Source organism: Arachis ipaensis, chromosome B4, assembly GCF_059453495.1.
Source record: "Arachis ipaensis isolate K30076 ecotype BB chromosome B4, ASM5945349v1, whole genome shotgun sequence".
Lineage (NCBI taxonomy): Eukaryota > Viridiplantae > Streptophyta > Magnoliopsida > Fabales > Fabaceae > Arachis > Arachis ipaensis.
This window is the reverse complement of record NC_142439.1, coordinates 102,578,708-102,650,796: the sequence shown is the minus strand read 5'-3', so window position 1 is coordinate 102,650,796 and position 72,089 is coordinate 102,578,708. Positions and strand designations below refer to the sequence as shown.

At 35.6% G+C, this 72,089-nt stretch overlaps 1 non-coding gene and 1 pseudogene across 2 annotated transcripts; one reads left to right on the top strand and one right to left on the bottom strand.

Moving 5' to 3' along the window:
• Positions 1-21,539: 21,539 nt before the first annotated feature.
• Positions 21,540-21,647, bottom strand: LOC148568613 (small nucleolar RNA R71). The gene has a single exon (XR_015881572.1). It is a non-coding gene; the product is annotated as a small nucleolar RNA R71 (small nucleolar RNA).
• Positions 21,648-51,602: 29,955 nt separating this feature from the next.
• On the top strand, positions 51,603-54,142 carry LOC107639533 (L-type lectin-domain containing receptor kinase S.4 pseudogene; annotated as a pseudogene). The gene has a single exon (XR_015881353.1). The product of XR_015881353.1 is annotated as an L-type lectin-domain containing receptor kinase S.4 pseudogene (transcript).
• The last annotated feature ends 17,947 nt before the right edge of the window (positions 54,143-72,089 follow it).

The window sequence follows — 72,089 nt, the reverse complement described above, 5'->3', positions numbered from 1 at the left end:
AAGCAGGTATCAGCTTCAGTCGGATTAGTGGTTCTCTTGAACTTAGGTGGATTAACCTTTAAGAAGGTTGCCAGTGTCATCGGGCCCTGAGCTCCACTTTCGCCATTGCCATTATTGTTTATCTATTGCCCAAGAGGCTTCGCAGAGGCCTGCATAGTAGCAGCCATGTTCTCCAATACTGCAATGAAGTTTATCGGGTTATTCGGGTTGGTTTTCGGTCCCTGAGTACAAGTACGACCTCTCTCATGGCCTCGACCGCATTAACGAGGCGCCATCTGGTTCCTATACAAACCAAACACTCGATATCAAGTTGATCAGTCTCAATATCAGAAGTCTAGTACTTCAAAGTCCCAAATGCATGTTCATGAATGTTTATGCCAGTTATATCAGTTAGATGTCCTAATAGCACAAAAACATATATACAGAGAATGCACAGAGGCATATTCAGTCTGTCCCTCAAGCTCTGCAGGAACGAACTGCTCTGATACCATAATGTAACACCCTAATATTCAAATCCTTATGCTCGAGTCATAAGTCAATGATAATAAGGTGGTACGACTTCCAAGGTGGATTTTTAATACATAGTTTATAAGTATAATTGAAAGAAGTAATAATCAAGAATCCTGAAAAGGAGTAAAAATAAAATTGCAAATTCGTAGCACTCGCGTATCGACAAAAAGAAGGTAAAGCATGAAGTTGAAAGAGATATACAGATAAAGGTATTAAGGAGAATAAGAGAAGGACAGTATATAGATATATAACATAAGTAAATAGCCACTAGTCGCGACCCGCGAAGTTTAGGCAGGCTAGGGTATAGTATGACAGTAGTTGATAACAGTATCTCCTAATCTCTCCGAAAAGAAACATAGGAACCTCTATAGGCAAGTTCAAAAGAGTTCAATACATAATATAGGCTTTTCAAAATAAAGGTGGAGAGATTCTAAGCAAAATATAAAGTAGAGAATATAAAAATCTTCGCCATCTCTCAGATGAACCATAGCTCACTTCTGAGCACCTGGACTTGTATCTGAAAAACAAGAGATATATACGGAATGAGAACCCCCGACCCATGGGTTCCCAGTACGGTAAAAGTGTCAAATAAATACAATGCATTGTAATAAAAACTCACTTAGTATCCTAAACTTCCTTTCACCCAATATTCATCCTATATTCTCGCTAACCCATAAATAGGCAACTGTCATAAGGGAATGCTAAATCAAATTCCTATTCCTCATGCTTCCCAACTTTCTAGCTCTAAAACAAATCAAAATCAGAATCATAAACAAAACCATCACCAGCTATTCTTTCTCAGTAATTCTATATCAATAATTCTTGTCCTCACCTAGAGAAAGTGAAATCACTTAACTGCATCTACCCAGGGAGCTCAAATTATCTCATTTTCTACCTGGAGCAGTGAAATCAATTCACTACATCTACCCAGGGAACTCAAATTACCTCATTCAATAATCATTATCTTAAATTAATCATATCTTTACTCCATCTCAACAAGAACAACCCTCAGCGTCAACCGACACCAGCGTGAGGGACCTCTCAGTTGTACAAACACAAGCAATGCAGACAAGTAATACACAATTAAAATACAAGTAAAACAAATAGCATTTAATCAGGTAGCATAGCATATATGTACAACTTGAGTCATGAAAACCCAACCTATGTTGGTGATCTAGAGTTGTTAGTTAATATCATTTCCATTTACTCTAATCTCTTGCTAATCCAATTAGTGAGTTGATTAGGACATTTGGATTGAGATTAGCTAGTCTTGTTAGACTTTCTCTCATGGAAGATAACCTATATCTTCTTCCATCATTGGGGATGACGTAATAAGATAAATTCTTGTTAATTATTGTTATTAGTGACTATGATGGAAGGCCTATGATCTCAATTCTTGCCATGAATGTCTCTCTTTATTAATTACTTTTCTTTATTTTGCTTTCTTTAATTGCTTGCTTGATTTACTTTTCTTGCCATTTATTTTCCGCCCCTTATAAATAAAACCCCTTGTCCCCTTCATAGCCAATAAGCATACACTTCATTGCAATTCCTTGTGAGACGACCTGGAGTCTAAATACTTCGGTTAATTCTTATTGGGGTTTGTATTTGTGACAAAACCAAATTTAATTTGATTCGAGGATTGTCTATTGGTTTGGACTATGCTAACAACGGAATTATTTTGTGAAATTCCAAACCGGTATAAATCCTTTCTATCACTCTCGCTAACAATCTCATATTCATCATCATTTTCACGATTTATCATTAATTCTCTCCTTACTTCATCCCCAAGTTATCACCTTCCCTAGTTTCTTCTCATTACTAGACATACTATTCTAATTCAGGACTAAAAGAATGAAACTAGGAGGCTTAGAGGTTTAAAATTTGGTTTTAAAAAATCACAAAACTGATGTTTGCTGAAAACAGGGCCATGCGTGTGCATCGCCCATGCGCACGCGTGGAAAGTGGAGAAAGGAAGTGACGCGTTCGCGTCGTTGATAAACCCCGTTTTTAGGGTTTATCTTGTGTTGAATTTAGAGTATTTTATCAACTTTTCCTCACATTTATGCAATGAAATAGCATGGTTTTGTGATTCTTCCTTAATTTATACTTAAGTATGAAAACATGCTTTTAGACCTTTAATTTGATGATTTTAATTCACCTTTGATTCCACTAGATGCCTTGATTTGTTTGTTAAGTGATTTCAGGTTGAAAAAGCTAGGAATGGATCAAAGGAGTGAAGAGAAAAGCATGCAAAGTGGAGAGATCATGGAAAGCCAACGATTTGGGATGCACTCATCCACACGCATGCGCACAGACGCGCACGCGTGGGTCATAAAATCTCCAGGGACGCGCACGCGTGCTGTACGCGTACGCGCCAATGTCCGCACGTGACCTCTTTAGTGAAATCGTGTCTGGCGAATTCTGAAGTGCCTCTGGCCCAATTTGGAGCTGAATTTTGGCGGGAGAAAGGCTAAAAAGACCAAGGATTGAAGGGGAGAATGGGATTCCATTCAGGAGAGAATTCATACACTTTAGGCTAGTTTAGTTTTTAGAGAGAGAAGCTCTCTCTTCTCTCTAGAATTAGGATTAGGTTTAGGTTAATCTTCTTAGATCTAGGTTTTAATTCTTGCTTTCATCTACTTTTACCTTTCAATTCCTTGTTCCTACATCTTGTACTTCTACTCTTTTATTGTGATTTCCTTTATTTGTATACTTTGTTGTGGATCTACTCTTGTTCCTTTTATTTTCTTTTAATACAATTTGAGGTAATTCATGTTAATTATGTTTTCTTTGATTGTTGTTGTTAATCCCTTGCAATTATTAATTGTTAGATTTTATTCTTGTTGTCAATTTACTATGCTTTCCTTTTATGCCTTCCAAGTGTTTGATAAAATGCTTGGAAGGATGTTAGAGTAGAATTTTGTGTTCTTGGCTTGGGATGGTAACTTAGGAATTCTTGAGTTACTAATGTCCAAGTGGTTGATAATTGATAGACATTGACTCTAGCTCTCATTAATTCAATTAGTGAATAGCTAGGAGTTATGGACTTTGATTGATATAGCTCATTTAACTTTCCTTCACTTGTTAGAGGATGACTTAATGGGATTGATCCTTGCAATTATCATATTGTGGTTAGTGATAAGGATAGAGATCATTGACCACCAAACCTTGCCAAGACCTTTTTATCATTTGAGTTTCATTTACTTTCCTTGTTTCCTATCCAAAACCCCAAAATATACATGTCCATAACCAATAACAAGAACACTACCCTGTAATTCCTTTGAGAGATGACCCGAAGTTTAAATACTTCGGTTTATTAGTTTTATTAGGGGTTTGTTACTTGTGACAACCAAATTTTGGTATGAAAGGATTATTGTTGGTTTAGAAACTATACTTGCAATGAGATTTTATTTGTGAAATTCTACACCATCAATTAATCACTCATCAATCGTCCATGCGTACGCATGGAAATCATAGAGGGGGAGTGACGCGTGAGCGTCAGTCACGCATACGCGTGGAGGCGTTTTGTGCTTCGCACACAAATCCGGCACAATACCATCACAACTCTCTGGTTTTTCTACCACACAGCAGCATCAACACAGCGATGCGTAGGTGGTAAATTATCTGGGTCACGCGTGCGCGTGGCCGTACGTTTTCTTAAAAATTTTACTAAGTCTGAAAAAGCTGCATAATTTCATTTTCAAACCTCAAACTTCCGCCACACATAACTTCTTCTACAAAATCCTTTTTCAACCATTTCTAAACCGTTGGAAGGATCGTTGAATGAACTTTCATAAAAATTCAATTTTGAAGAATTCCTTACTCTGAGGACCGATTTACGAACCGCCGAAGTTGGTCAAAAGTCAGTTTTTTACCCAAAAACAGAAATCACCAATTTTTCCAATGTTCACAAGCCAAATTCATTTCCACTCATCCAAAAGACCACAACCCAACAACATTCATATAATTACACTCAATCAAAATCAAACCTACCTCATCTACACAATTCAATTCAATTTCGTCACCTTCCCCTCCTAAATTCCTAATTTCTTATTATTCCACATTCCTCCCATTTATTCACACACTCAATATTCAATATCCATTCAATCTCATATGACATCACACAATACACACATCACTTACCTTCCTTACCTTTTTCTGGCCTCTGACCCAAATTCACAATTTAAATGCATATTCCACAAACCAATATTCATTATCCAATTCATCAAATTCTTAACACACCAAACATACCATTTCACACAATTCTCAACACAATCATTAATTTACATTACATATCAACTATAAATATTAGTACCAACCATTTACACAATCCAAACTTAATCCTAAGGGCATCTAGCCTAGGAATTCTCATCACACCACACGGTACTTAAATGAAACTTAAATGTACCTCTTGGAGCCAAACCAATTGAGCCTCTTCTTTGGAAGTCTCCACCAACCTTAGCTCCAAGCCTCACCAAAGCTCCACAAGCAAAACCAACCTCCCAATTGTGCACCAAAATCAATCAATACTCTAACATAACTAATTTCACACTTACAATCAGCCTAGGGTTCATGAAAATGATAAATCACAAAGGTTGGAGAGTTTCTTACCTTAACCCACCGTAGTTTATGATGAATATCACCAATGACTCATACTAGAGTACCCCTAAATAACCAAAATCACAAGATTTCTTCAAAACCCAAACCCAATTCGAATTTAAAGAGAAAAACAAAAACTTGGTAGAGGACAATGGAATACTCACCACAAAACTTAGACAGAATTTTAGAGGATGAAAAAAGCGACGCATGGTCGTAAACGGCTCATCAATCGGAGTTTCGGAGAGAAAGTTATGGTGATTTGAAGTTTGGAAAGGTAGGTTTTCTCTTCTCTTCTCTCTATCCGCCCCTCCTTCTCATTTTTAGGGTTTATGAGCTGAAATACTCATAACTAATGTTTATATATATTGGGTCTTGGGCCCACTTGGACCCAATTCACTTGATTTAGTCCGTTGGCCCAAATATTTCTATCGTCCCAAATTATAAATTCTCATTTCTTAACCTTATTTGCTTATAATTAATTTCCTCAGTTGCAGTACCAGACAGATCTTAGCCAGTACTGCCGGTCAAATTTTTAGTGCGTATTTTTACGCAGAAAATTATGTTTTCTGACTCAGAAAAATTCACTGAGTCCAAATATTATATTTAAATTATCAAATTCTGATTGCTAAATTTTCTAACTATATTCGCTCTTATTTAATTTATTACTTAATAAATTATGGTTTGACCGGGTTTTACAACTCCCATTCTTCTTGCTTTCATATATCTCAAACCTTTGAGTTTTTTTGGCAATTAGTAGTGTCAAAAAAGTCGGGTTAGATGAGGTTGAGACTATGGAAGGTATTGCAAATATTCGAGTGTATTATGATGGTGATATTATACCAAACACACATGAAGGAGTGACTTTTATTTGTGAATGTCCGTCTTCATTTGCTATTTCATGTACCATGAGTTTTGTGGAGTTACAAAATGGTCTTTGTGAGAACATACAAAGTCACATTTTCAAAAGGTTGAGTAACATTTTGTACAGAAATCCTGTAGAAGTATTTGGTGGGCTGATGCAGTTTCAACTGATGTCCATCACTGACGATGCATGCATGCAGCGGATGTTCTTTATTTATTAACAAACTGAGGTCATGTGCCGATTATAGAGCTGTACGTTGAGTTTGAACAGCATACGAGAATGGATGCGGTTGGCGACGATGTCAACGTTGATGAACTCATAGAGTTAGATTGGGGAGAAGATAACAACGACAGTGAAGAGAAGTTTGAAGCCAACTATGAAGTCGATGACGAAAACGATGACGGAGACTTAGCAGGCAATCCGGCAGCACAAAATGAGGCGCATGCGATTGTAAGTCAGCACTCCTTTGATGTTCCGTCTTTTATGCGGATTCTGGACCTCGAAACCATGCATGTCCCAGAATTTTCTCAGTATGTAAATATCGGTATGTTATCTTATGGTTATTAATTAAAGTTACCACTACCATTTATTTTATTTTCCTTGTCCGATTGGTTGTGGTTTGCATGTCGTAGGTGGAGGTAACACTGCGGCGGAAGATGGCGAGTTTAGTGTTGGAATGGAATTTGGTTCCACAGAGTCAGTGATATCTGCAATCAAAAGCTACACTATCTCTAGAGGACTTGATTACATTTTGTATGAGTCTGAACCGCATACATTCTATGCGAAATGCAAAGTTTATGGTGCAGGGTGCGATTGGCTTATCCGAACTAGCTTGATTCGAAAGAAGGGGTCTTGGGAGATCAGGAGATACAATGGCAAGCACACGTGCACCATGCACACGATTTCACAAGATCATGCCAAGTTGGACTCGGACACAATTGCAGATGCCATTAGGCCGTTGGTCGAAGCAGACCCGTCGATAAAGGTGAAGTCTGTTATTACAGAAGTTCAGTCCAGGTTCAACTACACTGTAAGTTACTACAAGGCTTAGTTGGCAAAGCAGAAAGTTGTCGCAAAGGTTTTTGGTGATTGGGAAGTTTCTTACCAGACTCTGCCAGTATGGTTGAAAGCAATGACTGCGAAGATGCCGAGGTCTCGTGTTCAAATAAAAATGCTCCCCGTTTACCGTGAGAGTGAGGAGGTTCAAGGTATAAGAGTTCTGCATCGCATTTTTTGGAGCTTCTATCTGTGTATTGTAGCATTCAGACACTGCAAGCCACTAGTACAGGTTGACAGCACGCACCTGTACAGAAAATATAAAGGTGCACTTCTGGTTGCGGTTGCACAAGATGGGAACGAAAATATTGTGCCCATTGTATTTGCGATAGTCGAGGGCGAGACGGCAGACGCATGGAAGCTTTTCCTAACCAATTTGTAGAGATATGTTGTTACCATTGATGGCGTGGGTATTATTTCTGACCGCCAAACCTCCATCAACGCTGCAATAGCTTGCAGTAACAGTGCATAGTCACCACCAAGAGCGTGGCACATGTGTTGCATCAGGCACATCGGGTCCAACTTCTTAAGGAGGTTCAAGGCTTTGTATTTGCATAAACTCATGGTGAACACAGGTATTTCATTTTGCTATTATGGTTCTATTCATAGTAATTTTGTGGCATCTGCTTATGGTTAAATGGTTTGTTCAACAGTCTATTCTAGGACAGAAAAGGAGTATAACAAAAACTACCATAGGCTTAAAGAGCGGGGTGAGGCATATACTCAATGGTGCGATAACATCGGTGTTCAGAGATGGGTGTTGGCATTCGACGGGGGTCATTGTTGGGGACATATGATGACAAACTTGGTAGAATGCATAAATTCTGTCCTGAAGGGTGCACGCAACCTTCCTGTGACTGTCATTGTTAGGTTGACTTTCTATCAGCTTAACGAATTGTTTACTCGGAAGAGGGCCGACGCTCATGAGCGTGTCCGCAACGGATTCACGTATTCAGAATTTGCAACAAAAAAAGTTGAAGAAAGCTTTCGACGTGTGGAAAACATTGTGGTCAATCGGTTTGACAGGCGCAATGAGATGTTTGAGGTTCGCGAAATGCAAGATTATTCCATTTACTCTGTTAACCTTGCGCAACGACATTGTGACTGTGGCCATTTCCAGGTCGAGCAACTCCCATGTCGCCACGTTCTTACATGTTGTGCTAACCAGCATCTTGATTGGCAAGTATATGTGCATGACGTGTACAAGATGTCTAAAATTTACAAAATGTACAGAAGCGAATTTATTCCGATAGGTGATCCATCTACGTGGGATAAATATGAAGGAGCAAATGTGATCGCCAACTGAACATTAAGGCACGCGACAATAATAATAATGACGTCACTCTAATCATGATAACAATAATAATAATAAAAAATTATTAAACACTCTTCTTTATTTTAATTAACTATACAGTATTTTATTGTTATTTTCATAACATAACAGTTAATAATAAATTATTAAGCATTAATAAAAAGTTGTCAAACAATATTCTTTATTTTAATTTATTATTACACAGATCACATAAAAATTAATAATAAATTATTAAAAAATAATAAAAAACTCTTCTACACAGTTTTATTTATTATAATTTATTACACAGTACGGTTAGTATCATAAAAATTAATAATAAATTATTAAAAATAATAAAAAAAACTTAATAATAATAATAATAATAATCATAATAATATTAAAATTAATAATAACAATATCATTGCAAATAACAATAAAATTACTAGTTAAAATACAAATACATAAAATATAAATAAATATATTTATTTATTAATTATAAAATAAAAAAATTACTTACCCATTGAGAATGATCCAGATATTCAATAATGTGTTCTTCCGGTTTGGTAAAATCAAGAACTATTTTTGTCAAATCCTTCACAGTATACTTCTTCTTCTTCCACACTTGCTTCTTCACTCTTCCTTCTTCAGTAACCTTCCTCACTCTCGTTTTTCATTCTTGTATACTATACTTTTTTTCACACTTGGACCTACCTACATTTTGGTTTTATAAGCGGATTCACCACCTTCCATTACACGTGTCGTGCATGTAGCTTGGGAGGTTGCCAATCGCAACCTGTGATTTTATATAATTATATATATAATAATTAATTATATCTCTATTTAATTAATAATTTATATTAATTATTTAAATAATAATTGATATAAATAATTATATTAAATTAATATTAAATATTATTCATATTATTATATTAAATTATATTTAATTAAATTTATTAACATAAAAAATAATTTTAATTTTATGCATTATAAAATAATTTTTTAGTGAGTTGTTTATTTTTATTTATAAGATTTGAAATGCTAACTACATTACAAAACTAGCTGTTGCAAAACTAGTCGTTACTATGTTACTGTTATTATTAATAAATTAACATTTTATTACTCTATATATACTACTTACATACACTTCTATTCTCACACTTTCTTCTACTCTTATTTCAAAGTTTACAAAATCAAAGTTCTACTGCTATTATTTTTTGTTCGAAAAAATGAATCCAAACCAACTCAACTCTTTTTTCAATTACTTACAATTTTTTCTCAAACTCCAAATACTCAACAATCTCAAACCTCAAACTCTCAAATTCCAAATCAAAACTTCACACTACTAAATACATTTCAAAATTCAAATCCACAAAAATCTTTCTAATTTAATTTTCAAGCTCTTTATAACAATCAATTTCCTATATTTCAACCACAAAATCAAAATTTACAAACACCAACATTTTCTATTTTCATTCATATTTAATCCCTCTATCGAAAATGCTACTCCAATATCCTTGTCGTTTTCAACTCAATTCAGTGCATCGAGACATAGCTCATCTGGTGTTGGCGGTTCTTTTAATCCATCTCCTCAGACTCCAATACAATCTAGTCCAAATTCGCAGTATTCAGATTTTGCCAACCCTCGTGGATTAGATGCCATCGACCTCAATGAAGATGACATTGAAAATCGTAGGCAAGATAGTATTCAACACTGGCAATGGAAAGAGGATGAGATGTTGATCAGTGCATGGTTGAATGTTTCAACCGACCCTATAGTTGGTACCGACCGAATGGGTGAAATATTTTGGAGTCGAATTCATAGTTATTGTGTGGAATTCAGTTCTGACATAAAATGGGGGGCAGTTGCATGTAAGAAATGATGGTATAAGATCAACAAGACAGTTGCACAATTTGCTGGTTACTACAATAAAGCTAGTCAAAACATAAGAAGTGGTTCGAATGCTGATGATATAAAGGAGTTGGCAAATAAACTTTATTCCACAAATTATGGTCAAAAATTCACTTTTGAGAGGCATTGGAATATGCTTCGTTTGGAGCAAAAATGGAGAAGCCAACTACCTACACAGAGTGGAGGTCCAAAGAGAACCAAGGTTAGTGTAACTAGAGCATACTCATCATTATCAAATCCAGAAACACCATGGCTGACGAAACCGGTGTGGACTCTCTCGTTCGCCCACAAGGATCAAAGAGGAGCAATAGAAAGGGTAAGGAAAAAGCACGAATGTCTGAAGATCTTAGCAAAAAAAAATTATCGATTGCTAAGAAACTATCTCTCATGGAAGATTATAAGAATGTTAGAGAAAAGGAACTAATGGATAGGGAAAAAGAAAGAGAAGAGGAGAAGGAACATAGAGAAAAGATGATGGCAATCAAAGAAAAGGAGTTACAAATTCAAGCGGCGATAAAAGAACAAGAATTACAAATTCAGAGGTATATTAAAGAAATGGAAATAAATGCAAAGGAAAGAGAAATGGAAAGGATGGCTAAGGAAAGGGAAATAGAAATGGATATGCAAATACTTAATGCTGACACGTCTACAATGAGTAAAACAATGACGAGCTCTTCATGATATTGCATGTGAAAGAATAATCAATAAGTGGTTTACTTAATAGTTCCTTGTATTCATAGAGTTAAGTAGTATATCTTTAATTTTATTGCGTATTACTGGTATGTGATGTAGTATGTTTTATTCATTTCTGATGTGGTTATCGTAGGGTTGCAACCATAGTACTTGAGGTTGTAGAATCTTCAGACCTTTGGATATGGCATGTGTTCTTTGGAGTTTCTGGTTCAAATAACGATATCAACATGTTAGATCGTTCTCCAGTATTCGATGATATTCTAAATGAACGTACTCCGGAGGTAAATTATACGATTAATGGTAATAATTATACTATGGGATACTGGTGCACGAAATTACAATCACACTTTTGTAACTCCGCACAACTAACCAGCAAGTGTACTGGGTCGTCCAAGTAATACCTTACGTGAGTAAGGGTCGATCCCACAGAGATTGTCGGCTTGAAGCAAGCTATGGTTATCTTGTAACTCTTAGTCAGGATATCAATAATTCTCAGATTTAATTGTAAAAAGTAAAAGAACATGAAATAAATACTTGTTATGCAGTAATGAAGAACAGGTTGAGGCTTTGGAGATGCTTTGTCTTCTGAACCTCTGCTTTCCTACTGTCTTCTTCTTCATGCACGCAAGACTCCTTCCATGACATGCTTTATGTTGGGCATCACCGTTGTCAATGGCTACATCCCGTCCTCTCAGTGAAAATGTTCCAAATGCGCTGTCACCGCACGGCTAATCATCTGTCGGTTCTCGATCATGTCGGAATAGGATCTATTGATCCTTTTGCGTCTGTCACTACGCCCAACACTCGCGAGTTTGAAGCTTGTCACAGTCATCCCTTCCCACATCCTACTCAGAATACCACAGACAAGGTTTAGACATTCCGGATCTCAGGAATGACCGCCAATGATTCTAGCTTATACCACGAAGACTCTGATTTGAATCATGAGGCTAAGAGATATGCATTCAATCTAAGGTAGAACGGAGGTGGTTGTCAGGCACGCGTTCATAGGTGAGAATGATGATGAGTGTCACGGATCATCACATTCATCAAGTTGAAGTGCGAATGAATATCTTAGAATGGAAGCAAGCGTAATAGAATGGAAAACAGTAGTAATTGCATTAATTCATGAAGAACAGCAGAGCTCCTCACCCCCAACAATGGGGTTTAGAGACTCATGCCGTAGAGAACACAACAAGAAACGTGTAAAGTGTCATGAGGTACAATATGAATTACTGAAAGTAGTATTTATAGTAAACTAGTGACCTAGGGTTACAGAAAATGAGTAAGCTAGGGTGTTTATTGTAAAATTCCACTTCCGGAGCCCACTTGGTGTGTGCTTGGGCTGAGCATTGAAGCTTTCATATGTAGAGACATTTCTTGGAGTTAAACACCAGCTTTTATGCCAGTTTGGGCGTTTAACTCCAGCTTTTGTGCCAGTTCTGGAGTTAAACGCCAGAATTCTTGAGCTGACTTGGAATGCCTGTTTGGGCCATCAAATCTCGGACAAAGTATGAACTATTATATATTGCTGGAAATCCCAGGATGTCTACTTTCCAACGCAATTGAGAGCGCGTCAATTGGGCTTCTGTAGCTCCAAAAAATCCACTTAGAGTGCAGGGAGGTCAGAATCCAACAGCATCTGCAGTCCTTTTTCAGCCTCTGAATCAGATTTTTGCTCAGGTCCCTCAATTTCAGCCAGAAAATACCTGAAATCACAGAAAAACACACAAACTCATAGTAAAGCCCAGAAAAGTGATTTTTATTTAAAAACTAATAAAAACATAATAAAAACTAACTAGAATATACTAAAAACATACTAAAAATAATGCCAAAAAGTGTATAAATTATCCGCTCATCACAACACCAAACTTAAATTGTTGCTTGTCCCCAAGCAACTAAAAATCAAATAGGATAAAAAGAAGAGAATATACAATGAATTCCAAAAACATCTATGAAGATCAGTATTAATTAGATGAGCGGGGCTTTTAGCTTTTTGTCTCTAAACAGTTTTGGCATCTCACTTTATCCTTTGAAGTTCAGAATGATTGGCTTCTATAGGAACTCAGAATCCAGATAGTGTTATTGATTCTCCTAGTTAAGTATGTTGATTCTTGAACACAGCTACTTTATGAGTCTTGGCCGTGACCCTAAGCACTTTGTTTTCCAGTATTACCACCGGATACATAAATGCCACAGACACATAACTGGGTGAACCTTTTCAGATTGTGACTCAGCTTTGCTAGAGTCCCCAATTAGAGGTGTCCAGAGCTCTTAAGCACACTCTTTTTGCTTTGGACCACGACTTTAACCGCTCAGTCTCAAGTTTTCACTTGACACCTTCACGCCACAAGCACATGGTTAGGGACAGCTTGGTTTAGCCGCTTAGGCCAGGATTTTATTCCTGTGGGCCCTCCTATCCACTGATGCTCAAAGCCTTGGATCCTTTTTATCACCCTTGCCTTTTGGTTTAAAGGGGTATTGGCTTTTTCTACTTGCTTTTCTCGTTTTTTTTTCGCATATATTTTTTTTTCATGCAAGCTTTCTATTCACTGCTTTTTCTTGCTTCAAGAATCAATTTTATGATTTTTCAGATCATCAAATAACATTTCTCCTTTTTCTTTCATTCTTTCAAGAGCCAACAATTTTAACATTCATAAACAATCAAATTCAAAAATATGCACTGTTCAAGCATTCATTCAGAGAACAAGAGTATTGCCACCACATCAAAATAATTAAACTATTTTAAAATTCGAAATTCATGTACTTCTTTTTCTTTTTCAGTTAAAAACACTTTTTATTTAAGAAAGGTGATGGATTCATAGGACATTCATAGCTTTAATACATAAATTCTAATTTTATTGATTATGGAATAAAAATAAGACTCAAAGATAAATATAAGAGCAGACCCATAATAATAGAAGACAGAAAATTAAAAGCAGAAAAATAAATGACTCTTAAAATAGACTCTTAATAATAAAGGTTATCACAGAGTTAGGACTCAACAACCTTGATTTTGAGAAGTGGATGCTCCCTTAATCTGTGGGGTGCTTGGTCCTTCAAGGGAGAGCTTCTGGCGCTTCAGCTCCTGTAGCTCACACCCCTGCTTCTCCTATTCCTTCAGCAGCTTGCAGAGCATGCAGTTTTGATTCTGCTGTTCTTCCTTAAGTTGTTCCATAGCTTCTTGCAGCTTGGTAACAGATGCTTCCATTGACTTCTTGGTGATTGGGTGCTCAATTGGGATGAATTCATCTACTCCCATCCTCACCCCAGCATCTTTACATAGCAGAGAAATTAAGCTTGGGTAGGCCAGTTTGGCTTCAGTGGAGTTCTTGTTTGCAATTGTGTAAATCTCACAAGAAATCAGATGATGAATCTCCACTTCCTTTCCAAGCATAATACAATGAATCATCACTGCTCTTTTGACAGTGACCTCAGAGCGGTTGCTAGTGGGCAATATAGAACGCCCAATGAAGTACAGCCAGCCTCTTGCAACTGGTTTGAGATCTCCTCTCCTGAGTTGGTTTGGGACACCTTTGAAATTGGTTATCCACTTAGTTCTAGGGAGGCATATGTCCTCTAGAACTTGATCAAGCCCCTTATCTACTCTCACCATTCTCCTATTAAAGGATTCAGGATCATCTTGTAGTTGAGGCAGTTTGAAGACCTCTCTTATTTTGTCCAGATGGAAGTAAATAATTCTTCCTCTAACCATGGTTCTATAAGTATGAAAGGCGGTTCCAGTCATTCTCTGCTTATCTGTCAGCCACAGATTTGAGTAGAATTCCTGAACCATGTTTCTTCCAACCTTTGTTTCAGGATTGGCTAGAATTTCCCATCCTCTGTTTCGAATTTGCTCTTGGATCTCCGGATATTCATCTTCTTTCAGATTGAATTTAACTTCCGGGATTACTGACCTCAGACCCATTATTTTGTAGTAATGGTCTGCATGTTCTTTGGTTAGGAACCTCTCTTGATTCCAAAGACTCTTTGGAGTATTCTCTTTCTTGCCTCTTGATTTGGTTTGTTTTCCCTTAGGTGCCATGATCTTGATGAGTCTTAGCTCAGTGATCACGGAAAAGTACACCAAACTTAGAGGTTTGCTTGCCCTCAAGCAAAAGAAAGGAAAGGGAGGAGAGAGGAGAAGAGGTAAATTCGAATGGTGTAGAGGAGGGGATGGCCGAAACTATATTTATAGGAGGAGGGGATGGCTTTCGAAAAATTTGAGAGAGATATGAAAAGATATGGAAAGAATTTGAGAAGATATTTGAGTTTTTGAAGAAGATTTGGAAAGGATTTGAAAGAATTTTGAGAAATAATTTAGAAAATTATTGAATTATGAGAATTGAGGGTGAATGATGAAAGTTTGAAACATGTTTATGCAGAAAATTATGAGTCAAAACATGAAAATTTGAAAAAAATTGAAGTTGGAAACAAAATCTCCTCCCCCTGTCTATCTGGCGTTAAACGCCCAGAATGGTATCCATTCTGGCGTTTAACGCCCAGTTGTTGGCCATTATGGGCGTTTAACGCCCAGCCAGGTACCCTGGCTGGTGTTAAACGCCAGAAACTCCTTTATCACTGGGCATTTTGCTGAACGCCCAGAATGATACCCATTCTGGCGTTTAACGCCCAAAATGCCCCTTACTGGCATTTTCTTGCCAACAAGCTCCTTTTCTCTGCTTTTTGCACTGAATCCTTCTGTAACTCTGTGAATTCCTTCATTTTTGATGATTAACCTTTAATGAAAATGTATATCAAGCCTCTACAAGTATTAATTTAAAATAAATAACTTGCTAATGGCTGGGTTGCCTCCCAGCAAGCGCTTCTTTATTGTCTTTAGCTGGACCTTTACTGAGCTTCATTCAAGCCTCAATTTTGAGCATTTTTGCTCAAAATTGCCTTCAATATAATATTTGATTCTCTGTCCATTGACAATGAACTTTTTTTCAGAATCAATATCTTGAAGCTCAACATATCCATACGGTGACACTCCTGTAATCACATATGGTCCCCTCCACCGGGATTTTAATTTCCCAGGGAATAATCTGAGCCTAGAGTTGAATAGTAGAACTTTTTGTCCTGGCTCAAAGACTCTAGATGACAATTTCTTGTCATGCCACTTTTTTGCTTTTTCCTTATAAATTTTTGCATTTTCAAAAGCATTGAGTCTGAACTCTTCCAGCTCATTTAGCTGGAGCAATCTTTTCTCACCAGCTAACTTAGCATCCATGTTTAGGAATCTGGTTGCCTAGTAGGCTTTATGTTCCAGTTCCACGGGCAGATGACAAGTCTTGCCATACACAAGTTGGTATGGAGAGGTTCCTATAGGAGTCTTGAATGTTGTTCTATATGCCCACAGAGCATCATCCAAGCTCTTTGCCCAATCCTTTCTACGGGCAATTACAGTCCATTCCAGGATTCTCTTTAGTTCTCTATTAGAGACTTCAGCCTACCCATTTGTCTGTGGATGATTCGGAGTTGCTACTTTGTGGCTAATTTCATATCGAACCATAGCAGAGTAAAGCTGTTTATTGCAGAAATGGGTTCCCCCATCACTGATTAGTACTCTGGGAACACCAAATCTGCTGAAAATATGTTTCTGGAGGAACTTTAGCACAGTCTTGGTATCATTAGTGGGTGTGGCAATTGCTTCCACCCATTTAGATACGTAGTTTACTGCCACCAGAATGTTAGTGTTTGAGTATGATGGTGGAAAAGGACCCATGAAGTCAATACCCCATACATCAAACAACTCAATCTCTAAGATCCCTTATTGAGGCATGGCATAACCATGAGGCAAGTTACCAACTTTTTGGCAACTGTCACAGTTACGCACAAACTCTCGGGCATCTCTATAGAGAGTAGGCCAATAGAAGCCACATTGGAGGACTTTAGTGGCTGTTCGCTCACTTCCAAAATGTCCTCCATACTGTGATCCATGGCAATGCCACAGGATCTTCTGTGCCTCCTTTCTAGGGACGCATCTGCGGATCATTCCGTCAGCGCATCTCTTAAAGAGATATGGTTCATCCCATAAGTAGTACTTTGCATCAGAAATTAGTTTTTTCTCTTGCATCCTGCTGTACTCCTGGGGTATGAACCTCACAGCTTTATGATTTGCAATGTCTGCAAACCATGGTGCCTCCTGAATGGCAAAGAGTTGCTCTTCCGGAAAAGTCTCAGAGATCTCAGTGGAAGGGAGGGACGCCCCAGCCACTGGTTCTAACCGGGACAGGTGATCAGCTACCTGATTCTCTGTCCCTTTTCTGTCTCTTATTTCTATATCAAACTCTTGCAGAAGCAACACCCATCTTATGAGCCTGGGTTTTGAATCCTGATTTGTGAGTAGATATTTAAGAGCAGCATGGTCAGTGTACACAATCACTTTTGATCCTACTAAATAGGATCTAAACTTGTCAATGGCATAAACCACTGCAAGCAACTCTTTTTCTATGGTTGTGTAATTCTTCTGTGCATCATTTAGAACACGACTGGCATAGTAAATGACGTGCAAAAGCTTGTTATGCCTTTGTCCCAACACTGCACCAATGGCATGGTGATGAGCGGATAATTTATACGCTTTTTGACATTGTTTTTAGTATGTTTTTAGTAGAATCTAGTTACTTTTAGGGATGTTTTCATTAGTTTTTATGTTAAATTCACATTTCTGGACTTTACTATGAGTTTGTGTGTTTTTCTGTGATTTCAGGTATTTTCTGACTGAAATTGAGGGACTTGAGCAAAAATCAGATTCAGAGGTAGAAGAAGGACTGCTGATGCTGTTGGATTCTGACCTCCCTGCACTCAAAGTGGATTTTCTGGAGCTACAGAACTCAAAATGGCGCGCTTTAAATTGCGTTGGAAAGTAGACATCCAGGGCTTTCCAGCAATGTATAATAGTCCATACTTTGACGGAGTTTACACTACGTAAAAGGGAATTGAACGCCAGTTCTACGCTGCTGTCTGGAGTTAAACGCCAGAAACACGTCACAAACCAGAGTTGAACGCCAGAAATACATTACAACCTGGCGTTCAACTCCAGAAAGAGCCTCTTCACGTGTAACATCCAAGCTCAGCCCAAGCACACACCAAGTGGGCCCCGGAAGTGGATTTATGCATCAATTACTTACTTCTGTAAACCCTAGTAGCTAGTTTATTATGAATAGAACTTTTTACTATTGTATTAGACATATTTTGATCATTTTTAGATCTCTAGACCTCCATGGGAGGCTGGCCACTCGGCCATGCTTACCCTCTATTCACTTATGTATTTTTCAACGGTAGAGTTTCTGCACTTCATAGATTAAGGTGTGGAGCTCTGCTGTTCCTCAAAGATTAATGCAAAGTACTACTATTTTTCTATTCAATTCAACTTATTCCGCTTCTAAGATATTCATTCGCACTTCAACCTAAATGTGATGAACGTGACAATCATCATCATTCCCCCACGAACGCGTGCCTGACAACCACTTTCGTTCCACTTTAGATTGAATGAGTATCTCTTGGATCTCTTAATCAGAATCTTCGTGGTATAAGCTAGATTGATGGCGGCATTCATGAGAGTCCGAAAAGTCTAAACCTTGTCTGTGGTATTTTGAGTAGGACTCTGGGATTGAATGACTGTGACGAACTTCAAACTCGCGAGTGCTGGACGTAGTGACAGACGCAAAAGGAGGGTGAATCCTATTCCAGTATGATCGAGAACCTTAGATGATTAGCCGTGCTGTGACAGAGCATTTGGACCATTTTCACAAATGGATGGGATGCAGCCATTGACAACGGTGATGTCCTTACATAAAGCCAGCCATGGAAAGGAGTAAGATTGATTGGATGAAGACAGCAGGAAAGCAGAGGTTCAGAGGAACGAATGCATCTCTATACGCTTATCTGAGATTCTAACCAATGAAATACATAAGTATTTCTATCCTTATTTTCTATTTATTATTTAATTTTGAAAACTCCATAACCTTTTGATATCTGCCTGACTGAGATCTACAAGGTGACCATAGCTTGCTTCATACCAACAATCTCCGTGGGATCGACCCTTACTCACGTAAGGTTTATTACTTGGACGACCCAGTGCACTTGCTGGTTAGTTGTATCGAAGTTGTGAATGAAAAACGATTTATTAAGACGTGCGTACAGAGTTTCTGGCGCCGTTGCCTGAGATCACAATTTCGTGCACCAAGTTTTTGGCGCCGTTGCTGGGGATTGTTCGAGTTTGAACAACTGACGATTCATCTTGTTGCTCAGATTAGGTAATTTTTTTTTATTATTTTCAAAAATCTTTCAAAAATCTTTCAAGAATTTCTCCTTTGTTTTCGAAAAAAAAAATTTAAAATAAATGTTTTCAAAAATATATTTTTCTTCAGAATTTTTAAGAATGAATTCTAGTGTTTCATGATGATTTGTTGAATCCTGGCTGGCTGTAAGCCATTTCTAATCTTTTGGACTGGGGTTTCAACTTATCATCACAAGAGCTTGTTGATTCTCACACACTTAGTTGCTCTATACATGGAAAGTATCAACATCTTCTAAAGCTTGGCTGGCTGTAAGCCATGCCTAACCCTCGGATTGGAGCTTTAGACTAAGAATACAAGATTCCTGGAATTCATATTAAAAAAATTTTGAAATCCTTATTTTCTTTTTCCTATATGTTTTTTTCGAAAAAATATACAAAGATCCAAAAAAATTAGAAAATCATAAAAATCAAAAATATTTTGTGTTTCTTGTTTGAGTCTTGAGTCAATTTTTAAGTTTGGTGTCAATTGCATGTTCATCCTGCATTTTTCGAAAAAAAAAATCACGCATTCATAGTGTTCTTCATGATCTTCAAGTTGTTCTTGGTAAGTCTTCTTGTTTGATCTTGATGTTTTCTTGTTTTGTGTCTTTTCTTATTTTTCATGTGCATTTTTGCATTCATAGTGTCTGAACATGAAAGATTTCTAAGTTTGGTGTCTTGCATATTTTCTTTGCATTAAAAATTTTTCAAAAATAAGTTCTTGATGTTCATCTTGACATTCAAAGTGTTCTTGGTGTTCATCTTGACATTCATAGCATTCTTGCATGCATTCATTGTTTTGATCCAAAATTTTCATGCATTGAGTCTTTTTCATGTTTTTCCCTCTCATCATTAAAAATTCAAAAATAAAAAAAAATATATCTTTCCCTTTTTCACTCATAAATTTCGAAAATTTGAGTTGACTTTTTCAAAACTTTTTAAAATCTAGTTGTTTTTATGAGTCAAATCAAATTTTCAATTTAAGAAAATCTTATCTTTTTCAAAATCTTTTTCAAAAATCAAATCTTTTTCATTTTTCTTATTTATTTTCAAAAATTTTAAAAATATTTTTCAAAAATCTTTTTCTTATCTTTATCTCCTAATTTTCGAAAATAACATCATCAATTAATGTTTTGATTCAAAAATTTCAAGTTTGTTACTTGCTTGTTAAGAAAGATTCAAACTTTGAGTTCTAGAATCATATCTTGTGATTTCTTGTGAATCAAGTCATTAATTGTGATTTTAAAAATCAAATATTTTTCAAAACTAATTTCAATCATATCTTTTCAAAAATATCTCTTTATCTTATCTTTTTCAAAATTTGATTTTAAAATATCCTTTCTAACTTCTTATATTCTTATCTTTTCAAAATTGATTTTCAAATTTGTTTCAACTAACTAACTAACTTTTTGTTTGTTTCTTATCTTTTTCAAAACTACCTAACTAACTCTCTCTCTCTAATTTTCGAAAATATCTTCCCTCTTTTTCAAAATTTCTTTTTAATTAACTAATTATTTTAATTTTTTATTTTAATTCTCGAAAATTACTAACCTTTTTCAAAAACTATTTTCGAAAATTCTCTAACTCTTTTTCAAAAATTATTTTCGAAAATTCTCTCTCTCTCTTATCTCCTTCCATTTATTTATTCATCTACTAACACTTCATCTCACCCAAATTCGAACCCCCTCTTCCATCTGTGTTCGAACTTTTTTCTTCTTCTTTTCTTCTACTCACACAGGGACCTCTATACTGTGGTAAAAAGGACCCCTATTATTATTATTTTTCTGTCCCTCTTTTTCATATGAGCAGGAGCAAGGACAAGAACATTCTTGTTGAAGTAAATCCAGAACCTGAAAGGACTCTGAAGAGGAAACTAAGAGAAGCTAAATTACAACAATCCAGCAAGCACCTTTCAGAAATTTTCGAACAAGAAGAGGAGATGGCAGCCGAAAATAATAATAATGCAAGGAGGATACTTGGTGACTTTACTGCACCTAATTCCAATTTACATGGAAGAAGCATCTCCATTCCTGCCATTGGAGCAAACAATTTTGAGCTTAAACCTCAATTAGTTTCTCTGATGCAGCAGAACTGCAAGTTTCATGGACTTCCATCTGAAGATCTTTTTCAGTTCTTAACTGAATTCTTGCAGATATGTGATACTGTTAAGACTAATGGAGTAGATCCTGAAGTCTACAGGCTCATGCTTTTCCATTTTGCTGTAAGAGACAAAGCTAGAATATGGTTGGACTCTCAACCTAAGGATAGCCTGAACTCTTGGGATAAGCTGGTCAAGGCTTTCTTAGCCAAGTTCTTTCCTCCTCAAAAGCTGAGTAAGCTTAGAGTGGATGTTCAGACTTTCAGATAGAAAGAAGGTGAATCCCTCTATGAAGCTTGGGAGAGATACAAAGAACTGACCAAAAAGTGTCCTTCCGACATGCTTTCAGAATGGACCATCCTGGACATATTCTATGATGGTCTGTCTGAATTAGCTAAAATGTCATTGGATACTTCTGCAGGTGGATCCATTCACTTAAAGAAAACGCCTGCAGAAGTTCAAGAACTCATTGACATGGTTGCTAATAACCAGTTCATGTACACTTCTGAGAGGAATCCTGTGAGTAATGGGACGCCTATGAAGAAGGGAGTTCTTGAAATTGATACTCTGAATGCCATATTGGCTCAGAATAAAATATTGACTCAGCAAGTCAATATGATTTCTCAGAGTCTGAATGGAATGCAAGCTGCATCCAACAGTACTCAAGAGGCATCTTCTGAAGAAGAAGCTTATGATCCTGAAAACCCTGCAATAGCAGAGGTGAATTACATGGGTGAACCTTATGGAAACACCTATAACCCCTCATGGAGAAATCACCCAAATCTCTCATGGAAGGATCAACAAAAGCCTCAACAAGGCTTTAATAATGGTGGAAGAAATAGGTTTAACAATAATAAACCTTTTCCATCATCCACTCAGCAACAGACAGAGAACTCTGAACAAAATACCTCTAATTTAGCAAACTTAGTCTCTGATCTATCCAAGGCCACTGTGAGTTTCATGAATGAAACAAGGTCCTCCATTAGAAATTTGGAAGCACAAGTGGGTCAGCTGAGTAAAAGGATACTAAAATCCCTCCTAGTACTCTCCCAAGCAATACAGAAGAAAATCCAAAAGGAGAGTGCAAGGCCATTGAATTGATCACCATGGCCGAACCTGTAAGGGAAGGAGAGGACGTGAATCCCAAGGAGGAAGACCTCTTGGGACGTCCAGTGATCAATAAAGAGTTTTCCTTTGAGGAACCAAAGGAATCTGAGACTCATCTAGAGACCATAGAGATTCCATTGAACCTCCTTATGCCCTTCATGAGCTCTGACGAGTATTCATCTTCTGAAGAGAATGAGGATGTTACTGAAGAGCAAGTTAACAAGTACCTTGGTGCAATCATGAAGCTGAATGCCAAATTATTTGGTATTAAGACTTGGGAAGATGAACCTCCCTTGTTCACCAATGAACTAAGTGATCTGAATCAACTGACATTGCCTCAGAAGAAACAGGATCCAGGAAAGTTCGTAATACCTTGTACCATAGGCAACATGATCTTTGAAAAGGCTCTGTGTGACCTTGGTTCAGGGATAAACCTCATGCCCCTCTCTGTAATAGAGAAACTGGGAATCTTTGGGGTGCGAGCTACTAAAATCTCATTAGAGATGGCAGACAATTCAAGAAAATAGGCTTATGGACAAGTAGAGGACGTGTTAGTAAAGGTTGAAGGCCTTTACATCCCTGCTGATTTCATAATCCTTGATACTGGGAAGGATGAGGATGAATCCATCATCCTTGAAAGACCTTTCCTAGCCACAGCAAGAGCTGTGATTGATGTTGACAGAGGTGAATTAGTCCTTCAATTGAATGAGGACTCCCTTGTGTTTACAACTCAAGGTTACCCTTCTGTAAACATGGAAAAGAGGCACAGTAAGCTTCTCTCAAAACAGAGTCAACCAGAGCCCCCACAGTCAAACTCTAAGTTTGGTGTTGGGAAGTCTCAACAATGCTCTGAACATCTGTGAGGCTCCATGAGAGCCCACTGTCAAGCTATTGACATTAAAGAAGCGCTTGTTGGGAGGCAACCCAATTTTTATTTATCTAATTTTATTTTTCTTGTTCTTTCATGTTTTATTAGGTTCATGATCATGTAGAGTCACAAAATAAATATAAAAATTGAAAATGGAATCAAAAACAGCAGAAGAAAAATCACACCCTGGAGGAAGACCTTACTGGCGTTTAAACGCCAGTAAGAAGCATCTGACTGGCGTTCAACGCCAGAACAGAGCATGATTCTGGCGCTGAACGCCCAAAATGGGCAGCATCTGGGCATTTGAACGCCAGAATTGCACCCTGGAGAAGAGCTGGCGCTGAACGCCCAGAATAAGCATGGTTCTAGTGTTCAACGCCAGAAATGGGCAACAAATGGGCGTTCAACGCCCAGAACAAGCACCAATCTGGCGCTGAACGCCCAGAGTTGTGTGCAAGGGCATTTTGCATGCCTAATTTGGTGCAAGGTTGTAAATTCTTGAACACCTTAGGATCTGTGGACCCCACAAGATCACCTCAGGATCTGTGGACCCCACAGGATCCCCACCTACCTCCACTCACTTCTTCTCACCCCTCTTTCACACAATCCCATTAACACTCTTCCCCAAAACTCTTCACCAATCACCTCAATCTCTCTTCCCTATAACCACTTCACCACTCACATCCATCCACTCTTCCCCATAAACCTACCTTTAAAATTCAAAATCAATTTCCCACCCAAAACCCACCCTTATGGCCGAACCTTACCCCCCCTCCCTTCCCTATATAAAGCCCTCCATTCTTCTTCATTTTCACACAACACAACCCTCTCTTCCCCTTCTTGGCCGAATACACCCCTCTCCCCTCTCCTCCATATTTTCTTCTTCTTCTTCATCTATTCTTTCTTCTCTTGCTCGAGGGCGAGCAATATTCTAAGTTTGGTGTGGTAAAAACATAAGCTTTTTGTTTTTCCATTACCATTGATGGCACCCAAGACCGGAGAATCCTCTAGAAAAGGGAAAGGGAAGACAAAAGCTTCCACCTCCGAGTCATGGGAGATGGAAAGATTCATCTCCAAAGCTCATCAAGACCACTTCTATGATGTTGTGGTCAAGAAGAAGGTGATCCCTGAGGTCCCTTTCAAGCTCGTCACCATGAGATCCCGAATATGCCTCAAATGCATTTTCCTCCACAAAACTATTGGGAGCAAATCAACACCTCCCTAGGAGAATTAAGTTCCAACATGGGACAATTAAGGGTGGAACATCAAGAGCACTCCATCATCCTTCATGAAATAAGAGAAGATCAAAAAGCAATGAGGGAGGAGCAACAAAGACAAGGAAGAGACATAGAAGAGCTCAAGGACATCATTGGTTCCTCAAGAAGGAAACGCCACCATCACTAAGGTGGACTCATTCCTTGTTCTTATTTTCTGCTTTTCGTTTTCTTAATGTTAAGTGCTTATCCATGTTTGTGTCCTATTACATGATCAGTAGTAGTTAGTAACTATGTCTTAAAGTTATGAATGTCCTATGAATCCATCACCTCTCTTAAATGAAAAATGTTTTAATTCAAAAGAACAAGAAGTACATGAGTTTCGAATTTATCCTTGAACTTAGTTTAATTATATTGATGTGGTGACAATACTTTTTGTTTTCTGAATGAATGCTTGAACAGTGCATATGTATTTTGAAGTTGTTGTTTAAGAATGTTAAATATGTTGGCTCTTGAAAGAATAATGACAAGGAGACATGTTATTTGATAATCTGAAAAATCATAAAAATGATTCTTGAAGCAAGAAAAAGCAACAAAGAACAAAGCTTGCAGAAAAAAAAAGGGCAAAAAAAAATAGAAAGAAAAAGCAAGCAGAAAAAGCCAAAAGCTCTTAAAACCAAAAGGCAAGAGCAAAAAAGCCAATAGCCCTTAAAACCAAAAGGCAAGGGTAATAAAAAGGATCCCAAGGCTTTGAGCATTAGTGGATAGGAGGGCCTAAAGGAATAAAATCCTGGCCTAAGCGGCTAAACCAAGCTGTCCCTAACCATGTGCTTGTAGCGTGAAGGTGTCAAGTGAAAACTTGAGACTGAGCGGTTAAAGTCAACGTCCAAAGAAAAAGAAGAGTGTGCTTAAGAACCCTGGACACCTCTAATTGGGGACTTTAGCAAAGCTAAGTCACAATCTGAAAAGGTTCACCCAATTATGTGTCTGTGGCATTTATGTATCCGGTGGTAATACTGGAAAACAAAGTGCTTAGGGCCACGGCCAAGACTCATAAAATAGCTGTGTTCAAGAATCATCATACTGAACTAGGAGAATCAATAACGCTATCTGAACTCTGAGTTCCTATAGATGCCAATCATTTTGAACTTCAATGGATAAAGTGAGATGCCAAAACTATTCAAGAGGCAAAAAGCTACAAGTCCCACACATTTAATTGGAGCTATGTTTCATTGATAGTTTGGAATTTATAGTATATTCTCTTCTTTTTATCCTATTTGATTTTCATTTGCTTGGGGACAAGCAACGATTTAAGTTTGGTGTTGTGATGAGCGGATAATTTATACGCTTTTTGACATTGTTTTTAGTATGTTTTTAGTAGAATCTAGTTACTTTTAGGGATGTTTTCATTAGTTTTTATGTTAAATTCACATTTCTGGACTTTACTATGAGTTTGTGTGTTTTTCTGTGATTTCAGGTATTTTCTGACTGAAATTGAGGGACTTGAGCAAAAATCAGATTCAGAGGTAGAAGAAGGACTGCTGATGCTGTTGGATTCTGACCTCCCTGCACTCAAAGTGGATTTTCTGGAGCTACAGAACTCAAAATGGCGCGCTTCCAATTGCGTTGGAACGTAGACATCCAGGGCTTTCCAGAAATATATAATAGTCCATACTTTGACCGAGTTTAGATGACGTAAAAGGGCGTTGAACGCCAGTTCTATGCTGCTGTCTGGAGTTAAACGCCAGAAACACGTCACAAACCAGAGTTGAACGCTAGAAATATGTTACAACCTGGTGTTCAACTCCAGAAAGAGCCTCTGCATGTGTAACATCCAAGCTCAGCCCAAGCACACACCAAGTGGGCCCCGGAAGTGGATTTATGCATCAATTACTTACTTCTGTAAACCCTAGTAGCTAGTTTATTATAAATAGAACTTTTTACTATTGTATTAGACATCTTTTGATCATTTTTAGATCTAGACCTCCATGGGAGGCTGGCCACTCGGCCATGCTTATCCTCTATTCACTTATGTATTTTTCAACGGTAGAGTTTCTGCACTCCATAGATTAAGGTGTGGAGCTCTGCTGTTCCTCAAAGATTAATGCAAAGTACTACTATTTTTCTATTCAATTCAACTTATTCCGCTTCTAAGATATTCATTCGCACTTCAACCTGAATGTGATGAACGTGACAATCATCATCATTCCCCCACAAATGCGTGCCTGACAACCACTTCCGTTCCACCTTAGATTGAATGAGTATCTCTTGGATCTCTTAATCAGAATCTTCGTGGTATAAGCTAGATTGATGGCGGCATTCATAAGAGTCCGAAAAGTCTAAACCTTGTCTGTGGTATTCTGAGTAGGACTCTGGGATTCAATGACTGTGACGAACTTCAAACTCACGAGTGCTGGGCGTAGTGACAGACGCAAAAGGAGGGTGAATCCTATTCCAGTATGATCGAGAACCTCAGATGATTAGCCGTGCTGTGACAGAGCATTTGGACCATTTTCACAAGAGGATGGGATGCAGCCATTGACAACGGTGATGTCCTTACATAAAGCCAGCCATGGAAAGGAGTAAGATTGATTGGATGAAGACAGCAGGAAAGCAGAGGTTCAGAGGAACGAATGCATCTTTATACGCTTATCTGAGATTCTAACCAATGAATTACATAAGTATTTCTATCCTTATTTTCTATTTATTATTTAATTTCGAAAACTCCATAACCTTTTGATATCCGCCTGACTGAGATCTACAAGGTGACCATAGCTTGCTTCATACCAACAATCTCTGTGGGATCGACCCTTACTCACGTAAGGTTTATTACTTGGATGACTCAGTGCACTTGCTGGTTAATTGTATCGAAGTTGTGAATGAAAAACGATTTATTAAGATGTGCATACAGAGTTTCTGGCGCCGTTGCCTGAGATCATAATTTCGTGCACCACATGGTCACTGTTATCACACATTAATTCAAATGGTAATGTCCAGTCAGGTGCAGAGATGACTGGTGCTGTGACCAGCTTAGCTTTCAGGGTTTCAAACACCTGCAGACACTCTGTGTCAAACACAAATGGTGTGTCAGCAGCTAGCAAGTTGCTCAGAGGTTTTGCAATTTTTGAAAAATCCTTTATGAACCTCCTATAGAATCCTGCATGCCCCAGAAAGCTTCTGATTGCCTTTACATTGGCAGGTGGCGGTAATTTTTCAATTACCTCTACCTTGGCTTGATCTACCTCTATTCCCTTGCTTGAAATTTTGTGCCCAAGGACAATTCCTTCAGTCACCATAAAGTGACATTTTTCCCAGTTTAAGACCAGGTTAGTTTCTTGGCACCTTTTCAGGACAAGTGCTAGATGATCAAGACAGGAGCTGAATGAGTCTCCAAATACTGAGAAGTCATCCATGAAGACTTCCAAGAACTTCTCTACCATATCAGAAAAAATAGAGAGCATGCACCTCTGAAAGGTTGCAGGTGCATTGTAGAGACCAAAAGGCATTCTTCTGTAAGCAAATACTCCAGTGGACATGTGAATGCTGTTTTCTCTTGGTCTTGAGGATCCACTGCAATTTGGTTGTAGCCTGAATAGCCATCCAAAAAGCAGTAGTATTCATGACCTTCTAGTCTTTCTAGCATTTGGTCTATGAATGGTAAAGGAAAATGATCCTTTCTGGTGGCTATATTGAGCCTTCTGTAATCAATACACATATGCCACCCTGTAACTGTTCTTGTGGGAACCAGTTCATTCTTTTTATTATGAACCACTGTCATGCCTCCCTTCTTGGGGACAACTTGGACAGGGCTCACCCAGGGACTATCAGAAATAGGATAAATAATCCCAGCCTCTAGTAACTTAGTGACCTCTTTCTGCACCACTTCCTTCATGGCTGGATTTAGCCGCCTCTGTGGTTGAACCACTGGCTTAGCATCATCCTCCAATAGGATCTTGTGCATACATTTTGCTGGGTTAATGCCCTTAAGATCTCTTATGGACCACCCAAGAGCTGTCTTGTGTGTCTTTAGCACTTAAATTAGTGCTTTCTCTTCCTGTGGATTTAAAGCAGAGCTTATAATCACTGGAAAAGTATCATCTTCTCCTAGAAATGCATATTTCAGGGATGGTGGTAATGGTTTGAGCTCAGGTTTAGGAGGTTTCTCCTCTTCCTGAGGGATTTTTAGAGGTTCTTTTATCTCCTCCGGTTCCTCCAGACCAGGCTGAACATCTTTAAAGATGTCCTCTAGCTCTGATTCAAGACTCTCAGTCATATTGATCTCTTCCACCAAAGTGTCAATAATATCAGTGCTCATGCAGTCATTTGATGTGTCTGGATGCTGCATAGCTTTGACAGCATTTAACTTGAACTTATCCTCATTGACTCTCAGGGTCACTTCCCCTTTTTGTACATCAATAAGAGTTCGTCCAGTTGCTAGGAAAGGTCTTCCTAGAATGAAAGTTGCACTCTTGTGCTCCTCCATTTCCAGCACTACAAAATCAGTAGGAAAGGCAAATGGCCCAACCTTGACAATCATGTCCTCAATGATGCCTGATGGATATTTAATGGAGCCATCAGCAAGTTGAAGACATATTCGGGTTGGTTTGACTTCTTCAGTCAAGCCAAGCTTTCTAATAGTAGATGCAGGTATTAGGTTAATACTTGCTCCAAGGTCACATAGGGCTGTCTTGGTACAAGCACCCTCTAATGTGCATGGTATCATAAAGCTTCCTGGATCTTGAAGCTTCTCTGGTGAGCTTTTCAGAATGACTGCACTGTATTCTTCAGTGAGAAACACTTTTTCAGTTTCTCTCCAATCCTTCTTATGACTTAAGATCTCTTTCATGAACTTAGCATAAGAGGGTATTTGCTCAAGTGCCTCTGTAAACGGAATCTTTATTTCAAGAGTCCTGAGATAGTCTGCAAAGCGGGCAAATTGTTTATCCTGTTCCTCTTGGCGGAGTTTCTGAGGATAAGGCATCTTGGCTTTATATTCTTCAACCTTAGTTGCTGCAGGTTTATTTCCTACAGAGGTGATTGGAGAAGCCTTCTTAGAGGGGTTATCATCAGCACTTGCAAGTGTCTGATCCCTCATTGGCGTTTGAACACCAGGAGTGGGTGCAGAATGGGAGTTTAACGCCAATTTTTCCCCCTTTTCTGGCGTTTGAACGCCAGAATTATTCCTCTCTGAGCTCTTGTTGTCCTCAGAGGGATTTTGGGCAGTGGGTTGATCATCCTCTGTCATTTGTTCCTTTCTTGACTTTTTGCTTCCTTGAACTGAATTATTCAATGTTTTCCCGCTCCTTAAGTGGACAGCTTGGCATTCTTCTGTTATCTGTTTAGATAGCTGCTGTCTTGTCTGATTCAATTGTGCTTCTATATTTTTGTTAGCATTTTTAGTGTCTTGGAGCATCTCTTTGAATTCTGCTAATTATTTTGTCATAAGGAGTAAATGCTGATTAAGTTCAACAATCTGTTCTTGAGGATTAGGATCAGTAGTTACTGCCATAGCCTTTTCTTTTATGGAGGACTCACTGTTTGAGTACAGATGTTCATTTCTAGAAACTGTATCTATGAGCTCTTGAGCTTATTCAATTGTTTTTCTCATGTGTATAGATCCACCAGCTGAGTGGTCTAGGGACATCTGAGCTTTTTCTGTAAGCCCATAGTAGAAGATGTCTAACTGTACCCACTCTGAAAACATTTCAGAGGGGCATTTTCTCAGCATCCCTCTATACCTCTCCCAGGAATTATAAAGGGATTCATGATCCTCTTGTTTAAAGCCTTGGATGTCCAGCCTTAGCTGTGTCATCCTTTTTGGAGGGTAAAATTGATTCAGAAATTTGTCTGTTAATTGTCTCCATGTTTTTATGCTTGATGTGGGTTGGTTATTTAACCACATCTTAGCCTGATCTTTTACAGCAAATGGAAACAATAATAATCTGTAGACATCCTGATCCACTTCTTTATCACGTACTGTGTCAGCAATTTGTAAGAACTGTGCCAGAAACTCAGTAGGTTCTTCCTGTGGAAGACCGGAATACTGGTAATTTTGCTGCACCATGATAATGAGCTGAAGATTTAGCTCAAAGCTGCTTGCTTTGATGGGAGGTATACAGATGCTACTCCCATATGCAGCTGTAATGGGGTTAGCATATGACCCCAGAGTCCTTCTGGACTGTTCACTTCCACTTAGGTCCATGATGGAGAAAAGGGAATTGATAAGAATTGCAAATACAATATATTTTTGTTTTTTTATTTTATTTTAATTAAAATTAACTAAATAAAATAAAGTAAAATAAATGGAAAATAAAATAAAGTTTCGAAAACAAAAAGGAAATAAAATAAAAGCAAATTGAAAACTAAATTAATTAATTAATTAAAAATATTTTAAAATTAGCAATTAAAAAGATATGATTGAAAATTATTTTGAAAAAGATATAATTTAGAAGCTATGATTGCAAATTAAAAAAAAGATATGATTGAGAATTATTTTGAAAAAGATATGATTGAAAATATATGATTGAAGAAATTAAAAAGATTTGATTTTTGAAAAAGATTTGAAAAGATCAATTTTTGAAATTAGAATATTGACTTGACTAAAAAAAAGATATGATTTTGAAAATCTTTGACTAAATTAATGCCAAATTTCGAAAATTATGAGTAAAATAAGGAAAATATATTTTTTTGATTTTTGAATTTTAATGCGGAAAGAGAAAAACAACAAAATGACACTAAACTTAGAAATTTTAGATCAAAACACAGAGAACAAACAAGAAAACTTTGAATGTCAAGATGAACACCAAGAACACTTTGAAGATCAAGATGAACACCAAGAACAAATTTTTGAAAAATTTTTAAGTAAATAAAAGCACAAAAACACCAAACTTAAAATTTTTAGAAAATCAAGCACAATATTTTCGAAAAATTAAAGGAAAACACAAAGAAGATACCAAACTTAGAATTTTTAAAGATCAAGAAAGACTAAGAACGTGCGAATTCGAAAAATTAAAAGAAAATGAAATCATGCAATTGACACCAAACTTAAAATATAAAACTAAACTCAAATAAAAGACTCTAAACCAACAAAAATAAAATATTCATAATCTAAGCAACAAGATAAACCGTCAGTTGTCCAAACTCGAACAATCCCCGGCAACGGCGCCAAAAACTTGGTGCACGAAATTACAATCACACTTTTGTAACTCCGCACAACTAACCAGCAAGTGTACTGGGTCGTCCAAGTAATATCTTACGTGAGTAAGGGTCGATCCCACGGAGATTGTCGGCTTGAAGCAAGCTATGGTTATCTTGTAACTCTTAGTCATGATATCAATAATTCTCAGATTTAATTGTAAAAAGTAAAAGAACATGAAATAAATACTTGTTATGCAGTAATGAAGAACAGGTTGAGGCTTTGGAGATGCTTTGTCTTCTGAACCTCTGTTTTCCTACTGTCTTCTTCTTCATGCACGCAAGACTCCTTCCATGGCAAGCTTTATGTTGGGCATCACCATTGTCAATGGCTACATCCCGTTCTCTCAGTGAAAATATTCCAAATGCGCTGTCACCGCACGGCTAATCATCTGTCGGTTCTCGATCATGTCGGAATAGGATCCATTGATCCTTTTGCGTCTGTCACTACGCCCAACACTCGCGAGTTTGAAGCTCGTCACAGTCATCCCTTCCCAGATCCTACTCAGAATACCACAGACAAGGTTTAGACGTTCTGGATCTCAGGAATGACCGCCAATGATTCTAGCTTATACCACGAAGACTCTGATTTGAATCATGAGGCTAAGAGATATGCATTCAATCTAAGGTAGAACGGAGGTAGTTGTCAGGCACGCGTTCATAGGTGAGAATGATGACGAGTGTCACGGATCATCACATTCATCAAGTTGAAGTGCGAATGAATATCTTAGAATGGAAGCAAGCGTAATAGAATGGAAAACAGTAGTAATTGCATTAATTCATGAAGAACAGCAGAGCTCCTCACTCCCAACAATGGGGTTTAGAGACTCATGCCGTAGAGAACACAACAAGAAACGTGTAAAGTGTCATGAGGTACAATATGAATCACTGAAAGTAGTATTTATAGTAAACTAGTGACCTAGGGTTACAGAAAATGAGTAAGCTAGGGTGTTTATTGTAAAATTCCACTTCCGGGGCCCACTTGGTGTGTGCTTGGGCTGAGCATTGAAGCTTTCATATGTAGAGACATTTCTTGGAGTTAAACGCCAGCTTTTATGCCAGTTTGGGCGTTTAACTCCAGCTTTTGTGCCAGTTCTAGAGTTAAATGCTAGAATTCTTGAGCTGACTTGGAACGCCTGTTTGGGCCATCAAATCTCGGGCAAAGTATGGACTATTATATATTGCTGGAAAGCTCAGGATGTCTACTTTCCAACGCAATTGAGAGCGCGTCAATTGGGCTTCTGTAGCTCTAGAAAATTCACTTTGAGTGCAGGGAGGTCAGAATCCAACAGCATCTGCAGTCCTTTTTCAGCCTCTGAATCAGATTTTTGCTCAGGTCCCTCAATTTCAGCCAGAAAATACCTGAAATCACAGAAAAACACACAAACTCATAGTAAAGCCCAGAAAAGTGATTTTTATTTAAAAACTAATAAAAATATAATAAAAATTAACTAGAATGTACTAAAAACATACTAAAAATAATGCCAAAAAGCGTATAAATTATCCGCTCATCAGATACTATTTAGCAGATGGTATTTATCATGAATGTGCCACATTTGTCAAATCAATCTCAAAGCCACAAGGAGAGAAACACAAGTTATTTGCACAATACCAAAAAGGGCAAAATAAAGATGTGAAACGAGCATTCGGAGTGTTGCAAGCACGCTTTGCAATTATACATGGTCCAGGTCACTTTTGGAAAAAAAAAAAAAAAGAAGCTTGTAAACAAAATGAGAACTTGTATTATATTGCATAATATGATTGTTGAGGATGAAAGAGACACTTATGCAGGAAATTTTGCTCAAGCCTTAGAGTATGACAATGTCGAAAACGGCTTATCACAACCTCAGTTGGGAGAGGAAGATTTTGTACCATACCATCAATTTCTCCAAAAAAATGCCCAACTTCGAAATAGGCAGCAGCATAGATAGTTAAAAGAGGACTTGATTGAACACATATGGCAATTTCACAATGCTTGTCGTCAACTATAGAGTTTAACTATGTTTTTCTTTGTATTAAATAATTTTACAAATTAATATAATTCTGAATTATATATTGTGTAGTATTGTTATATATGAATTTTTGTAATATTAATATATTTTAATAGTGAATTATTTTTGAATTTATAAATTTAAATAATATTATTAAAAAATAGTAACTACATTAATTTTAATTATTTTAATTAATTAAGTGGAACTATAATAGAGACTAAAGTTAGTTCCTTCTAGTAGAAAAGAGAGAGATGTTTTGAATTCTTATTTACTGTTTATGATGCAAAAATTGATGTGGAGTTATTTTTTATGATAGATGAACCATAAATAAAGACTCGGATGATTTCCGTACTGAAGATGGTCTTGGACTAAGAAAAGCATATTGAGGATTTGGACAAACTATGTACCACCAGCAACTAATTCCAAGGCAATTCATGACCAGAATTTTACTGAAAAGGTAAACTTTGTTCCAGTTTTATTCCTATCAGTGAATCTTCAATTAGATTTGCATCATAATTTGGCTGGACTCTTTCTAGGTGATTGAGGTTCTAAGTGGGGACTGCATCATTGTTGCAGATGATTCCATTCTTTATGATAGTCCACTAGTAGAGAGACGAGTCAACCTGTCAAGTATTCGGTGTCCCAAAATGGGCAATCCTCGTAGAGATGAAAAACCAGTTCCCTATGCTCGTGAAGCAAGGAGTTTTTGAGAACACGCATTATTGCTAGTAAATCGATTGAATTTTAAGAAAATTTATATTAGGAGAAAAATCCAAAACAGTCCCTGACAATTACCTCAAAAGATAATGAGATCTTTGACAAAAAATACTAACTCGGCTCTTGAGCTTTACTTTTATGGGATTGATTAGTCCTGTGCCAAAAAAAAGTCATTGTTATTTTTTTTTGGCACAGGAGCTAATCAGTCCCAAAAAAAAATATCAGGGACCGGGTTGGATTTTTTTTCTTAGAGGCCTCGTTATCCTTTTGAGATAATTTTCAGGGTCGAATGGAGTATTCACTCTTATATTAGCATGTGAAATTTAATTTATTGTGTTATACTTTTAATTATCGATTTTTTTTAATTTTTATGGATGTAACAGATAGGAATAAAAAAATTTATTGATTCGTATTAACAAAATATTACAGAAGTTACAATTACTGAAAAATTTATTTTGTTATTATTTTTATTTTTAATTGTTCATAAACATGATAGATGAATAATAAAATAATAATTTATAAACAGAAGATAAATTTTAGAGAAAATGACAAATAGATTCTTGACATTTTGGTCCGTGAACATTTAAATCTCTAACAATTTAAAAATACATTTAAATTCCTGACCTTCTCAAAACCAGGACACATTAATCTCTCTGTTCACTTGGATCTAGTAGACCCAACGAAAAAATCAAACATAGCCGTTGTACTAGCCTAGTCGATATACTGATGCACACGTGGGAGAGTTCTTAAAATGGGACAAATTAAATCTAAGAATGGATATGTCCAGATTTTGAGAAAATTGAAAACTTAAATGTATTTTCAAATTCTTAAAAATATAAATATACGTGAACTAAAAGATCAATGGCTTATTTATCTTTTTATTTAAATTTTATAATTAAATAATATATAAAAAATTAATTTATAATAAAATTAAATAAAAACAATTTAATAATTATAAAAAAATTTTAAAAATATATATTTATTATTGAAACTATTTAATCGTTCAAACATTATAAAACATTGATACTATCGAATCCTTTCGGAATTAACTACCACCAAAAGGAGAAAGTAATTGAGAGTTGAGAGGATAAACCGATATACTCTTTGATTCTAATGGTGGCAGCCAATGAGAATATAATTGGAGCCACTCAGAGTGGTTTAACTTGCTTATTTTTTGTCTACTCATGGCATGTCTCTTTGACTCTGAAATAATCTTGTGATAAGTTAATAATAAAAAGCAATCAGGAAATGACAACACGTCAAAATAAATATTATACTAATACTAGACAGATAATATATAAAATTATTTTATTAATAATTAATAAATATTAAATAAGATAAATTTTAATTATTACAAGTGATTTTTTAAGAGAGAGATCTTCTCCCATATTTTTATATAGTTCTCACAAATTTTGTAACTGAGGCTATATATGAGCATATGTAATTATATAATTTAGTTAGTATTTTATCTTATTAATTAAGTACTTTTTTGGTATTTTTTAAATATTCTAATGTATATAGTTTGTTAGAGTAAGTTTATTAGAGTTTAGATATTTAGTGTTTAACTACTTATATAGTGAATAAAAGTGTATATATAGAGATAATTTAATAACAAAAGCATGTGATTTCATTCCTCAACTATTTCTCTTTTTTTCTTTTAGAATTTTTTTTCATATAGTACTTGCTCCACTTTTTCATTATCCAATTTTACAGGTTTGAACAAAGTTTTGTCATTATATGATCAGTGTAGAAAGTGTGAATCTATCACCACATATGAAAATTTGTAGTAAGAGTAGTAGTGAGAGATAGATTTGACCAATTCGTTCATCAATACAATGAATGAGGTAGAATAGGTAATGAATTCAAATATGCAAAATTTTTCTACAGCAGATTTTCAGAACTTTGCAAGGATGATGCGGCTCTGTTTCAAACTTTTTAAGCCACTTCCAGATCTAATACCAATCTTCTTTAAGATCTTCAAGTTGTTATTACCTCCACCCAAGTGAGACACCTAAGATCACCCTCATAACCACTCTACTGACCATATTGAACTATCACACCTGGTCTAGATTTGTGTGGATCTGTCTAAAATCAAAGAACAAAATTAGATTCATTGACAGTACATTACTCAAATCAACTCCAACAGATGATTCGTATGATTCATATGATGCTTGGGACCATTGCAACACATTTATGCTGTCATGGCTACATGAACCATTAAGCCTAGAAATTTTACAGAATGTATTATAGTGTGATAATGCACACGAACTATGGAAAGACCTCAAACATCAATTCTATTAGGGTGATCTATTTCGGATTGCTGAACTTAGAACGGATCTATTCAGCACAAAGCAAGGTGAGTTATCTATCACTTCTTACTAAAAGTAAAATGTTCAAAAAAGCTACTAACTATTACAAAAATAAAATGTCATAAGACCCACAAGTCAGGTCATTCCAAGAAACCCTAAACAACAGAGAATTTAAGAACCTCGCTAAAAAGCGGGTTGAGGTCCTCGCCAGTCTGAATGTCTTTTCCTCTAACAGGAGGAGTTGGAGGATGCACAGAAACCGGGACCACCAAGATAGGAGCCGGAGGCGAGGAAGGAGTTGCAGCATTTGCGACCTCGACTTGATGATTGAGGAAGTCGGCTACCTTGGGACTTCGGATCAACTGGAGGCCCCTCATCATCATCAGGAGCCGGCACTATCTTTCCGTCAATAACAACGTTATCCTGGCTAAATAGGGAAACATCAAGGTCGGGGGTGAGGACTTGAACTTGAGCCTTCAAATTATTGAACATCTCGTCCATCCCTCTGACCATGTGCTCCTGAAGGGCAGTGACGAACTGATTACTGCCAGTAAAGAATTTTTTATAAAAATAATCGTGTTGTAAGTATAGTTCTAAACCAACAGAGAATCCTTTCGTACAAAATATTTGGTTGTCACAAGTAACAAAATTCAATAAAATTTGTAACCGAAGTATTTAAACCTCGGGTCGTCTCTCAAGGAATTGTAGGGAAGTATGATCTATTATTGGTTATAGAAAAAGTATATTTTGTTTTGGGTTTTTAAAATAAGGAACAAGTAATTTAAATGACAAGAAAAATAAATTAATAATTAGAAAATCTCTTGCAAGGTATAAGAACTGGAAATCATATCCTAGTTATCCTTATCAGGTGTAATGAGAATGTTATTGCTCCCACTTAGTTAACCCTTACTAAATAAAGGAAAGTCAAGTGGACCAATCAATTTGATCCTCAAGTCCTAGTCAATTCCTATGGAAAGACTAGCTTTAGAGCGATCCAAATCAATCATCAATTTCCAATTTTCAATCAACTGCTGAGTCTGATAACTCAAGTGTTACGAATTACTTAACCAAAGAAAAAATGAAGAAAATCTACTCGAATAAAAATGCCTTCAGATTGGAAGCAGCAGTAACATAAATAAAAGAAAGAAATCTTAAATCTGAAATACCTCAAATTATATTAAATAAAGAAATCAACTCTAACATGAAGATCATAAGCCAAATTGAAAAGATAAATAACAATTAAAGTAAAAGAATAAGTAAAAGTAGAAAATAAATTAAAGGAACATTGAACCTGGAATGAAGAGAAGTAGCCTAATCATAATAGAAATCCTAAATCCTAATCCTAATACTAAATCCTAATAGAGAGGAGAGAGCCTCTCTCTCTAAAAACTACATCTAAAATCTAAAATTATGAATATGAATGTTGTCTGTTGTGTATGAATGTATTACTCTACTTTATAGCCTCTAATCTATATTTTCTGGGCCGAGAACTGGGCCGAAAATAGCCCAGAAATCGCTGATTGCGAATTCTGTCACGCTGATTTTCGCAGATGCGACGTGTGCGCGTGATGCACACGTCCGCATCGTCTATTCTCAAGGAAACTATAACAAATTATATATCATTTTGAAGCTCCGAATGTTATCTTTCCAACGCAACTAGAACCGCTTCATTTGGACCTTTGTAGCTCAAGTTATGGTCGATTGAGTGCGAAGAGGTCAGGCTGGACAGCTTAACAATTTCTTCAACTTCTTGTATTCCTTCCACTTTTGCATGCTTTCTTTCCATCCTCTAAGCCATTCCTGCCCTATAAACCCTGAAATCACTTAACACACATATCAAGGCATCGAATGGTAATAAGAGAGGATTATAATTGGTAAAATTTAAGAGCAACGAAGCATGTTTTCAATCATAGCACAAAATTAGGAAGGGAAATGTAAAACCATGCATTTTGTATGAATAAGTGTATGAAAGATTGATAAAAATCCACTCAATTGAGCACAAGATAAACCATAAAATAGTATTTTATCAACCTCCCCACACTTAAACATTAGCATGTCCTCATGCTAAGTTCAAGAGAAACTATAAGAGAGTGAAGGAGAATGGTAGAAAGTATGTAATGCAACCTATCTATATGAATGCAACTACATGCAAAATGTTTCTACCTACTTGGTGAAAAGTAAATAAACCTTTCAAGAACAAATATGAACTAGATTTCACTAATTCAAATCACAAAATAAAATACAAGTAAACTTGCAAAAGAAAATAGCTCGTGAAAGCCGGGAATAAAGAATCGAGCATCGAACCCTCACTGGAAGTGTATGCACTCTAATCGCTCAGGTGTTTAAGGTTCGATCTCTCAATTCTCTACTAATCTTGCTTTCTAAGGCTTGCTCTTCATCTAACAATAAACAAAGAATTAATGCATAGATACACATATCAAGAGATCTTTTAAGGGTTGTAATGGGGTTAGGGTCAAGGTAGGATTGTATTTGGTCAAGTGGACTAAAATCTGAATCCTTAATTAACTTAAACTTTCCACCTAACTTAGACAATCCATGTAATCATAATACCACATCTAACTATCCATTAACCATGTTTTTCACATATTCATGCATCCTAATTTCGAGTACAGTACATATGCATTGCTTTCACCACTTACTTTGGGGCATTTTGTCCCCTTTTATTATTTGCTCTTTTTCTTTTATTTTTTCTCCGTTATTTTATATATATATTTTTTTTTTCTTTTTCTTTTCTTTTATTTTTCTCAATGCATATGATTAAGATATTGAATGCATAAACATGTTCTTAACATTCTTGTTCATATTTTCTCAAGAATACACAACACCTAATTCTCAAACCAAATATTGGCAAACCCAATTTTCCCACACTTAATTCATGAGCACTTTCACTAGTCTAAGCTAACCAAGGATTCAAATTAAGGACATTATTATTTTCCACTTAGAGTTAATGATGTGCTAAAGTAAAGAACAAAGGGGTAAAATAGGCTCAACATTGGTTTGCAAAGGATAATGAAAGGGTAAGGCCATATGGGTATGTAAGCTCAGTGAAACAAAGGCCTCAATCATATAAGTGCATGCATACATCAAACCATGGAAATATAGAATTAAGCAAGACAAAGATCACAATTTTAGAGAGAAAAACACATACCAAAAATAAAATATTGGTTGATAAAATGCAACCAGTCAAATAGGCTCAAAAATCTCACTGGTTTTGTATGTTCGAGCTCTAAACCATGTTCGAATATAATATTTCTTCAAACAAGTTCAATAAAAATTTTAATTCAAATTAGTAAAATACTATAAAAAGTTTCTTGAAAAAAAATATCACTTTAACCAAGTGGTAAAATATGCACAAAATCAATCAAATATACAATCAAACATGCAAATGCAACAACTAACTACAAAGAAAATTTAAACATTGGTGTTGAGAAGAAGGTAACTAACCCACGAAAGTCGGTATCGACCTCCCCACACTTAAAGATTACACCGTCCTTGGTGCATGCTGAGATGTATAAGTGGACGGGTTGCTCCAACTGACACTTTTCTCTCCAAGGAATGTGTGTAGGAACTTGTTTGTCGCCCCATATAGAAGTTTCTCCCTTTTTCCTTCTTCGGTGGCCAGCCTGAAAGAAGAGAAAAAGAAGAACAGGAACCCAAAAATAATGATAGAAGACAAATAAAATATGAGTGGGTAATGCCAAATAATAAGAGTCTCAATCACATGGTAGCTACAACATGCAGTGAGAAAACAGTAGAAGCATACAGCATATCAATAGTGCAAAAATTGCAACAAAGGGGAAGAGAGTGTGGGTAATGCAAGATAGTATAAGCTCATGTCAATGCAAAAGGAATACAAGTATCAGAAAAGATCAACATTGACTTAAATAATATTACTCAACAGTGGAAAACAAGTCATGAAGCACCAGAATAATTCAAAAAAAGATGCAATAGTTTGAATAAGAAAATTTTAACACCAATGGAAAAATAATAAATTTAGAAAAGAAAATAAAAATATGCACAAAATTAAAATGCAATGAATGAAAGTATGCAGATAAATTAAGTAAAATAGAATGAAAGTGAAGAAGGATGAGAAGTTAAAGAGATGAAGAAGAAAAAAGTAAGAAAGGAGGAAGAAAGAATAAGAAAAGATAGAAGAAAGAAGAAAGAATGATAATAGAAAGATAAGTAGGATTGGAGAAGAAAAGATAGGAATTCTGGCGCTGATCTGGATAAGCCGTGCGGCGCAGGCGACGCGGACGAGTGGGTCATGCGATCGCGTGGTGTGTGATAGGTTCAGGTGACGCGGACGTGTGGGTCACGCGATCGTGTGGCCTGATTTGTGCTATTGGCGTGAGTGCAGCCGTGCGTTCGCGCAACTCTCTGTTTTAAATGCATTTTGCCAAAATTTAGGGTGACGCGGACGCGTGAGTGACGCAATCGCGTGAATGGCCATATTTTGAAAATGACACAGACGCGTAGGGCACGCGTTCGCATGATAGGGCTTGTGCTTCTTGCATCATTCCAGCCCAGCTCCATCATAACTCTCTGCCATACACCTCTTTACGTCGATCTTGCAGGGCCACGCGTTTGTGTGGGTGACACGGACGTGTGGGAGGCTCTTTTTTAGAATGACGCAGACGCGTCATTGACGCGGTCGCGTGGGCATGCTTGTGCCTAAGGCACGCCTCCAGCCACGCTCTCACGTGACTTTCTGCTTCCTTTCTTCTCGTGTCCAAGGCACCTATGACGCGGACGCGTCACGTGCGATTTTTTTTAATGCAGTATACAGAATGCAGATGATTATGCAGAAATTATGAATGAACACTAGGGCTGGAAGTGAGTCAAGCCAGCTCATGAGCCAGCTCGAGCTCGACTCGTTAACAGCTCGATAAGCTAAGCTCGTGAGCTCGTGAGCCAAGCTTGAGCCTGAAATTGAGCTCATAAATTAAATGAGCCGAGCTTGAGCTTGGATAAGCTCAGCTCATTAGCTCGTGAGCTAGCTCGATTATATATTTATAACAATCTTAATTATTTAATATTTATATTTATTTTTTACATATAATTTTAATATAGGACATAAATAAAAAATTTATAATTTATTGATAGATAAATAATATATAAAATTGATCTTTTCAAATATTTTTAAAAATATATAAGTTATAATTTATTGATATAAAATTATAGATTATGTATCTATGTTTTTCTTATTTGAGCCAGCTCATAAGCTCGAGCCAGCTCGTGAGCTTTTGGTGAGCCGAGCTTGAGCTTAAGAAATAAGCTCGATTGTTAATGAGCCGAGCCATGAGCCAAGCTCAATTTTCGTGAGCCGAGCTTGAGCTTGGTCTAGCTCGGCTCAGCTCGGCTCACTTTCAGCCCTAATGAACACGAATGAAAATAAAATAAAATAAAACTAAGAACAAAAAGGAAAGAGTATACCATGGTGGGTTGTCTCCCACCTAGCACTTTTGGTTTAAGTCCTTAAGTTGGACGTTTGGGGAGCTCCTTGTCATGGTGGCTTGTGCTTGAACTCGTCTTGAAACTTCCACCAATGCTTGGACTTCCAATAAGCTCTATCAATACCAAGTAAATTTCTCAAGCTTTGATGGAGTTCTTCACAAGCTTTGAGCTCCCAAATTTGATCCTCATATATTCCCGGATCCCAAATCTTGTTTCTACACCCGTCTTCAAGTTGATCATCATGATTCCATCCGGGTGGTGAGCAATCTGAATTCTCACTAAGGCATCCAAACAGCTTCCTAAACCCATTCAGTTGAGCTTTACACCAACCTTTGCATTTAAACTTTGAGCTTTCCACCATATTGAACCTTGCATGACAACTCCAACCACTAACCATCTTCCTCTTACTCTTAACGCCATAGAGAGCTCTAAGCTGACCATCTGTCTCAAGTAAACCATATTCAAGTGGGAAAGTAAAGGGCAAGGATAAGAATTTTACCCACTTGAATGTTGTATTGGATGGTAATGGCTTTGGGGGAGAGGTCTCCAACAACTTTGGCAAGGTGATTTCCAGCTCCATTCCCTTGAGCTCTTCCTTGACAACTTCTACCTCTTTGCAAGCTTCTTCAATATCAACCTCTTCCTCTTGGTAGCTTTCTTCCAATTCGATCCTTTCTTCATTGTTCACCAAAGGCATGGGAGGTTTTGCTTCTTCTTCTTTAATCTCCATGTCTAGTCCAATAGGAGAGGATTCAAATGTAGATAAGAATTCATCGATGATTGAATTCATCTCTTGATCATCCCCTTCAAAGTCTTCAACCATGATATGCCTTGGAGGTTGTACACCCTCCTCAACATCAATTTCAAGCTTCTTGGATGGAGGTTCTATGACTGGAGGTTCCCATGGAGGTTTCGCATCTCCTAAATCTTCAACAACTTCTTCCTCTTCAGCTATTATGGCTTCCTCCACTTGTTCCAATACAACGTCATGCTCCTTACGGTCCACCGGAGTCTCTAGCATCTCCTTCATGCTGCGTTCTTCATTAGATTCTCCACATGAAGCCATGGGAGTTCCTTGAGTGTCCGAACGTCGAGAAGCTAATTTATTTATCGCTTGCTCCAGTTGATGAAGGGTTGCATGAAGTCGATATGTTATTTCCTTGAGGCGATCCTTTGATTCTTGTTGCACTCGGCTATCATAAGTAGGATCATAGTGCTCTTGGATTGATGGATATGGAGATGGTGTATATTGAGGTGGTGGTTCTAAGTATGGCTCATAAGGTGGTTGGTATGGTGGATATGGGTTAGGGTCATATGGAGGTGAATGGTGTAAAGGGGCTTGTGAGTATGGTGGTTCAAAGGTGTGTTGGGGAGGTGGTTCATAAGCATATGATGGGGCTTGTTGGTAACTACAAGGGGGTCCACCATATCTATCATCTTGGTATGCACCTCGGAATGGCTTCTGACCATAGTAATTTGGTGGATGTTGGTTGTCACGAAGGGGTCCGCCATATCTAATGTCTGGGCATGCATTGTAGGATGGTCGTTGTCCATGGTATCTTAGAAGGTGTTGTTGCCAAAAGGGTTGATCAGATCCTCGTGGCTCCTTCCAACTTTGATTGTTCCGACCTTGATGCATGTTCCTGTTATAGCTTCCATTCCTTCCAACAACATTAGAACCAAACTTGAAACCAGAGGTATGAGAATTCATAGTAGCAAAAGAAAATAAAAACAAAAACTAATAAAAAATTAATGAAAATAAACTCCTAAAACTAGAAACACTGACAACAATATAAGATAAAGATTTGAAAAAGGTTTAAATTTTGAAAAGGTTTGACTTTTAAAATTTTAAATTTAAATTTTAAAATTTGAATTTTGAATTTTAGAATTTAAATATTGAAATTTGAAATTTGATTTTGAAATAAGATAAGATAAGATTTTGAAAAAGATATGATTTTTAAAAAATATTTGAATTTTGAAATTTAAAACTAAGATAAGATAAGATAAAAATTTTAAAATAAAAATCTGAAATTTTTTTTGTAATTTTCAAAAAAATCAATTAAAATAAAGAGAAAAGATATTTTTGAATTTATTGAGGAAAGAGAAAAACAATAAAGTGACACCAAACTTAAAATTTTTAGATCAAAACGAAGAAAACAACCAAGAACAACTTGAAGGTCAAGATGAACACGAAGAACAACTTGAAAATCAAGAAAGAACAAGGAACATTATTTTCGAAAATTTTAATAACTAAATAAAAATCAATAACCTCTTAATTTACGAAAAAGCAAAAATAAAAACAAAAATAAAAACAAATAAACAAGCAAAAAGCAAATATTTACAATAACTAATAATAATGCACACGTTTGTAATTCTCCAGCAACGGCGCCATTTTGAATGATTAGATTCTTGCTAGTAAAGAATTTTATAAAAATAATCGCGTTGTAAGTATAGTTCTAAACCAACAGAGAATCCTTTCTTACAAAAAATTTGGTTGTCCCAAGTAACAAAACCCAATAAAATTTGTAACTGAAGTATTTAAACCTCGGGTCGTCTCTCAAGGAATTGCAGGGAAGTATGATTTATTATTGGTTATAGAAAAAGTATATTTTGTTTTGGGTTTTTAAAATAAGGAACAAGTAATTTAAATGACAAGAAAAATAAATTAATAATTATAAAATCTCTTGCAAGGTATAAGAACTGGAAATCCCATCCTAGTTATCCTTATCAGGTGTAATGATAATTGTTATTACTCCCACTTAGTTAACCCTTACTAAATAAAGGAAAGTCAAGTGGACCAATCAATTTGATCCTCAAGTCCTAGTCAACTCCTATGGAAGACTAGCTTTAGAGCGATCCAAATCAATCAGCAATTCCCAATTTTCAATCAACTGCTGAGTCTGATAACTCAAGTGTTACCAATTACTTAACTAAAGCAAAAAGGGAGAAAATCTACTCGAATAAAAATGCCTTCAGATTGGAAGCAGCAGTAACATAAATAAAAGAAAGAAATCTTAAATCTGAAATACCTCAAATTATATTAAATAAAGAAATCAAGTCTAACATGAAGTTCATAAGCCAAATTGAAAAGATAAATAACAATTAAAGTAATAAAATAAGTAAAAGTAGAAAATAAATTAAAGGAACATTGAACCTGGAGTGAAGAGAAGTAGCCTAATCATAATAAAAATCCTAAATCCTAATCCTAATCCTAAATCCTAAGAGAGAGGAGAGAGCCTCTCTCTCTAAAAACTACATCTAAAATCTAAAATTATGAATGTGAATGTTGTCTGTTGTGTATGAATGTATTCTCCCACTTTATAACCTCTAATATATGTTTTCTGGGTCGAGAACTGGGCCGGAAACAGCCCAGAAATTGCTGATTGCGAATTCTGTCACGCTGATTTTCGCAAATGCGACGCGTGCACGTGATGCACGCGTCCGCATCGTCTATCCTCATGGAAACTATAGCAAATTATATATCATTTCGAAGCCCCGAATGTTAGCTTTCCAATTCAACTAGAATCGTCTCATTTGGACCTCTGTAGCTCAAGTTATGGTCGATTGAGTGCGAAGAGATCAGGCTGGACAGTTTAGCAATTTTTTCAACTTCTTGTATTTCTTCCACTTTTGCATGCTTCCTTTCCATCCTCTAAGCCATTCCTACCCTATAAACCATGAAATCACTTAACACACATATCAAGGCATCGAATGGTAATAAGAGAGGATTATAATTGGCAAAATTTAAGAGCAACGAAGCATGTTTTCAATCATAGCACAAAATTAGGAAGGGAAATGTAAAACCATGCATTTTGTATGAATAAGTGTATGAAAGATTGATAAAAATCCACTCAATTGAGCACAAGATAAACCATAAAATAGTGGTTTATCAGGCAGCGTGCTCCTCCCAGACATTTTTTAGTTCCTCCTGAAGGTCGAGTTTTTCTCCACAGACCCGAGTATAACTCTCCTTAGCCATCTGCTTCACCCCTTCGACCATAGCTGCCGCAGCCTCAGCATTCTTAACCTAAGCATGAGCCTTTTCCAGGTCGGTTTTCAGCCTAGCATTCTCCTCCTCCACCTCCTCCTTCAAACCTTTCAGTTTCTCCACATCAGCTCAAGCCGAGTCAAGAAAACTTTGGGTGGCACCAATAGGAGTCTTCCTCTGCTCCTTAGCCAGAGCAATGCATAGTCTTGCCATCCGAATATCATTGAGGGCCATATAGCTAAGATGATTTTGGATAGCCACATCATCCATGTCTATGTGGCGATGAGGCAAGATATTCTTCTCGCTCCAAGCAAACCTGTCGAATTCTTTGTCATTGATGCTTAACTCCCCAGAAGTTTTTTGTTTTTTGGGAAGAGGCCTTGAAGGTGACGGGAAGAAGCCCCCCAGCCTCCTTATTTTGAAGGCCCTGAGCAATAACTATTTTCTGGGTCTGACGTAAGTATTTCATAGACGAAGTTTTGGAAGCAATGGTCACTGCAAAAATGAAAAGCACATTAGAACAACAAAATACAACTTAAGAAGTTATAAAGGCTAGAGGTCAGAAGATTACCTAACTCGGACTGAACCTGACTGGGATCACCAAAGAACCTTTTTTGTGTCTAAGTAAGGAGCTCGGTTCCAGCACTCTTGCAACACGTCCACAAAATATTTTTTTACTTCATCTAACTTATCTACAGTAAATTTGGCTATCACGGGCTCCTTTTGCCAGTACAGGAGAAAGGAAGGTTCATCATTCTCGTCTAGATACAAAGGTCGGACACTATCTACCGACTGGATTTTAAAGAAATAATTTTTGAAGTCGTGAAAAGACTCATCAAAATTAGAAAAAACCTTTCCGTCCTAGATGGCGCAAAAGAAAAACCAAGATTTTCCCTTCAATGTCTAGGGCTTGGTCAAGACGAACAGGTAAAAGAAGACCCTAGTAGAAGGTCAAACATCAAGCTCTCGAGAGAGGAGTTGGAAAATCTTTAAAAAGGCCTAGGAATTCGGGTGAAGTTGAGAAGGAGAAACATTGCAAGTCCAAAAAATGTTTGACTCAAAATCAGTAAAAGGGAGTGAAATGCCCAACTTCAAGAAAAAGCAATCGTATGCGTAAAAGAAAGGACGCTCTGAACTATCTAAAGGAGAAAAACGTATTCTCTCTTCAGGATTGGGCACTACTAGCTCGTAACTTCTCTCATCCTCCCTATTCTCACAAATTTTATGGTGTCTACGGAACTCCTCACAATATTGTTTATCAACTACGGGAACACAAGACAAAACAGAGGTATCTACTCAATTAAGGAGACTAGGGGGAACCTTAGTCGACATACTAAGAACAACAGAGCGCGACATAAAAGTTACACCTACAAATATAAAGTAAAGAAGCTGATACAAAAAAGCTTAGACATCGTCCAAAACAGGTCGGGTAAAAGTAAACAAAACCAATCAACACAGTTTCGTAACTCTTTTACATACAGAAAGCACCAAAATGGTTCCCCTCCTTGCTATCAGTGACAACATCATCACATAGCAGTGACACCATTAGAGACAACATAAATGTAATTGATAAATCAAAATGATTACATTTTTTGGTAAGCCCAGAAAAGCAATCCAAGTCAATCAAATGAAGCTTTTAGGAAAAGAAAAAGCCAGTCAAATAAACAAAGAGAATTTTTAAAAAGAAACAGCAAAGATCATCATCAAATCCAACTATCGACAACAACCCATCATCAAGATTGCTAAGACCATTTAGGATGATGACAAGACAGACAGAAACACGAAGCTACTGGTAACATAAATAGAAGCACTAACCTTGGTGGAAATTCGAAGAAAGAAAGGGAACGTCAAGCGGCAAAACCACGAACGTTCCTCTCCTCGTTTGCAAGGCAAGGCCTTTAGAGAATCAAAGAAGGAGAAATCTTGGGATCTAGACTGACCAGAAAGCAAGGGAAAAAGAGAGGATTTTTGTGACAAAGAAAGCAAAAGACCAACAGTTGAAGCCTTTTTTATAAGAGACAAAGGACATAATGACTCCTTAAATACTCTTAAAGACGTGCACATAATTAAAGGAAACTGCCACACCAACTTTGGCCCCAATTTAAAGGGAAGCAACATTCAAAAAGTCAGAACATGTTAAGTACCCAACCTCTAGAAAGGCAGTACTAATGTTAAGGTAAAGGCCACAAATTGCTTGAGCACCGACCTCCTGAAAGCTCAGAGCTCAAGCAGGGGTACTGTTCATGCCCTGACCCAATAATTAAAGCCAGACCCAATAAGAATTGGCAGCCCAACCTAGGAAAGGAATCTCCACCCACACCCGACCTCTTTGAAGAGGTCGGACACTACAAAGGGGTCCGGCTCTACCTGTCCCAAACAGATAACTGCCTCCGGGATCTCTCCTGCAACCTCTATCTTCTCTAAAAGATAGAGCTCAACAAAGTCCCAAGATAAGAGGAAACGGTTATCCATAGATGGAACTACTCCAACAAAGGTGGTTACTAACTCTACTATAAATACACTGACACTCTTCAGGTATAAAACACATTCTAATATACCGAAAACCTATCTAAAGTCCTTGCTATCTTAAGCATCAGAGTTTCTTACAAGTACCAACCTTCACCTCCTCACGAGGAACTCGGACAGGCAGCACCTCGGTATCGACAAGTCAAACGTTGCCATACAAAGGGATCTAGACATCACGTTCATGCCCAAATCAACGTTTCAGGTAACTCTCAAAACAACAGCGTTGACTAGAAACCTCTTTGCATCCTTTCCCTTGAAAATCAATGAAAAATTTATTGCAACGTGCCTAACACATAATACACGATAAGCAGTAGGCAGAAGCCAACCACCATCAGGAGCCTCCAAGGCAGCCTTAATTTATGTTGTGCCTATCTGATATCACGAGAATGCCGGGATAAGGAGTCATGTGTTGTGCTGTAGGTGAGACAAGAAAAATGACCATGACTCCGCATTTTCACCCTCCACTAGGGCAAAAGTAATAGGAACGATATTATGATTTCCATCTTGAGCAATAGCAACCAGCAATGTTCCCTCATATTTGTTATACAAGTGGGTCCCGTCAATACTAACTAATGACTTATAATACTTGAATGCCTCGATGCACGGTGGGAACGACAAAAAAATCGATGAAAAAACGCTGATGACTCATCAACTTGGCCTCCAAGTCACAGAGGGCTCGTCTTCAGTACTGCAATACTACCTGGCATCGTTATCTGCATACCTAGTACCTATCTTGGTAACTCATTGTAGGCCTCTTCTCAATCTCCATAAATCTGTGCAACAACCTTCTGCTTAGCTTACCAAACCCTCTTATAAGTCGGTTTAAATCCAAAATGTGCCTCTATCACATTCTGTAGTACCTTGATGGACACAGCATTAGCTCGGATCATAGAAAGGATGAAAGCAGATATAACATGATAATCAAGCTTCATGTGATCACTGGAGATCGATGTAGCCAAACACGTATGAGGTCTGTTATACTGTGTCTTGTGAATCTATCTCTGGCCCCCAATCTGGATTCTACATCCAGGACCCCCTGCTGTCTCATGACCTTTAAGTCTAAACTCAAAAAGTGTAGGGGTAGTGCTGAGTTTCCGAGCTTGATACTCCACCAGCTCCAACAAGAACATTCCTCCCTATATCATCATCGCTATCATCATCAATCATGGCGAACTCCACATCATCGTCATCTCATGGTACATCTTCCACGGCATCTAGTTCTCCAACCTCCTCAGAAACCAGGATCATAACAGGAGTAATCCTGCTATCACCTATTTCTGCATTGTCATTGTAGTTTAGATCAGCAGCGAAAGACGGCGATGCCACTAAATCTGTCGTAGATGCCATTACAGGCAGAGATGAAGACGCAACAGCAAAAGTTGAGCTAGAGGCTGTCGCCATTGCCACTGATTGATAATTCTGGTTCGATCCTCCTAAGCTAGAAACCACATCCCCAAACTTGGCCAATAGTTCATGAGTTCTTACCTTGGAAAACTGAGTGGAATAAAACTTGCAAACCATCGTTATTGTCTATCACAAACGAGTCGTACTTCACCCCATCATGAACAGCAGAAATCAGAATTCTATAAAATAACTTCTCTACTTGTTTTATTCCATGCAATTCCAATTTTTGGAGTGCAGTATTTTGAAAATCAACAAAATTCGTAGAAGATTTGATAAAGACACTCAACGGATCTTTATTAAAAAATTTTATCCCTCTCGCGTTTTTTTCTTAATCGTCCCTCTGTAGTACACTAGAACTAAAAAGCTATCTTCACTAACCATTGTCAGTTCCATTCTATTGAACACTCCACGTTCTGATCCTATTTATATAGCACATACTCCTTAATAAATCGAATTAAATGAATTCGATTTAATCAAAATGCATACCTTTACTAGTAAATCGAATCAATTATATTCGATTTACCATGGTTTATGAAATGCTATAAATCGAAACAGGTTATTTAGATTTAATATACATTACATTCTTTCTTAGTAAATTGAATCTAGTCATTGATTTGTTGTTACACCTAGCTAATTCCAATCATGTAGATTCAATTTACATAGTTTTATAGTCAAAACGAAATATGCATATAAACTTATTGCATTTAGGACATTTATGTAAAAGAAAAATACATGTAAATAACTTCTACTCAGCTAATTTTAAACAATTGTATTTAATATGAGAAAGTTTAGCGGACCAGCATTTTTATTAAAATTTAGTTAGCATTTAACCAATAAAAAAAAGTGAGTAATTTCACATTATTGAATGAAATCTCACACTATTAAAAATAATAATAATAACTAATTAATGGTTACAAATTATAAAATTTGCTGACACTCTTCATTTAATAATTATTACTTTTATATTTTTAAAAAATAAAATTTAAATAATTATTAATTATTATAGAGTATAATTTAAAAATGAGAAATGCTAGGTAAACAATGACCATCTTAAACAATATGAACAACCACCAATCAAATAAAAATACACTACATCTTAATTTAATACTACTAATTAAATTTAAAATTAATTTACTCTTTTAACTCTATTAATTCACATTGTTCAAAAATATTGTTAGTTACCTATATTTTTTCTTTAAAAATACTTATTGAGTTGTTATTAGTTAGATCCTTGTTAGATATCTAACAGGGTTGGAACGCAAAATTGAAACCCATTCACTTTGTTAAGGTGATTTATCCTTAAAAACAATTTCTGAAAATTCTAATGCCATGAATAAGTGCTTTTTCTATCGTAATTGAAAAAATCTTTGAGCAAAGCTGTGTAGTGTAGAAGTAGAACAATGCGACGTCTCCATCTCCGTACAGCACGCGTCACTCTCAACTGTCAGAAAAAGCACCATCATTCAATTCCCCCCATCCCTCTCTAATCTTTATCCTCAGACCTCTGTTTTTTCCTTCCAGTTGTTGACTTACTCTACACCTTTGTGAGCTGCAACACCCAAAAAACCCAAACAAGCATTTCCCTTTCTTTATGCATCGCTCTCTTCTCTTGTCTCGTATATTCTGACCCTTCCATGTGACCAAAATTTAATCTCTCTTCTGTCTTCTCTATGCTTTCCACTTTCCTCCCATATGCATTTATTCTCCAAACTAAACGACATCTTGTTATTATTTATTATTATTATATATGTTCGTTTTTCTGATTAATTATTCTACTGTTTGTTTTGTTCTACCACCACCAACCTTTTCAAATCTGCACCCTTTTCCCGGATCTCTTTCAATAACCTTCTGTAGTTTGTCATGGCCAGAAACATGAACCAACAACTCTTCTCTGTGTTACTGTTCATTCTTATCCCAGTTTCATCATCTCAGCCGGATCAGCTTCTCTATTCCGGATTCAAGAACTGTGATGCAACCAACATATCCTTAAACGGCATAGCAGAAATCGAGAAAAACGGTTTGCTAAGATTAACAAACGAAACAAGCAGATTAATGGGTCACGCTTTCTACCCTTCACCATTTCAGATCAAAGACAAAACCAGTGGTAAAGTTCTTTCTTTTTCAACTTCCTTCGCTCTTGCTATTGTTCCTGAGTATCCCAAGCTCGGTGGCCATGGCTTAGCCTTCACCATAGCCACTTCGAAAGATTTCAAAGCTCACCCAAGCCAGTACTTGGGTCTCTTCAACCCAGACGATGTTGGTAACTTAACTAACCATCTTTTTGCTGTTGAGTTTGACACTGTTCAAGACTTTGAGTTCGATGATATAAATGATAACCATGTTGGCATTGATATCAATAGCTTGCAATCCAATGCTTCTGTTAATGCAAGTTACTATCTTGATGATAATGGGTCAGGGAAATTGCAGGATTTGAATCTCAAGAGTGGGAAACCCATCATGGTTTGGGTTGATTATGATTCTGTGAAGAATGTTCTGAGTGTTGCAATGTCTCCAACTTCTTCTAAGCCTAAAAGGGTAACTTTGTCATTTGATGTGGATCTCTCACCCATTTTTCTTGATACTATGTATGTTGGATTCTCTGCTTCAACAGGGTTGCTTGCTAGTTCTCATTATTTATTGGGTTGGAGCTTTAAAATCAATGGTACAGCACCAGTTCTTGATCTTGCTAATCTACCGCAACTTCCAGGTCCAAAGAAGAAGCATAACTCTCTGATAATTGGGATTTCTACTTCGATTTCGGTTTTGGTTTTGTTTGGAGTTGCAATTGGGGTTTACCTCTTCTGGAAGATGAAGAATGCAGATGTAATCGAAGCTTGGGAGCTCGAGATTGGGCCGCATAGGTACTCGTACCAAGAGCTGAAGAAAGCTACCAGAGGATTCAGGGACAAGGAGCTGCTTGGACAGGGTGGATTTGGAAGGGTTTACAAAGGGATATTGCCGAATTCAAAGATACAAGTGGCTGTAAAGAGGATCTCACATGAATCAAAGCAGGGGCTGAGAGAATTTGTATCGGAAATTGCGAGCATAGGCCGACTCAGGCACCGGAACTTGGTTCAATTATTGGGATGGTGCCGGCGCCGCGGAGATCTTTTGCTTGTGTATGATTTTATGGCTAATGGGAGTTTGGATAAGTACTTGTTTGATGAGCCAAAGATTGTCCTGAATTGGGAACAAAGGTTCAAGATCATAAAGGGTGTTGCTTCAGCCCTTTTGTATCTTCATGAGGGCTATGAGCAAGTAGTTATACATAGAGATGTGAAGGCTAGTAATGTGATGCTTGATTCAGAAATGAATGGGAGACTAGGCGATTTCGGGTTAGCGAGATTGTATGAACATGGTGCTAATCCAAGCACAACAAGAGTTGTTGGTACATTGGGGTATTTGGCACCAGAATTGCCTAGAACAGGAAGGGCAACCACAAGCTCCGACGTGTTCGCATTCGGCGCGCTTCTGCTAGAGGTAGCATGCGGGCGCAGGCCTATCGAGCCGAAAGCGTTGCCGGAGGAGTTGGTTCTTGTGGATTGCTTGTGGGAGAAGTTCAAAGAAGGGAGAATACTTGACATGGTGGACCCAAGGTTGAATGGGGATTTTGATGAAAATGAGATTCTTATGGTGCTGAAATTAGGGTTGATATGTTCAAATGATAATCCAAATGCTAGGCCTAACATAAGGCAAGTTATGAGGTATTTGGATGGAGAGGTTGAGTTGCCAGATGAGATGAGAAAGCATATAAGTTCAAATCATGAAGGGTTTGATGAGTTCTTGCATTCACTTGCTTCTTCTTCATTTGATACTGGCTCCTATATTGGAAATAGAGACATGGATAATAGTTTTACTTCTTTTGGTTATTCTCCTCAGTCACTTCCTCAAGCTAGAGGAGAAACAAGGTGATTAAGTTCTCCTCCATTGTTCTCTCTTTTCAATCTCAGAGAAATGTGATTTGTCGTAACACCCAATGGTGTCTCAATTATACGCAGTCTTGTACCTCATCACATGAATGAATTATTGAAGTTACAATGCCAATTAGTTTCTGACCCATCATTTCATAATACACTAAATACAGTTAGCTATTTCTGTTTTCCTCTGTATTTTGGTGTTCGGTTATATTAGGGTGACAAGACATTTTATTTAACTCATATCTGTAATTTACATATTAGTCAATTATTTTGACAAAACTTAAAGAATACAAAGTAAAGTAAATGATAGTTAAAGATTGCAAAATAAGATAATTTTGGGCTATATTATTCAAAATTCATGTATTTAATAAGAAGAGGAGGCCATACTTATAATGGATCATTATTTATCATTATTTTTGTACATTGTTAAGCATCAATTTTGATAACTTAGGTGCATTGATATAAAAGAAAGATATGGATGTGTAAATTGATTAAGGATGTTGCTCTCCTTCTACAAATAATCAGATGTTGCGTATAATTATAATTATAATATCTTATTCCTCGGATGAGGGAAAATCTAAGGCACGGAGCATGACCAGGAGAATTAATTTTGACTCAGAATTATATTGGTGTGGTTGACATTCCATGTATCAATGTCTATCGATATTGATACACACATATTCACATGTCATGGGAGACTCATTGACCAAATAAATAATTAGTAAATTAACAAAGTACTAATATTCCAAGTGTTTTATCTGTCTATTATTATTTACTTAAATATCAAGGAATGTCATTGTATTCTTTTATAAACAGAAGACAACTGAGTTTAATTTTATGAAATTTCGAAGAAGGCGAGTCTAGTATTTCTTAGTGTCTTTTATCTGTTTACTTTTTTTCTTTATTGCTGTGATTTTTCTTTCTTTAAGTTGCTTAGGTGTTTCTTTCTTTTTATTTATTTTTTGGAATAGATATTAAGTTAATTAATATGTTTTATTTTAATTTTGTGAATTGATAAATTTTAAATATATTCTTTTAACTTTTAACTGTGCCGCTTGGAACAATTGGAGGTTGAAGCTTGGAGCTAAGAGCTTGTAGGGACCAGTTAGGTGCCATGTATAATTTTACAATTATGTTAGCTGTAAATTAAAATTATACGCTAATATTATTTACTGTCTATTTATGTGTATATATAATTTAATTTATTTTTAATATATATTTTATTCTAATAACTAATTTTAGTATGTAAATAATATTTTTGATAATTTTATTATTATTATTAGGATGAAAACTTGTGGCTAATTTTTTTTATATTAGAATATTATTAGTGATTTTCGTTGATATTATGATATTTTGATGTCATACAATAATATGAGAGGCATGTAGAATAAGGAGAAATTGTGAATAATGATTTCAAATAAGAAAAAAATTAAAAAATTAACCAAAATTACAATTTCAAATAGAACAAAAAATAATTAAAAATCTTAATTTATGATTTGAATTTTTTTAGTTTTAAAAAATTATAATTTATAAAATCATGAATCATAAATTCTTTTGTTATACAAATTGATACTCACAATTTATGTTATGTATCACACTTGTGAAATATATCAATTTAAACTTATATTAATGTATTACACATTTTCATCCATCATATGAAAAATAATTAGCAGAAACTTGCATGATTGGAAGAAGGTTTAGCACTCCTTCTCATCAACTAAAGAATTTATTGGGTGTTCTGTTTTCTGCATCTTATAGAGTGATAAGTATGCTCTGCAGCAACTTTTCAAAATTGATCGGATTCCATGATTGTATTGTTTGTTTGATTGAATCTTTTATTTTTCAAAGGAATTCATCATCTTTAACTTTATGTTTTGTGGAGCCTTATAAAGCAATAAGGACTATTTAGAAAAATATTTAATTTTGCAAGTGTGTTTCCTTCTAGTGAAAGCTATCCCAGCTGTGATGACCCTTTGAAAGTGCCTTACAATGGGCACACATAAATTAGAAGGAAAATCATGTTTTTATTTAATAGAGTTCAATTAAAAAATTAATTATTTATTAGTCAACTTTAACTATTTTTTTTTAAAAACCTTATATTTAGTCATCTACATTCACATTCTCCTTTCACCCTTCTCTTCTTTTTTGTTCGTTGGAACTACTATACGGTCAGTCATCATTTTTCAGTGGCCTTTTATTGGCCATTATTCTATTAGTGACATTCTAGAACTAAAATTAAAAAATTATCAAATCAAAAAGTGTAATATCTAATAAACATTAAAAAAAAATCCACAAATTATCCAATAAAACATTCAAAACTATTAAAAAAAACTAAAATTTCACTAAAAAGTGCAATTTCTATGTTAAAACATCTAAAATTAAAAAATCTGAAATCACCAACATGTATATTAAAATTGGTGCTTGTTCATATACATAATTAGAGTGTACGGAGATGTATAAAAAAGAGAAAGAAAGAGATATGTAATTTACATAAATAAATTGTTACACTTTTAAAATTACGCAATTACATTATTTTCGAAATAAAGACGCAAATACATTGTTTCATATATCTATATAAATTGCTACTAGTAATAGCGGTTTACCTAAACACAGAATCCACTACTGCCAGCCGCAGATTACATGCAAAAGTGGTAACACAGAAACCGCTATAGCCTGTCGCGATTTTTGTTTGTTTAGGGTTGGTCATAAACCGCTACTGCCAGTAGCGGTTTATGTGCATAGGGTTTCGTGCGTAAACCGCTAGAGGCTATAGCGATTTACGTGGAGAGTGGCTGCGTATATAAACTGTGGAAGGCAGCCGCGGATTACTCATTTGGAGTGATTTTGGGGTTGTTTAGAGAGAGGTCAGAGCAACTTGAGAGCGGGTCTGAGGTATCTAAGTGTCGACCTCCGGCGGGATATCATGGCAGACGAAAGGAGTTTGTACCGACTGAACGATATTGCGCATATTGCCGGTGCCGTTGGTGACGAGGTCAGTTAATTTTTTTTTTTTAGCGTTAGCATTTGTTAATTAAAAAAATGGTATGTAAGGTAGAGGAACTAGAATTTATAGTTTAATCCCTATAGTTTGAAATTAGGCTTTGCATGCTAGGATGTTAGTTTAATGAGTTTGGGTAGCAATTTTTTTTGTTAATTTTTAAATATGATTAATTAACTGAATTTAGTTCCCTTCAATGAATCTTATTCTTTGTGTTGTTGGTTTATTTTATGGAATTCTTATTGTTTAGGCTCATATGAGTCCCCTTTTTTTTATTATTTGTCCCGTTTTTTATTATTTACAATTATTTTGTGGAACATTTTTGTTGTTTTAACTTGACAAAATTTTATAATTGTGCTTGTTATTTATTTTATTTTGGTTATTATATTTTTATGATATGAAGTATTATATTCTCTATTATTATATTTTTATAATTGTGGCTGTTATTTATTATATTTAGTGTTATGTTATGTTTACTATTGTATTATGTTTGGATTTGGATCTTCTAAAGTTTGAATTTCACTTTAGAGAGTAAAGTGTGATCTCTCACCATTAATTTTATAGGTGGGACCAATAATAAATATGAAAGAGAAACTATTCAAGGATAGAAGATCACACTTTACTCTCTAAAGTGAAATTCAAATTTTAGAGGATCCAAATCCATTATGTTTAATATGAAGCTTTAATTTGATTTGATAACTGAGTAATAGGTTCATAGTTTAATTGTTTTATTGGTTCCTTGTTCGTTGATGGTTTAAGATATTTGTTATTATTAGATAGGGGGATTCGTTGTGGATAGTAGAATTTAATTGTTTCCTGTATATCTTTCATGTTGTGTGCAGTCAACTAGGTGTATATACAGTGTGAGACAGCAATAAAATATGCCCATGTATGAAAGGATCATCCCGTATTTGGAGAGGGCTGGATTGTACCACTTGGCCAGGTTAAACAGCCACTGGTTCTAGTTGGATGAGCCCTTGGTCAGTGCATTCGTTGAGAGGTGGCAACCTGAGACGCACACATTTCACATACTTTTCGGAGAGTGCACAGTGACATTGCAAGATGTGGCATTTCAGCTAGGGTTTCCTGTCGGTGGGGAGGCCGTGAGTGGTTGTCTTGGTGAGTTTGAGAAATTCATGGAGGGTGGTCGACCAGTTTGGGAGTGGTTTCAGGATCTATTCGGTGAGCTGCCACCACCGAATAAGGTCAAGCAGATGACGGTCCACTTTACATGGTTCCACGAGAGGTTTAGGGTGTTACCAGCAGATGCGACCGAGGAGACTGTTCGCATTTGCGCACGTGCCTACATCATGATGCTGTTATCTACTCAGTTATTTGGGGACAAGAGTGCAAACCGGGTACATATAGGGTGTTACCTGCAGGTATTCATCCGATCCTATCACAAAGGTCTCATATCTCACACCAGCTGACACAACGGCAATGGGAATGTTGTAAAATAACTTTTTTACCCACTTCGTCCCACACACACCGAGCTTTCGTAATATGCTGAACTTAATCTCTGCCAACGTACTCGAAGATCGGATAAAAATACTAAGCGATTCTCTATCCGTGAATTTCACACCATGCCTTTTGCTCTTTTGAATTTTTCCAGAGCAGTGAACCAAAGCCACAAAACTTTTCTCACCATCCATTTGTGAGGAATAACACTCTTCCTCCACCTTTGGCCCCTCCATGGTTTATATAGGCATCCACACTCACACATACTAAACGTAAACCGCTATAGCCTCTAGCGGTTTACGCACGAAATCCTATGCACATAAACCGCTACTGGCAGTAGCGGTTTATGTTCAATCCCAAACAAACAGAAACCGCGACAGGCTCTAGCGGTTTCTGTGCTGCCACTTTTGCATGTAATCCGCGGCTGACAGCAGCGGATTCTGTGTTTAGGTAAACCGCTACTGCCAGTAGCGATTTATATAGATATATGAAACAATGTATTTGCGTCTTCATTTTAGAAACAATGTAATTGCATAATTTTAAAGGTGTAACAATTTATTTACGTAAATTGCCCTAAAAAATATTAGTCAATGTGTATAAGTAATCAATAGTAAGTAGATTGAATATCTAAAACTTTGATAATTTTTTGCACAAATATTGAAGAAAACAAATGGAGTAATAAAAATGAAAATAATAAATTGAGATAAGAAAAGAGAGATTGCAAAAGTGAATTTTATTCTAGTCGGTCATATATCTGTATCTATATCTAGTCTTTTTTATAATTCTATTGTACATTTATTCAATATCTCACTATAAAAAAAATATTGAGTACTGTCAGATCTACTATCACAGGATAGAGCGGATTTACCATTGGATTTACCGGTGATAATGACGTCGAATTCGTAAGGTTAACTAATTATCGGCGGATTCTACTTTCGGACGGTGATATTTGGAGGAAAAATAAATTAAATTGGCGCATCTTTTACTGTCGAAAAAATTCAACACTAACCCCAATTAATGAAATGAAGTATTTTGGTGTCCCGCAATGAGTTACCGTTGAAATTTTCTGATAGTAAAGGGAAATAAATTCAAATCACGAACCCTCTCTTTTTGCTTCCAGTATCGCTGCCACCACCGACTGCCGCCACGACCGAGACCACCACTGTCGACACTCCCTTTCCGTCGCCATCAACCCATCACCGAGCCCTCTTTCTTCTCCTTCTCTCCCTCCCCTTCCAATGTCGCCGTCACCACCATTTGCCGCCATTGCCGAGATTACCACCGACAGCATTCTCTCTCTGTCACTGTCAACCCACCGCCGACTCCTCCTTTTTCTCTTTCTTCTCCTTCTTTCTCTCTGCTCCTCTTTCCTCATGCCGTCAAACGACCCTCTTTTTAGTAGAGCCAAAAATTCACTCTACTTTGTTCACGTTATTCAAATTTTCTGTTATCTACTTAGGAGAGCCAATATTATATTGTGAATTTCGCTAATAACAGATGTGTATTTTATTTGATAGATTTAGAAAATAGTAATTGTTGAGGACTTGAGGCCACACATGGTGACTTTATTTTGAGAGGATGGATATGTAATTCAATCATGTGAGCACGGTTGTATGTGAGTGAATTGTATTGTAAGCAGAAGTGTTGAGTATTAACCAGGATAAGACGGTATTATTTTCAATAAAAACCGAGCTAGTTTACTAATTTTGACCAATTCTTAAACAGTTTTTTACAATTGATTTTTTTTTTTATCAAAATCAGACTAATAGTTTCACCTTTACATAAGTAGTGTGAAAATTATTTATTTTTTATAATTACTATTTATAAAATTTATTACATAATTTTCTCCTCTTAATATCAATATTTAATGAATATAAAATACAAAATATTATTTATATTATTTAACATACAAAACAAATATCTTAAGTCATCATGTAGAACAAGAAGTATAATAGTGCAAATACTTACTTACTTATTTATTCTATTTATCTATTCTATTATATAAAAATTGGGTTTCTACACTTAATGATGGAGTTGACGTAGCATGCTCCACATAGTGTTTTTCGATTTAATTATTTTAACTCATTCAATACAATTTATTACAATGACTTAAGTATATCAACTAATTGATTTGATTGGATATTTAAATATTAATATAATTTATTATAATTTATATTACTTAATTAATTAGACTACGTTAATTGTAATTCATTGTATCAGTGAATTGATTTTTTCATTTATGAAGTCTAAAATAAAATAAATAATTTATTGTTTATTCTAATTAAATTCATTAAATTGGATGACGCATAGCAACGCACATGGTGGCGGAGCAGACACGACAACGGTAGTGACTGGGCAGGTGGAATAACGGCGACGAGATGGAAGTTGCATGTTCTTCTCTACTGCATTCAAAAGCAAGTCAAGCAATATTTTATTCTTATGGGTTTTTGGGAGTAATGTCACAGAATTGAGGGCAAGAAAAGTTAGGTGGCTATTTGGTTTTTCAAGGCTTTTTTTTTGTTCTAGATTTTTAAATGGGAGCCACTTAGATAAAGATGTCAAAAACGTCTTTTTTTAAAGATATTTTTTAAAAATTAAAATTTAACACATATAATCAATTAAATTGTATTATTTTTATTAAAATTAGATCGGATAAATCAGTTTAGCAAAAAAATTAATAAATTAAATTTTGAACCGATATAAATTAATATTTTTTATAAAATATTACTACAATATCCCTATTATAAAAACACAACTAAAATATCCCTATTTTATATATATATATATATATATATATATATATATATATATATATATATATATTGAAAACTTTAAATTCTAACCCTATAATGATAGAGAAGAAAAGAGCTAGAATTTAGAATTCTCAAAAATATATATAATAAGAGTATTTTAGTCATTTTATATAATAAAGGTATTGTAGTCATTTTTTATAAAAAAATAATATTAATTTAGACGGATTCAAATTTTGATTCACTCTTTTTCGGTTAAATTAATTTGTCTGACTTAATTTTGACAAAAATAACATAATTTAAGTGATTATATGTGTTAAATTTTAATTATTAAAAAATATCTTTAAAAAAAGACGTTTTCTACGTCTTTATGGGAGCATCCCCTTTCTAAATACCTAAAAGAACACCGTGTTAAAAATTGTATATCTTTTATTTCTTTCTTTTTTTTTAATGTAGATGAATATAAAATAGATTAAGAATTGTCTACAAAAAAATTAAATTAAGTTAGACAAATATATTATTATTATTATTATTATTATTATTATTATTATTATTATTGTTATTATTATTATTATTGAATAAATTAAAAAAATTAATTAAAAAACATCGTTATCCTTGAATTTAACTCTATCTATTATGCAAAATCTCTATTTATATGATTTATTTCTCATTATATCTAGATTACATCTCATTAATAATTATAGATAAAATTTTTTTATTAATTGCATTTTAAGTTTTCAATTATATGTCAGAACTAATTTTTTTAATCTAAAGTTAATGTAAAACATAAAAAGAAATTCACATCAAATTATTTAGACTCTAGAGTCATTAATAAGTTTTTTGACCAATAAGAAGTCATTAATAATTTTCTCTAAAAATTTAAGTTGCATAAATATAATTAGATAATTTTAATAAGAATAATATTATGCATTTAAATTTATCTATTCTATTATATAAAAATTGGATTTTTGTACTTAATGATGAAACTGACGTAGCATATTACTGAGAATGTTTTTCAATTTATTTCTTTTAACTCATTAACTATAAGTTATTACGATAAATTAACTATAACAACTAATTAATTTGATTAAATATTTAAATATTATATAATTTATTGTAATTTATATCAATTTTATTTGGTAGTATTTTTTAATTTATTTATTTTAATATTTTGTTAGTATTTTTAATTTATTTCTTTTAATTTATTAATTCAAATTTATTGTGTGTACTAATTAATTAATTTGATTAATTTATTAGTCATTAAAATAATAAATCTATGAATAAAATAGGCAACTGAGATATTTTCAACTAATTATTAAATCAAATCAAATCAAATCATATATATTGAACTAAATTAAAATAAAATAATTTCTTACTTATTCAATACATTTTTTGTATTTATAAATAAATTGTTGTCTACTTCAATATGAAATTTTTATGAATTTTTTATTACGCAATTCACTTTAACACAAATAAATTAATTTATAAAAATTTAAACTTGAACGCTTGCTATGATTAAACTCAAACTTTAATTTATTTTGTCATATTATTATATAAATATTAAATTCTTTGATTAAACACTTATTTGATTACGAAATGATATTATATATTACTTTATGTTGACAGTTAAATTTCAGTTACTACACAAATACTATATTTTAGGTAATTGTATATTTTTTTTGTTATGTTGAAAATTATTATATAATTTTAAGATCATTTAGTTATGTTTATTTTTTTAAAAGTATTGTCATTATTGGAGAGTAACTAATGTTTGTGATAGTATAAAATTAAAAAATAAAAATACAAAATATTAATAAGTGTGTTTTCGAAGTATAAATCTTGAAGTAAATATATGTAATTATAATTAATGATCATAAATTAAAAGTCTTTATTTTATTTCAATTTGTTCAGGACATGTTTATCTTAAATTTTATTTCTTTATTAATTAGTATTTTTTATACATTTAATTATCATTAATTTATATAAATCAAAATGTATAACTTAAAAAGATAGATACGTGTCTAAAAAATAAAAAAAAAATATTTTTTGTTCGTTAGTAAAAAATGTATGTCGCTTTAATTTTTTTTTGGCATCATATTTTACATTTTTACCATAAGTTAGAGTAAATTATTAAATATAAATTAGATTTACTACTTATTATCCTAATTCGAATTCATTATATTCGATTTATATGGAAATGTAAATGGAGACAACTAGATAACGTTATTGGGTTTAGGGGATTTAGGTAATTTTAGGATGACTTTGGTTTATCAACGTAAATTCGCCTAATATGTGATATTAGTTATTGTTATATATAATAGAATGGATGACATATTTATGCATTGTTTAGATTAGAAGAATTTGTAAAGGAATAACATGCTGGAGAAGAAAATGGATGGAAAAATCAATTTTTCATTATTTGGTTCAACAAAGAAATTGAATGAAAAACATGAAAATCTATATGGAGCTCACGTAAATTTTTTCTCTTCAAAGTTACGAAAAAAACTGATTCAAAAGTGCAAACATGGATTAAAATACAGAGTTACCATTTGAATTATAATTTATATATAATATATAAAAACATTAATATAATTTTTCTCTATTATGATTTTTTCTCTTCTTACTTTTCCTTCCATTCAAACAAAAGAAATTTTTTCCTCTATTTTCTTTTCGTTCATTTTTTTTATCTAAACAACACACACAAAAAATATACTTTTCTTTCCATTTTCTTTCCTCTTATTTTTTATCTTATATCCAAACAATAGTTTAGTGTTTATCCATTTATCTTTTATTAATATTGTTATAATAAGGATACATGTAACTTTATAAAAATGATATAACTTAAACTTTGATTATCTGAGAATTTATTGAGTGGCTAGAATAGCTCCACGTCACGAACCAATGAATGCTAGCAATAAGGATGATCACAAAATTAAAACAGTCGAAACGGGTATTTGCAGGAATTACTCGCGTTTTGGAGCTAGATGGGGACTCTTGAAATCCTCACGACCTGCCATGCGAAAATGGATGGGGACTAGGGGTGGCAAACGGGTCGAAATCTGTCGAGCTGGTCGCATAACCCGCCAAAAAATGCGAGTTGGGTTGGAAATTTATGACCACCAAACTTAAAAATCCCGCCTACCCTGCACCGCCTAATCCACAGGATTTGGCGGGCTTCGGCGGGGCAGGCAGGCTTTTTCGCTGGGCCAAACTTTTATTTTGGTAGAGACGTTTTTTTACAAATTTTTATAATGTTATTGATCTACAAGAGAATGAAGATGATAATTGAAGAAGTTTATATTTTGGATAATATTTTTTTTGCTTTGGACAATGTTGGTTTTATTATTTTGTTTCAAAAAAATTGATTTATAATTATATTTATTACATATTTATAATTATAAAGGCGTTAATGTGCGTGAATTTAAAAATTATAATTTTTTATGTTTTTAGAAATTATAAATTTATTGAAATTGTTGTGAAATTATATATATTGTTTAATATTTAATGGTTTATAAAAAAAGGAGATCTCGCTAGCCTACCATTAGGTGGGCGGGAAAAAATTCAGAACCGTTTTACTAGGTGGGGCGGGCTTTTGGCGAGACAGGACGGACTTTCCCGTTTGCCACTCCTAATAGGGGCACGGACATAAGTACCCGCCCTATGAAACTTATTAAATATACGCGAATATAAAATTATTAATTTATCCTATTTTATATATACGTAAATCCATTTCTTGAATTTAGTAATCTTAATTTCTGCCTCCAATTCGAATTTTTCCTTTTTCTTCCAGACTCATTCTCAGCCTTGATCCTCTCTCTCTCTAACTCACTTTCTCTACCTCTCATCAAGTCCGTCGCTATGTCGCTCAGTATCGTCCTAAAAAATTATGTTATGTTATTATGTTGGATTATTTTTTTATGTTTTCTCCTTTTGAAATGTTATTTTTCATAACGAATATGTTATAAATTGTGTTGAATTATATTGAATTGATTATTTTATGATTTATTATATTATGTCTTTTTGTGTTAATTTTTTAAAAAATTTTCAAAGAATATTAATAGATACCCAAAGAGATCTACGTTCTCTGAGGGGTAATTAAATAGGAACTTGCAATGACGGAGAAAGAACATGGACATTTTTTTTTAAATAGGAATGAGGGATGAAAAGTGGGTTTCTCACGCTCCCCTGAGTCCTCATTACCATATCTAACTAGCAACGGAGATCCAATTTAAGTCGATTTAAGAGGGAACGCATGTACTTCATCTGCATTGGGTCTTTAAGGTAATGAACTCAAGTCAGATTTGGAACCCTAACAATAGATTTTAGTTGATCTTACTTGCATTGAGGTCTTACCAGGTTCAAATATATCTTAAATTAATATTTTGAGTCATTGTTATAGCAAATATCATACTATTTAATATTATAACACTTAGTATATATAAAAGTTAGATATATTTGCAAGACATTTTTTAATTCAAATTAAAAAAATTAATTATCTCTTTTTTAGTTTTAAATATTATTTTCTAATATAACAAAAAAGTGAAAATAACAATAATCACTCACATAATTAAAATAGAGAATTTAATATATACATGACACTATATATATCAATGATTATTATATATAATATATAATTTTTTTTCTGTCATGACTATTTATATAATTTATTGAACAATTTTAATTTTTTATCTTAACATTTAATAAATTTAACATACAAAATAAATAACTTAAGTTATCATCTAGCACAATAAGTATAATAGTGCAAATATTTATTTATTTATTAGTAGTGAAAAATATATAAATAGTATAAATTGATATTTTTTTAGTATAAAAGCAATAATAAAGATTATTAATTAAGTTAATTACATAATTAAAAAATTATGAAGAATTTATTAAATAATAATAAAAAATAAGATTACTATTTTCACATATTACAAAGTTTATAAAAAATTTTTGGATAATAAATTAATTCTCAATAGATTATATATTAATTCTGTCAAAAAAAATAAATAATCAATACATTGGATATTATTATTTACATACTAATATATATATATATATATATATATATATATATATATATATATATATATATATATATATATATAAAATATCGATTATTAAGTTTATAATTAATTTTTAATCCAATTTTTGGTAATTAAAATTTAAATGATTGAAATTATTAAATGATGAATATTTTGCATCTAACCAATTTATTTTTATTGAAATTAAAAAAATGATGAGTTGTTAATCAATTCTAAATTTAAATTTAAATTTGAGTAAGAAAATAAAAAAATATTTTAAATTTTATCTCACTAACCAAAATTAATTTTAAGATAAGAAATTACTTTGTACATCATATATATTGTAAGATAGTATGGTCATTTGCTATTTTTTAATAGTAAATATTGGCAAATAAAATGGTGTAAGAAATTAGAAAAAAATGTATTTACAAGTTTAAAAAATATTAATTTATTTTTCAATAGAATAAATTATATATTGAATAACAAAAGTTGTTATCGGTTTCTTTTCACACTAACTAATACTCAACGATGGTGTTTTAATACACCATATTATCAAAAAATATTAATCGATCTAATAACTTTTGTAATGACATAAATTTATGAATTTGAAAATTTAAAAATTATTTCATAAAATGTGAAGTTTTAACAAGTAACAATGTTGATCATATTGTTTTGATTTCAAGAATGAATACGATAGCAATAAATAAAATTGTCCCAAGAAAATTTTAACAAAGACAAAAATTCATAAATATTTCTATTAATGAAAAATTAATCTATTTTAAAGACAAATACAATTTTTTTTACAGATTTTTTAACTTGGCAAGTCGAGAATTAATCCACCACATATTGATGTTCTATTTATTAAGGGTATGTCGCTAACTAATGGATTGTGATACACACAAGACGAGATTCGAACTCCAAATACTTGCTTAAGCGGGCAAATGAGATGACCATTCAATAAATTTAAATTGATTAAAATAAATATTAATTATTTTTAATATTTTTAAGTTGTAAAATATTTATAATAATAATTATTATGTATATTTTTTATTTAAATTTTAATAAAAAATTTTATATAATTTTATGTATTATCCTGTGTAGGACACGGGAACATACACTAGGGATAAATGTAAGATCCGGTTAATTAACGGCTAATTAACCCATAAATGAGAATTTATTCTAGAAAGCCAAAAATGTTATTTTTATGGCTAAATGTGATAGAGGAAATTGAGACGAGAATTTCGGTACCAATTTTATAGAAATCGGACCAAGATTGGACCGAACGGGCCAAACCGGACCAACCGGACCCAAAGTGGGCCCTTGGCCCAACATAACTAAACCAAAACCCTAGTTTTCAGCACTCTCTCTCCTCACAACACACTCAAACACGCTGAAATTGAAGAGAGGGGAGGAAGAACACTCTCTCAAGTTCTTTCTCTCACTTGATCTTCAAACCACCATAACTTTTGATCTAGAGCTCCGATTGCCGCTCCGTTTGCGGCCACGCGTTCACCGCGGAGAGCTCTACAAAACCCATACAACTAATCTTGAGGTAAGCCACGTGTTTCTGTTCGAAATTCCAGCCCTTATTTTCGAGTTTCATGGGTAAAATGTTGAGATTTTGGGTTTTTTGATGTTATAGGACCCAACTCTCTTGAAGGAGAAGGTTAATGTTGTCTCCTTGGACCTTGGGTGTGGTAAGATTCTCAACCCTAGTGTGATTTTGTTGTTCTATGATGTTTGGGTTTTGAGATGTTGTGTATGGGTATGATGATTGTGGCTTAGGTTGTGTATATGTGAATATTGGAGCTTGATTGGTGATTTTGGAAAGCTTGGAAGAGGGTTTTGTGTGATAAAATCTGTTCTTGGAGGTGTTGATACCTTGAGAGCTTGTGGACAAGTGATTTGGAAGTGCTCCGGTTGAGCTTGGGGAATCGGCTAAGGTATGGTTTTAGTTTCCCGTATCTAATATGTAATGTGGTAGGAAATACTTAGGCTAGAGGCCCTAAGATAGGCATTGAATTGTTGGTGTTGTTGAATGGTTGAAATATATGATGTGTTCATATATGTGATTATGAATATTGATGCCTTGTTTGTGTGAAATATGAGAAATGCATGTTGTGATATATGCTTGATGGATGATTGAGGTTGAATTGATGGGTGGTACCATGTTGATGGTGAGTATGATGTTGATTATGTATAATGATGGTTAATTGGAAATGGTATTATTGGAAATTGGGATGAGGAAGGATGTATGACATGATATTGTGTTTGTCCTTTAGCCATTTGATTGAGAAGTATTAAAATGGTTGGATGTGGTTTTGGAAACCTTGGTAAAGTGTCAATGTGTGAGTTGAGGATGGCTTATTGTTGATTTTGGTACATTTTGAATGATTTCAAAGAGAAGGATTGAAATTGGCATGTTTGATTGATTTTGAAAAGAGTTGAAAGTGGCTTGTTTTGAAAATGGCACCTTGTGGTTTTGTATGAAAACATGGTTTTTGGGCATACTTTGACGGGACATAACTTGAACTACGGATCTCTGATTTGTGCCAAATCTGTTTAGAAATGAAATTGGATCCGGGATGTCCATGCCGTTCGAAGAACGAGTGAAAAACGATTTAAAATGAGGAAGTTATGTCCGTCGGAAGATTGGGGTTTGAATCTGTAAATTCTGCAGCTTTTAACTTAGAAAATTTTTAGCAGAATGACCCCTCGCGCGTAGGCGCACTTGGTGCGTACGCGCCGTTCTTCGAGAAAGCGCCATCCACGCGTGCGCGTGGAGTGCGCGTACGCGTGGACCTGTTTTCATCCCAAAATTGATTTTTGAGTTTTAAAAGCCAAATTTCATACTTCTAAGCCTCCGATCTCACCACTTATGTCTTAAATCATTATGATATGCCTAGCATGAGAAAAAGGGCTAGTGAATGTGGTAACTTGCGAGTGAAGCAAGGGAAAAATGAATGATCATTGAGGATCAAAGATGATTATGTGAGATGCGGAGAATGGCGGTGGAAGTACTTGTTGTGCCATGGGCCGAAGGGCCGTAATTGTTAATGAATTGGCTGGTTATGGATTTAACCGTGAGCCGGATGGCTAGATTATTGCCGTGTTACGGCGGAGCCATGTTTATGGCCAAGTATAAATGCATATATGATGTTGATTGAATTGTGAAGGTTTGCACTTCCACCATTGGAGATGAGGGTTTCCCTGGGTAGTAGCAATGGCTAGCCACCATGTGCTCCAGGTTGAGACTCGAAGCTCTTTTGACCCTATGTCGTAAGTGTGGCCGGGCACTGTGAAAGGCCCGGATGAGCTCGCCCCCATAAATATTCACCAGTGATGGTGATGGATAAATATTCACCAGTGAGGGTGATGGATATGGATCATGATTATGATCAAGTTTATGATGAGTATAACTCGAGTTGGGGATGCACGACAGAGGGACAGTCCAATGGCTAGCTACCAGGACTTGTCGGGTTGGCTCTATAACCGACAGATGATATCATCAGCCACTAGGGACAGGCATGCATCATAAGCATACTACATGAATTGTTTGAGATTGCCTATTTGACTGCATATTACTTGCTAATTGCCTAAATGCCTTATTTGTTCCTATTTGTAAATCTCTTGTCTGATATAACTGTGTTTGCTATATTATACTCCTGCTGGTTGTTGGGAGGTCTGAAGGAAGTAGAAAGGGAAGTATTAGTTAGACTGAAGGATCTTTAGTTAGTTGCCGCTTACGGTTTAGCTTGTTTATAAGCTTTGATTTTTTCTGGAGGAAGTTCTAGGATTGCCTTCGGCTTTCCTCTATTATTATGTATTATATATGTGGAAGCTGTTACCGTACTGGGGACCTCTGGTTCTCACCCATGCGGATTTTGTGGTTTTCAGATGCAGGACGCGAGGCTTCTCGTTGAGGCATGCTGGGGACTTCTGGATTAGCGAAGATTCTTGTTCTCGGGACTCTATCTTGATTTATATATCTTGTTTAGATACTTTTATCTCCATTAAATAATACAAACTGTGATGACTCCTTCTAGAGGGGATTTTGGAGATTAGGTTTTCGGTATTTATGTCCCTTTGGGTTTTCCTTGGGGTTTTCCTTATTTTATTATATGTATATATTGCTATGCTCGAATCGGTTACCTTCGCAGCCGGATTTTGAGTCTTGATATTCCTGTTTTTGATACTCTTTATATATATGATCTTGCGTTAGCTTATCCTTTGCTCGTTGTGTTAGTGATCGGAGTGTTGCGCTTTCGAGTTGCGGTTTTTGTTTATCCCTTTTTCTACAAGGCTCCTAGTTATAATCAATCATTCATACTACTATACGTACTAAATTTTTGTTTTAGAGGTCGTAATACCTTGCCATCTCTGAATTATGACTTAAGCATAAGTCTCTGTATGGTAGGGTGTTACATTATGGTATCAGAGCAGTTCGTTCCTGTAGAGCCTGAGGAATGGACTGACTATGCTTCTGTGCATTCTCTGTATGTGTGTTATGTGCTGTTAGTATATCTACTTGATATAGTTGGCATAAACGTTCATGAGCATGCATTTGGGACTTTGAAGCACTAAACTTCCGATATTGAGACTGATCAACTTAATATCGATTGTTTGGTGTGTATAGGAACCAGATGGCGCCTCGTGGACGCGGTAGAGGCCATGGGAGAGGACATACGAATGCTCGTGCGCCGGAGACTAACCCTAATGACCCGTTGAACTTTATGACTGCATTGGAGAATATGGCTGCTGCTATGCAAGCCACTGCTGAGGCTCTTGGTCAACAGATGAACAACCATGGTAATGACGGAGGTGGAGTTCAGGGCCCGATGACACTGGCGAACTTTTTGAAGGTTAATCCACCTAAGTTCAAGGGAACTACTAGCCCGACTGAGGCCGATACATGGTTTCAGGCTATAGAGCGAGCACTGCAAGCACAAGTGGTACCTGAAGGACAGCGTGTCGAGTTCGCTACCTATATGCTCACAGGTGAAGCGTCGCATTGGTGGCAAGGTATCCGTCGTCTTCTGCAGCAGGGTGATGATTATATCACCTGGGATGTCTTCCAAGAGGAGTTCTATAAGAAGTACTTTCCGACTTCTGCTAGGACGGCCAAGGAGCTTGAATTGTTGCAGCTGAAGCAGGGTACTATGTCTGTATCTGAGTATACTGACAAGTTTGAGGAGCTGTTCAGATTCTCTCGTATGTGTCAAGGGACTCCGGTGGAATATGAGGAATGGAAGTGTGTTAAGTACGAAGGAGGACTCCGGAGCGATATTTTCAGTTCAGTGGGACCAATGGAGATTAGGACTTTCTCCGAGTTGGTGAACAAGTGTAGGGTTGCTGAGGAGTGTGTGAAAAGGGCAACCGCTGAGAAAGGGAGTCACAAAGGTTCATTTCCACAGAACCGAGGGAAGGGCTTTGCACCTAGAGGTCCGTCTTTCAAGAGGGGGAGCTCTTTCAGGAGGCCCAACAACAACAACAATTTCCAAGGGAAGAAGTTTGGGAAGCAACCTCAGAATGAACAAGCTTGTACTAGGTGTGGGAGTCACCATCCGGGAGTACCATGCAAGGCCGGATGGGGTTTGTGCTACAATTGTGGAAAGGCGGGGCATAAAGCCGCAAGTTGTCCAGAGAAGCAAGAGCAAGGTGCTGGGAAAGCACAACAGACTGGTCGGGTGTTCACCACCTCAGCTGTGGGTGCAGAAGGATCTGAGACACTCATTCGAGGTAACTGTGAAATGGCTGGTCAAACTTTAAATGCTTTATTTGATTCGGGAGCATCGCATTCATTTATTGCATTTGAGAAAGCCCATGAGTTAGGATTGAAGATCG